The sequence below is a fragment of the Neophocaena asiaeorientalis genome, unplaced genomic scaffold, assembly GCF_003031525.2.
Source record: "Neophocaena asiaeorientalis asiaeorientalis breed wild unplaced genomic scaffold, Neophocaena_asiaeorientalis_V1.1 scaffold134, whole genome shotgun sequence".
Lineage (NCBI taxonomy): Eukaryota > Metazoa > Chordata > Mammalia > Artiodactyla > Phocoenidae > Neophocaena > Neophocaena asiaeorientalis.
Genome location: NW_020185339.1, coordinates 27,421,138 through 27,482,085, shown reverse-complemented (window position 1 = coordinate 27,482,085; position 60,948 = coordinate 27,421,138). Strand labels below are relative to the sequence as shown.

Below are 60,948 nucleotides of genomic sequence, written 5' to 3'. Positions count from 1 at the left end.
AATTTAATAAACATTTAATGAGAACTGCTTGTGTGCTAGGCACTGTGCTAGGAACTGGAAATACAGTGAGCTTAGAGAATCTCACAGGGAAGACAGTCATTACATGTATAATGCCACAGTTAATTAATTGTGATCATTTAAGTACTGTGAGGGATAAGTTTAGATAGCTACAAGATGAATAATTGGGGAACCTAGGTCTGTGGGGTTAGAAGTCTCCTACACCATGCTGTTTACGTACAGTTTAGCAGTAATTCACGTGCCCAGTCGGTCTGGGTTTAAATCTTGACTCAAACCTTAAGTAGGTTATTTAACCTCATTTTCCTCATTTATAAAGTGGAACTAACAGGGCTTCCCTGGTGGCGCAGTGGTTGAGAGTCCGCCTGCCGATGCAGGGGGACACGGGTTCGTGCCCCGCTCCGGGAGGATCCCACATGCCGCGGAGCGGCTGGGCCCGTGAGCCATGGCCGCTGAGCCTGCGCGTCCGGAGCCTGTGCTCCGCAACGGGAGAGGACACAACAGTGAGAGGCCCACGGACGGCAAAAAAAAAAAAAAAAAAAGTGAAACTAACAGCAGTATCTACCTTATGAAGTTATAGTGATGATTAAATGAGTTAATACACTTAGAACAATGATGGCACTCAGTACCTGCTCAATAAATGTTAGCTATTGTTGCCATTTCAGCTGAAACCTGAAAGACAAGCCAAGAGGAAGGGAAGAAGGAAGAAACTCTAAGCAGAGCGACATGTGCAAAAGTCCAGAGGCATAAGGTTGCCTGGCCTATTCTACAACTGAAAGGCCAATGTTTCTTAGCATAGAAAGCTAAGGGGGATTCACTTTGTTATAAAGCAGAAACTAACACACCATTGTAAAGCAATTACACTCCAATAAAAATATTTAAAAAAAAAAAAGAAAGCTAAGGGGAAAGAGATACCATGAGATGTGAGGCGAGGCTGGGAAGGTAAGCTGAAATCAATTATGTAAGGCCTTGTAGGCCAGGATAAGGAGTCTGAACTTTATCCTCCAAGTCAGAGGAAAGTTGAAAGGTTTTACAAAAGGGAGTAACAAGCTTAGATTTGCAACTTCAAAGGCGGTCTCTGGCTACAGCATAGAGAACTGGTTGGAGGGAGGCCAAAATAGATGAAAGGAAACCCAGTAAGGAGCCTACTCTGGTAATCTAGATTAGAGGCTTGTCGCTTAGACTAGGGAAGTGGCACAGAAGAGAGAAGGAAGCTGGATGATTGAAGAAACAGAAGACAGAACCAACAAGGCTTAGTGTATGTATGGTAGGGTGAGAGGGCATGGAGGGAGAGGCCCTGAACAGTATATAAATATTTGAGGAAGAAATGAATGAATTTCTGTGTTCCTGCCATATTGTTTTACCACATGAAATGTCTTCCTTCTACTCCATCCTTCCAGGCAAAATTCCTTCTCGTTTCCTCCACAAAACTGTCTGAATGATCTTAGCCCCTTCTTTCTGGGAGTGTTGTAGAATTTTGGAACTGAACTTCTTTTTGGCCTTAAGAAGCGGCATGTGGAACTTCCATGACGAGGGATTGAACCTGTGCCCCCTGCATTGGAAGTGTGGAGTCTTAACCACTGGACCACCAGGGAAGTCTTAGAACTGAACATTCTTGAGAAATACATTGAGGGCTGTTGAGAGAACTTAGAAATTGTCTGAAGATGGAGATGATGTTTTAGTCAACTTTCTATCCCACCCACTCCCATATACCTAACACTTGTAGAAATCCACCCATTTATAGAACTTTTCCTCTGAATACGTGAGTGGTTCAAGCATAAACAGCCTATGCTAACATAAAGCTCTGTGACCCATAAAGCATTATACAGATGTGGGAGCTTTCACAACCATTTTCTTCTCGGGTCTTCACAGAACTCTTATAAAATAGGTACTACTATAGAGGAAATAAGCTCACAACTAAAGTGACATGTCCAGGGCTTCCCTGGTGGTGCAGTAGTTTAAAATCCTCCTGCCAAGGACAGGAATAAAGACACAGACGTAGAGAATGGACTTGAGGACACAGGGAGGCGGAAGGGTAAGCTGGGACGAAGTGAGAGAGTGGCTCAGAACTCAGAAATATTTCCAATTCAGTGTCTATTCTCCAAATTGAGGCAGGACTATGTCCCATTTTAGCAGGAAGTGGCAAGAGCCATCGTCGACCAGTTTCCTGAATTAAAACTGAACAGGACTTTGAGGGGCTCAAGAATACAAATCGTTTCTGTGTCCCCAGTTTCTTGTTTATAGAATACAGACTTCATTCAACTTCCTTGACCTTCCTGGAATTCCAAAGGGCAGACTCAAACAGTTGCTAATCAGGAAAGGGAGGGGATGCAAAAACAGGGGAGAAACAGTCAAATGGTGGTTCAGCCTTGGGCAGGCACCTGGTTCCTCCTCAAGGAGCATGCATAACTGTATCTTTGAGTTCTTCTGCAGAACCGGGACCGCACCCAGGTGGAGGATGGTAACTTCAGGCTGAGTGCAAGATTCCTAGAGCACCGTCCTGTTACCTCACCTCCAACCAATCAGAAGAACCCTGTAGCCCTCACCCCAAATTTTGCCTTCCTTTTCTGGGCCCAGCGATGACCAACCTGTCAGGCCTCCTGTTTGGCCCATGTGTTTCAACTCTTTACAAGGTTCATCTCCAACAGGGTCCAACAGTTTCAGGCTAAATTTAGCTAAATTTGTTACTACGAGGGTGAACGCTAGTTTCGGGCACAGAATTTAGATCAGGTGGGGAGACACTTCTACTCTACCAGGCAGGACTACGCCCACCCCCAGCAGAAAGTAGTTACAGAAGAAAGAGACCTCCGCCCCAATTCCCAAGAAGTATCTTGACTATGAAGTCTCTCGGGGGGGAGTTGTTAGGGGAACCACTGACTGAAACCACCCTCCCTGGCTGGGCAAGATAGTAACCACGTGCATGAGTTATCTTACAACAGGAGGTCCTGGTAACGAACGTGGAACTAACGAGCTACAATTCAGGAAAGGTCAAAAGAAGAGAGGAGACGCCAGTCCATATGTCTTACCAACCTCCCAGAATCCTTCTCGCTGGAATCTCGCTGGATGAGCAATGCCTGCACCACCGGGAAGGACCCTGAGTCAGAGCAATTGGCCAGAGAGAACCCGGAAACTAACCCCATCACCATAAAACCTGAGGCTGTGAGCCACCACGTGGCAGAGCAGTTATCTTGGGTTCCCTGACCCTGCTGCTCTCCACCGGGGTGCTCCTTCCCAATAAAGTCTCTTGCTTTGTCAGCACGTGTGTCTCCTTGAACAATTAATTTCCGAGTGTTAGACAAGAGCCCACTCTCCCACTTCCTGCAATACCAATTCTGGGACACCGTCCCAGTTTCAGGTATTAATTAATGTAGTCAAACATATTTATTGGGCTTCCCTGGTGGCGCAGTGGTTGAAAGTCCGCCTGTCGATGCAGCGGACACGGGTTCGAGCCCCGGTCCGGGAAGATCCCACATGCCGCGGAGCGGCTGGGCCCGTGAGCCATGGCCGCTGAGCCTGCGCGTCCGGAGCCTGTGCTCCGCAACGGGAGAGGCCACAACAGTGAGAGGCCCGCGTACCGCACAAAAAAAAAACAAACCACATGTTTATTGAGCAATTACTAGGTGCCAGGCATGACACCTAGCGGTGGGGATAAGGTACAGCAGAGAACAAGGCAAGAAGGTGCTTGCCCTCAGTGTGATTCAGGGAGCCGGTCAAAGGAAACAAATGTATAAATGATGCGGTAACTGCTATAAAAAAAAAATACACAGGGTGATGGGAGAAAATATATGTCTCTCCGGTCGGAGAGAGCCTCTCAGAAAAGTGGCATTAAGGTTGAGACCCGAGCTTGGTCTTCAGGAGGCACTTACCTTAAGACATTATTCCCACAGACCTACTTTGAAAAACGCCTACAAAAGGAAAGAGCGGACTTGGTCCACAGAGGGGCTGCTTCCAGGCATCCAACCTTAGCTGCAAACTTTGACCGGCACTAGAGGGCGCCGCGGGTCCTCCCAACCCCCATGAGGCACCGTAGACACAGGCCCTGCCTAACTGACCTCCGGCAGCTGCCGCGCCAAGGCCCCGAAGTCCGCAAACGGACAGAGAGCAAGGGCGGCGGCGCTAGGAAGCCCGAAGGCCCTAGAGCATCGCGAGGGGTCACGAGGCCCTCAAAGAGAGGACATTCTCAGGATCACAACGCAACCAAGAGCAGATACTCTCTCACTTCCTCCGGGACAGCCGGTTTCCGGCGCCTCTAAACCAGGAAGTGCCGGCGGCGCCCAATCCTGGCCCTCCTTCCGAACTTAGCCTTAGCGTACGCTCCTCGCCCGGGCAGAGCGAGGCGAACGGTCTATGGTTACCAATCAGCTCTCAGGAAAGGCGCATGCGTCATCAAAAGAACGCAACGTACGGGAACTTTGACCTGAAGACGACTTACTCTCGTCTGCCCCTCCCTCACTGCGAAGATGGCGGTCTCCAGAGTGTGCTGGGCGCGGGCTGCTTTGTGGGGTTCGGCGGGGCCCCCTGGACCTTATGTCGCCCGGAGGCTGCAGTTTGTTCGCTCTGGCATGGCCTGGGGGGCCCCTCGGTGAGGGACTTGGAGAGAGAAAAACATTTTTGACGTTCAGGCTCTTCCAGTGTCTCAGTTTTGTTTGCATGCTGTGTCTTAATTCTCAGGGCTCCACGCCCTGGCCCCTGGATTTTTATTGTGCCGCGCAGAATTCGCACCGGTATCCCTGCTAGAGACCTGGCTTCGTGACCCTCTCAATTCTCAGTGCCCCATGTTGTTTGAATTCCCCACGTGTCCTGAGCCTCCCTTTTTCGGCTCAGATTTTACTGCTACTTATCCGGATCTCACCTCTCTGGCTTTAGCCTGCTGCCCAGATTGCCCCTCAGGCCTTCCGCTCTCTCCAGACTCGCCACTTACCCGACATCCATTCTTGCCTGGCGTCTCATCTGCCCTATCTGTTTTTCTCAGTCTGACTGCTTATCTCTCCATGATCTCAAGATCTTTGGATTTCAGAAGTTTCAGGTCTTAGCATACATTCTCTGAAGCAGATGTTTTACATTATGGACCCCAGGCGCGAAGGGGCTTCCAGGCTGGTTCCCAGATAGTCTCTTTCCTCTTCCTTGTAGGTCTTCAAAGCTTCACCTTTCTCCAAAGGCAGATGCGAAGAGCTTGATCTCTTATGTGGTGACCAAGACAAAAGTGATTAATGGGAAATACCATCGTTTCTTGGGTCGTCATTTCCCCCGCTTCTATATCCTGTATACAATCTTCATGAAAGGTAAAGACAAAACTAAAATAAAAATCCATTGAATCAGCTCTTGGGCAGTGTCAGAGAGTTAGAATAAGTAAGATCACTTGCAGGCTCTGCGATGGGGGTGTAAGCTGGTATGTCTTCTGTTTCATAAATGCTTGAGCATTAAACTGTTTCTTATAAGTTAGCCCTTCTTGATGTTTCTAGAAAGGTATGTTGAGAAACAACTTCTGACAACACCCTGGAGGATTATAGGTATTTTTGCACTTTTCCTAACCACACATCTGACTATAGTAGAAATGATTTGTCGTGCACAAGGGCAGAGATCTATAGCTGCACAGACCTGCCCTGTGATTTACCAGTTGACTTGGCTTGTAAGAAAATGTAGTCTAATGTTTGTCACAGATCTCTCCTGGGTAGCACGTTGTGGAAATAGCACTACACGTACTTGGTTTCTGAATGTTTCGGTTCAGATCAGAGCTCTGCTAGTTACTAGGAGATGGTAGAGTGTCACGTGTCCACTCTGGAGCCAGACTGCCTGGGTTCAAATCCCAACTAGTCACTAGCTGTGTGATTGTACTTGTTACTTAACCTCTCTGTTCTTTGGTTTTCTCATCTGTAAAATGAGGGTAGTAATAGAACCTGCCTATTGTCTGCATGGCTATGAAGGTTAAATAAATCCATACACGTAAAGTCCTTAGGACCAGATTCATAGTGACTGCTCAGTAAGTGTAGCTATAACTATTATACTCTACTTTTTTTTTTTTTGCGGTACGCGGTCCTCTCACTGATGTGGCCCCTCCCGTTGCGGAGCACAGGCTCCGGACGCGCAGGCTCAGCGGCCATGGCTCACGGGTCCAGCCGCTCCGCGGCACGTGGGATCTTCCCGGACCGGGGCACGAACCCGTGTCCCCTGCATCGGCAGGCGGACTCTCAACCACTGCGCCACCAGGGAAGCCCACTCTACTTTTTTTATAACACCAATTATAGTAAACTCCCACATTGTCAGCTCTGAATATTATAATTATTACTAGCTTCATGTACTTGCAAAAGCTGTAAAGTGGAGATAAGAATGACTGCTTTGTCTGCTCCCCAATTTATAACTAGAATCAAATGAAAAAAAGAGTCTGAAAGCATTTTGGTTGTTTGTGTTTAAGCCTTTTATTATAGAAAACTTCAAACATAACACAGAAGTAGAGTAATACAATGAACTTCCATATTCTCAACCTCACTTCAACAATTATTGACTCACGGCCACCAGTATTATATCATTTATACATTGGCTTTCTCCTGTATTATTTTGAAGCCAACCTAGACATTATACCATTTCATTCATAAATAGGAAAACATTTTTATAAACTAAAGTTCTAGGTCAGTGTAAGGATTATCTTGGAATGAAGTGAAAATGCAATCTTAGAAATGTGTTGAATTCCAGTAATTATAAAAGTGTTCTAGAAAGGAGATAAATTAATATCTGGTTGAGATATACAAAGGGTTAATTGAGCAAGACTTCCTGAGGTTAAAGAGCTTTGAATTTTTATTTTCAAAAGGGAGTGAGTAATGAACCAGAAGAGGGAGACCATTCCCTGGTAGATCACAGAACGCCAGCTTGGCAGGAAGAGAGGTGATATGCTGGGGGCAGGGGGGTGGAAGGGGGCAGAGGGGAGAAGGATAAGAAACGAAATATAGGTCAGCCTCACAAGAGTTTCAAGTGACCTAGTTTAAAGCTTTGATTTAGAGTAGCATTGGGGAGGGAGGGACAAGTGTGTGTTGTGGGTGAACATGGAACAAAAGGCTGTGGTAATCAGATTGGGATAACATCACACTCTGTCCTCTACTTTAATGAGGTAGGATTGCAGATGTTATGGGCTGATGCCAAAAAGGCTAGAAGAATAAAGACAAATATGTGGAAGCACAATATAAAGTTTCATCAACTTTCATACCGGGAGATGGAGCATTTGAGACAGGTATGCACCAAGGGCAGATATCCAGAAGTTCACGGTGATGTAATTAAAGTTAACCCAGAACTCACGTCATTTCATTCCTATTTTCTTCACCACTGACCAAGCTGTTGCCCCTTGCCATGAGATCAGATCATTTGTCAGAATCAGTTCATTCAGAGTTGTGAGCCTCCATAGCAGAGCTCCGTAGAGTTTCTGGAACACTTTCTGAATAAAAGTGAACAGTAAAGTCCAGTTCGTTTCTGAACATATAAAAATCTGCAAGGAAGGATCCAAAGGCAGCAGGAAAGTAGTATTTGGTGATAACTTGATGGTAGTTTTGAAGCTGAGAGTAAGAATCTAGGACCATTCCGCAGATCAGGAAGAATTTACTTAGGGATTTGGTATACTGTCAGGCCCTGTACTAGACATTGTTTGGGATACAAAAGTAAACAGATCAGGGCTCCTGTCCTTAAGGAACTTACCAACTAGAGGTAGATAGAAATAACCTTGATCCTTACCTGGGCTCTAATAGAAGTTTACTGCACAGTGGGGTGGAGGGATTGTCCATTGTACTAAAAACTTACTTGGGTTAAAACTGCATCTGTGTTTATTTCTGCTTAGTTCCGTCGAGACGTCACCAAGTGTCTTTTCCTAGGTATTCTTTCCATTCCACCCTTTGCCAACTACCTGGTCTTCTTGCTAATGTGAGTACAGAGTTCTGTCTCTCCGGCATACTGAAGATATGTAGATTTTTTTTTTTTTTTTGCGGTACGCGGGCCTCACTGTTGTGGCCTCTCCTGTTGCAGAGCACAGGCTCCGGAAGCGCAGGCTCAGCGGCCATGGCTCACGGGCCCAGCCGCTCTGCAGCATGTGGGATCTTCCCGGACCGGGGCACGAACCCGTGTCCCCTGCATCGGCAGGCGAACTCTCAACCACTGTGCCACCAGGGAAGCCCTATGTAGATTTTTTTAAAATTACAAATTAAGAACTTTCCATTTCAGAAGTTAGGCAGAGGTTATCAAACTTCTGCTCCAATTTTCTCATTAGCCCAAGGTTCATAAAAGCCACCTGGGTTACTGCGACGGCTGTAGGAGTAGGTGGCCTGGCTTCTCCCTGTCTCTTAGCTGCTCCTGTGTGATGTGAAATAAGATAATGATCTTTTCCATCATCCCTAGAGGCAGCAACCCACTCTCTTAGAGGCATAGCAACTTGGGACAAATTTTTTTCTTCAGGAGAAAAATGCATTTCATATTCTGATAATACCAATCTTTATTACTTTACCTTATATCTGAAGATGACAGTTTTAAACTATGACCTTGCATGTTGTTCTAGTTATCTATTGTATAACAAACAACCTCAAAGCTTAATAGCTTAAAACAACCACCATTTTCATGATTTTATGGGGCAGAAATTTGGGCAGGACTCAGGTGGCAGACAGATTTTTCTCCTGTGTCCCTCAGTGATAGTTAAAACTGGTGAATGGACTAGTCTGGACAGTCTAAGGTCACTCTTAGGTCTGGTGCCTTAGCCGGGATGGCTTTGGAAGACTGGAACTGTCAACTGGGGTGCCTGCATATGGCCTCTGTAATGTGGTGGCTTCAGGGCAGCGGGACTTCTTACATGGCAGCTTAGGGCTCCAAGAATGAGTGTTCCAGCAAATAAGAATCTGCATGGGGCTTCCCTGGTGGCACAGTGATTAAGAATCCGCCTGCCAATGCAGGGGACATGGGTTCGAGCCCTAGTCTGGGAAGATCCCACATGCCGCGGAGCAACTAAGCCTGTGCACCACAACTACTGAGCCTGCGCTCTAGAGCCCGCGAGCCACAACTACCGAGTCCATACGCTGCAACTACTGAAGCCTGTGTGCCTAGAGCCCTTGCTCCACAACAAGAGAAGCCACTGCAATGAGAAGCCCACACACCACAACGAAGAGTAGCCCCTGCTCGCTGCAACTAGAGAAAGCCCGCGTGCAGCAACGATGACCCAACACAGCCAAAAATTAAATTATTTAATTAATTAATTTTTAAAAGTTTCAAGAAACTTTAAAAAAGAATCTGCATGGCCTTTTAATTTTATTTATTTATTTATTTTTTGGTTGTGTTGGGTCTTCGTTTCTGTGCATGGGCTTTCTCTAGTTGCGGCAAGTGGGGGCCACTCTTCATCGCGGTGCACGGGCCTCTCACTGTCGCGGCCTCTCGTTGTGGAGCACAGGCTCCAGACGCGCAGGCTCAGCAGCCATGGCGCACGGGCCTAGTTGCTCCACGGCATGTGGGATCTTCCCAGACCAGGGCTCAAACCCGTATTCCCTGCATTGGCAGGCAGACTCTCAACCACTGTGCCACCAGGGAAGCCCTGCATGGCCTTTTATAACCTAGCCTTTGAAGTCACAAAGACTTCTGCTCTATTCTGTTGGTTGATGCACTCACCCAGATTTTAAAAACCAGAGGCACAGACCTCACTTCTCAATAAGAGGAGTGCCAGGGAATTTGTAACCATGTTTTAAAACCACTGCCCGTATAGAGAAATGAATTAGAGGAATTCCATTTTGTATATACATAGGGACTGTGAACAGTTTGAGGTTGTCAACATCACATACAAAGTCCAGCTCTGTCTGCAGCTTTGTCCAAAATATGTTCATCACATGCTTTGATTCAAAAGGAGTCATTTATCTGATTGCTGCGTACAAGGCTGTTCCCATACTGCTTCATTTTACATAACCTCAGTAACGTTGCTTGAAATTGGGCTTCGGTGTATCTTTAAATCTTGGTCTGACACTCATTTACAGGAAAGAACAGTAAGGTAGGGAAATAGTGTTTCCATCTCTTCCACCAAGCATTCATGTCTGCTAAATGCTTTCTTAGCTCACTTTGAAAGATGCCCGTTTCAGCAAGTGACTTTGTGATTCCTTTTCTTTTCAGGTACCTGTTTCCTAGGCAACTGCTGATCCGACATTTCTGGACCCCAAAGCAACAAATTGATTTCTTAGATATCTATCATGCTCTCCGGAAGCAGTCCCACCCAGAAATTCTTTGTTATTTAGAAAAGGTTATCCCTCTCATTTCTGATTCAGGACTCCGGTGGCATATGACAGAATTGTGTACCAAGGTATTCCTCCAATTAACCCTTCCTGCAAACCAGGAATCTTGTTAGATCCAGCGTGCACTAAAACTGGGTAAGAAGGCTAGTCTGGACCTTCCTAACATCTGCCCATCTCTTACCTCTCCCAAGATGCAACGTGGTACCCACCCAGCAATACATGATATCCTGGCTCTGAGAGAGTGTTTCTCTAACCATCCTCTGGGCATGAACCAGCTCCATGCTTTGCAGATGGTGAGCACTCAGGCTTTCTCCATTCCATGGCGTCACCTCGCTTCAGGTCTTACTTGCAGTAACATGGAGTTGACTTTCTCCCCCTATATTATGTCACAGAAAGCCTTGAGTCGAGCAATGCTTCTCACACCTTATCTGCCTCCTGTCTTGTTGAGATACCGTTTAAAGACTCATACCACTGTGATTCACCAACTGGACAAGGCTTTGGCAAAGCTGGGGATTGGTCAGCTGACTGCGCAGGAGGTGAAGTCGGTAAGTGCTTGATTGCAATATCAACCTGCAGTCCTTGGTGGGCTTTTGAGCTCACGGGGCTGGGAGCTTCCAGGGAGCTCCTTGTCTTGCTTGTTACAGCAGAGCCCAGGCTCTTGATTCTCTCACCTCATTTCTATGTCTTTTTTTCTGAGTGAACTTAACTAGTGGGAAGGAGTTGCCCACAAGAATTTTGGTTTACGTATGTTTTCTTCTGGCCCTTCAAAAAGCAAGGACACTACACTTTAGGTCTATTGTTTTAGATTGTATAGGCCTTTTTGCTTCTCATCCTGTCCATCAGGTTCATATTGCCATGGTGAAAGGTTTCTTGTGGGGATGAGGTTTTAACTTATTTAAAGGGGATTTGGGATTCTCTGTGGGTTTATACTTCCTTGGCATACTTGCTCTGTGATAATTAAGGATTGTTTCTCTTCTGAGCGATCTAGGCTTGTTACCTTCGTGGCCTGAATTCCACCCATATTGCTGAAGAGAGGTGTCGAACTTGGCTGGGAGAATGGCTGCAGCTTTCCTGCAGCCTGAAAGGTGAGACAAATGCCTGTGGTTATGCCACTAAGATCCAAGTCATTTTTGTATTTTATTCTGAGGTTTTATTTGGGAGTTAATTATTAAGTAGCGTGAGACCCTTATCTAATATATATGTCTAATTGAAAGGGCGCAGACTCACTTGCCTACAGGGGCTAGGCAGGTAATGAAGTAGACTGTGCAAGACAAGAGGGAGGACTACGGATTATGGGAACCTGAGTGTGAAGCAGGGTTGCCCAACCTTGGCACTACTGATGCTTTGCTGTGGAGGCTGTCATGTGCATTATAAGACGATACAGCAGGCATCCCTGGCCTCTATCCACTAGATGACAGTAGCACCCCCTCACCCAGAAATGTCTCCAGACCTTGCCATGTAACTCTGGGAGAAGCACCAGCCCCAAGGCATTCAAATTCAGAATGAAAACACTCAGTTGCCTAAACAAAAAGTATCTGCGGGTGGGTATTAGACCTGTGGGTCTCCTGTTTGGAACCTTTGGCTAGGCCTCGATATCTTCTAAGCCTCTGAACATCAGGGTAGGCCTACTAATCTCCTTGGGGCTGAGAAATGTCCCTGGAGGACCAGCTTCTACCGGAAAATTCCGAAGGGTGACAGTGGGGTTTAGTACCATTACCATCTCTGAATTTTCTACTGCCATCACATGAGAATCAAGTAGATATAGATATTCGGTGGAAGGAAAGAAAGTGTACATGCAGGGACTGGAATGAAGCAGGGGAACTTTGAGAACAGTGGCCTCTTAATGTCACACCTCCCTGTACTTGGCTTTCTGCCTCTGGTGTCAAGCCCCACATAACAAGGTAGCTGGAAGGCAGGCTCTTCCCTGGCCAAACCATTAACGTTGATGTTGTTTTCAGAAGCTGAGCTGTCCCTCTTGCTACACAATGTGGTCCTGCTTTCCATCAACTACATTGGGACAAGGCGCTGAGCCGACAAGGAGCGGGTGGCATTGTCCTGCATGCAGTCACATAGTCCAGCAGCGTGGGACCAAACAGCACTTGTCAGCAAAGAGTGTGTGCCCTGTTAGGCGTGTGCAAGGCAGAGGAGCAGGTGCCCGTGTGGCAGCTGGAACTGAAAGAAACCCTCCTACTGGGGCGGCCCACGAGAGGTGTCATCCCAACTTCCTCAGAATTTGCTGGAGCTGGCTGCAGGCTTTGTACTGGGATTTTACTATGGTGTTTTAAGTTCGGATCCCAGGAAGTGAGCTTTTGCCCCAGGTGGGAATCCTCATTTGGCTTAGGACTTACCCGCTGCCACATTCGTTACAGCTGGGGTTTTTTTTGTTTGGTTGGTTTTTTTTGCCGTACGTGGGCCTCTCACTGCTGTGGCCTCTCCCGTTGTGGAGCACAGGCTCCGGACGTGCAGGCTCAGCATCCATGGCTCACTGGGCCTAGCCGCTCCGCAGCATGTGGGATCCTCCCGGACCGGGGCACGAACCTGTGTCCCCTGCGTCAGCAGGTGGACTCTCAACCACTGCGCCACCAGGGAAGCTCCGTTACAGCTGGTTTTGTTCAGCCTTTATATCCATGCATGTACTTTGATGCCCCCGTCAGCACTTTGGTATGACCAAAAATAGGGATTTTTATTTTTTGTTTCCCTCACAGGGCTAACCGCTTCCCTTTTTTTCAAATCCTTTGAGCACCTTAACTTTTTTTTTTTTAAGTAAATAACTTATGGGAACATTCTAATGGAAAGATAAAAGAAAATACAAGCACTTCTTGACTCAAGTGTTTACAGCCTTCCCCTCCCTCTCTTAATTTCTGGACTGGGCTACAGCCCCTGTGGATCTTAAACGCTTTGCTACTTCCACTGTGTTGCAGCGATCCAACTGTAGCTGACAGTGGCCGCCTTTGGGCCGTGGATCAATCCTGTAAGGTACTAATTACTGCCCAGCCCCAGAGACCAGGAGAGGTCTACTTTGAGATAGTAAGTTGGGTTCAGCTTCTGTCTGTGTGCATCAGTGACCTGTAGTAACTTATTGTAAACGCATGAAGCACTGTTTTTAAGCTCAAGTAAAGACTGCCTGAAACCAGTTGCTGGAAATTACTTATGCATACCCTAATCATTTTACTAAGGCTCCTTTTACAAGACTGACTGACATAAGCTAACTAATGGCGAGATAACTGGTTGGAATAGAACCTTCTGATGGGATGGAAATGACAAAGGAGCTAATTTGAAGTTGATCCTCTTGCTGGATTTTAAGATGGTAACCAGGAATAGAGAATTTCATATATATATATATATATGTGTGTGTGTGTGTGTGTGTGTGTGTGTAAAGTAATGGAATTACAAAGTGGGCCCCAAGAGTAGGGACTGAGGAGGGAAAAGCTCCAGCAGGGCAGATCGAGGCCTGCTTCAGCTGAAAAGGTATGTTAGGGCATATGATGCAAGTCAAGCTCTTGATGCTCCAAAGAATGTTCTATTTTTCCACCATAAAACACTCCTATTGTTAACATTAATCCTTAACTGACCTAATTGGTTTTATATACAATGCTAGAGAAGCATCTTTTCTCTAACAAGTAACTGACTTGTGGTCTGCCAAGGTAAAGAATAACACACCATTCTTTTGAATATTTCTTTAATATTACATTTAAATATTCTCTTTAAATACAGCATTATCACAATGTAAAGGACCTAAAAGGCAAAAAAAAAAAAAAAATTTTTTTTTCAGAGAACCAGACAAGCTTTGGATTCACATTGAAATACTACCTGCGTACAGTATGTGAGAAAGGAAATTGGAAAATAATTAAGCGTTGTAATAATCATTTTTTTATCTAGGCCTAGACTAAGCAGGACTGAAGCTCTCTGCCTCTGTGATCAGAGGCCTAGCCTTTCTAGCAACCATGAACTATAATTCTGTCCAACTCAGGTAGCACCAGAAACGAGATGGATCAGGTTTGTAGAAGAGGCCCTTTGCCTGACAAGACAGTTAATGCTAAACGTTAATATTTAGCATTTAAAAGCTTGGGATAGGTGAGTCAGAATTGCAGAGTTAATGAAGGGATGGACTTATATTAAACTAGTTTTTCAGAAAAATCAAATTATCTTGGAGGTTGGCAATGAGTCTAGTTAGATGCAAATTCTTGGTTTGATCCCAAACGTGTGTTTTACTGAACAGGTGAAATCCACTCCCTAGCTTAGGCTGGAGCCTTCCTAAGGAGGGAATGTATAACGCTCACCTTCACCTTCCAACACAAACTTCTAGAAAGATTTTTCTCCAAATTCCCAATTAAACTTCAGTCTTACATCTGAGGGGACCAGTCTAAGGTGGCAGAGTGTAGCTCAGTTCGGGATAGCACCTAGATCTCAGGTACTTCAGACTCTCAACTCCATTTCGGGACTAGAGAATGGGGAGAGATAAGGGCCTATGACTTATTAACTCCCCTGCAAATGTAAAACCCAACAAAAACAGGAATGAACAGGAGAGGCAGAATGCGTTAAAAGATGTAACTGTGTTAAATATGAGGTCTTTCAGGCTCAGTTTAGGTTTGATAGGTGAAATGCTGCTGCGATGTACGTGAAGGTTGCTTTCAGACACCAGGGCCTTAAGATCCCACAAGAAAAGGCTTTATGAGCAAGATAAGTAGGAACAATTATTTCCTCCACCAAAAAAAAAAAGTTTTTTACTTTTTTTTTCTTCTGGTTAATAAATCATAGCAGTAATGAAGCATGGTGTAAAGGATGCTAAAGAGTGTTTTGCTCCCTACTGCCTCCCTCTTCAAACAGAGGCCATAAAAAAAAGAATGAAATAAAACAGGCAGAGATAACTTTGCTAGTAAAAAGAATTCAGTGGTGGTCAATGGAGGACATCCTGGAACGTAAGCAGGACATAAGAGAACAGGAACCGTATCCCCCCTAATTCAGGTACAAACTGAATGTGAGTCCCACTCAAGACCTCAAAGGTTACAGTCAGAACCTGACTTCTTCAGAACCTGGAAGTTGTATGTAGCATTTAAGAACTGGTTTGGCTTCCAATCTTTATATTATCGAGATGGGAGGGATCCAATAAGCGTTTGCAGTTATCGGGGGTGAACAGTATAAGAATACAGTGTAAGAACTCTAACCCTGTATATCCAAGAGGGACCATGAGGGCAGATACAAAAAGGAAACAAAAACTAGTTGGTGAACTTGCTACATTCTACATTCCTTTAAAGCTCAAATTTCTCAAATTGGGGTAGGGGGGACAACCTGGGTGAAAAAGCAAGCATGGCAAAAAGTCATTTTTCTAGACAGCAGCCTGTTCCTGCTGCCTCCTTTGGACACAGGTTAATGCTCTATATAGGCCTCCCATGGGATGTGTGAGCCCCAGACTAAAGCTGCCTGATGGAGCTGGGGTTAGACATATACAGAAGACTCAGGCTCTCGATGCCACATCCCCAGCCAATCTAGCTCTTTCCCTTCAAAGGAAAAAGGACAGAGGGGTAAGAAAAAAACAAGACCAGTTTAACTCTAGTACCTAAGAACATGTGAAAGAAACAATTCAAGTTAAGACCAGGAATCCCCAGTGTGGGGAGCAGGTCAGAGAACACCAAACATGTCAAATATTAACTTATTTACCAAATAGGGGCCCAGGGAACGCAGGTTAAATTTACGTAGATCCTGGATGTTTTGTACAGAAGCAGAGACCCTTTCACCCCCTCCTCTCCAGACTCAGCCAGCTGATTCCAACTGTATTATTATGATACACCAAAGTGGGATATCAGAGTAACCACTGAGGAAAATGAGCTTGTTCCCCGCCTGGAGCTCAGGAGAGGGAAGGGGCTCTGTCATGCTGTTCCAATTGTTGTGTTCTGGTCCCTACGTGAACAGCTGTTTGAATTACCCAGCTTCTCCTGTGAGATTGTAGTGCGGTTCCAACGGCCCAGAAAGCTCAGTATGCAGCCTCCTCTGCCCCAAGACTCTATCCCCAGACGAGCCGAGGCTGGTCTCCTTGGTTCTGTTGGCCCTTTAAAAAATACTTGTACAGACAATCCTTTCCTACCCGTTCCCCAAAGACCCCAATAAAATAACATGGGAGCAGCAGCTGCTTCTACAGTTTTGTTTTTGAAATGGTATTAGATAAAATAAGGGAATAAATAGAGAATGGGTAAGAGGCATAATCTCCATCCCTGTGTCACACTGCCAGAGGGAGCTCCAGGGAAGGCTCTTCAGGGGGCCGGTCCTCATTCTGCCGTGCGGTCTCCACCACACAGCCCTCTTCGTTGTCCGTGCGCAAGGGGAGGTTTGAGGGGCACCAAGAGGGGCGGAAGTCTTCATCCTCAGGCTCCTCGGGGTTACGACCTTCGGGCACTAGAGCTTCTAGAGTGGATGTTTTCCCCACCTCTGACTTACAGAGGGCAGCCGGGTCTGTGGGGCCACAAGCCACCAGTGAGGTAACCGGGAGAGAGAAGACACTCAGATCCTTCTCCTTGGGGAACGAGGGCGGGACTTCTTCCGTACCAGGCTCTCCTTTCGCCCCCAGGACTGGCCTCTGCTCCACCTGGTAGTAGACCAGGGGCCCACTGTTCAAGTAGGATGGGTTGTTCACGGCTGAGGCAGTTGGCTGGTCTGAGTTCTCGGCAAAACACAGCACGGAGGAGCCTGGGGGCAGCTGAGCCTGGATAAGGATGGGGGCTGTCAGGCCTGGGCACAGCTCTTCGGGAACAGCCAGGGGCTCCTCCAGGATGCACACGCCCAGGCTCTCCATGCTGGAGTCCAGGCTGGCACTGGAGCCGCTCGGGTCCTCCTCCGCCTGGAGCCGCTCCAGCTCCTCCGCACTCTGCAGGTGCAGCACCGCCGTCTCATTCTCAGCGATGAACTCCTGGAAGTCCTGTGTCTCTGAGCCCTGTGCTGCCGCCAGGCTGCAGCTGGCAGCGGGGGAGGGCTCCTCGTCTGGGGCTGGCGGGCGGCTCACCTGCCGCTTGCTCTCCAGCTCCAGCTTCATGATGGTGTGGAGGTAATGAGTCCGGACCCGGATTGGGTTGAATTCAATGCGCCCAGCCATGTTCCCACAGCCGTCCCGGGAGCAGCCACATGGAAAGGACATGCGATCCACCTGAGGAGGGGACAAGGAGGTTGAGGCCAGATGAGATACGAGACGTTAGCTGGCAAACACAGGGAGTCAGGGTTTGAGGTCCTCTTACAAGAGAAACAACCAATTCAAAACACAAGCTGCAGCGTGAGCTACCGGAGCACTAGATGGGAGTTACCAGACCACCTGCCTTTCCATTCTAGCACAGCCACTAATTAGTAGTGTGACCTCAAGAAAGTCATTTCTCTCTCTAGGGCTTTGTTTCCTCTTCTAAATAAAAAGAAGACAAAGATCACGTCAAAGGGCCCTTCCAGTCAAAAGACCAGAGATACCTCTCTGAAAGCTTGACGGTTCTCAGAGAAAAGAAATGTGTATGCCTCAGAGACTTTTCCAGAACCTACCTACTTTATTAAGAAAACAAAAGGCCAGGGCCCAAGCCTACTGTGTTCTTTGATGACAGGGATGGGAAAGGAGGTAGAAGATCTCGCTAGTCCAAAGCAATACATAATGGGGAAACTAGGCAAAGGTGCCTTTGCCAAGGTGCTATAGTGAAGGTTCGAACAAAATAATGACCAGCTTTTCACTACCTGCTTCATTTTCCCTTGATGGTTGGCCAGCTTGTTTTGGAAGCAGTTATCAAGATAATTAACTTCTGCACCAGGGATATCTGGAAAGGAGATGCTTTCTACCTCCTCATCTCCCTTTTGAATCCCCCAAATGAAAACACCCCATACGTATCAAAAATAAAATTAAAAATGTGAGAAGACAAGTCTTCTGTACAAATACAGTGTCTTCCTATGAAATCAACTTCTAGCACTCTCCCTTCCAGTTCTTAGGAACAATCCATTTCTTAGGACTGTCCTCAGGTCTGTGTGTAACAGAGTGATTCATTACAGGACTCAGTCTGAAAAGCATTATCTGGTCAGACCTGCTATAGCTATCTGATACCAACCTGAAAATAAGAAAGAAAAGGTTAAGATAAATCCAACCACAAGGACTCAGCACCACAGCCTCAGTATACAGGTTCCAGATAAATTTCATTCTTTGGGATGGTACTGCCATTTTCAGTTGAGATGTGTCTTCCAAACTGTCCCTTGTCAGAAGGCCCTCTGGGGGATGATGCTTTCTATCTCTTAGGACACTATGGATTTAAGCCCAAATCTGATCCTGAATTAGATTCTGAGGACTATTCTGATTTTTACAAAATTGGAGTAGAGGTACTGTGAATAAGTGTTTGTAGGATAAAATCTAAAGGCCTACCTCAGTTCTCTGCTTCCACTTACCTCAAGGAATCAGTCCACATTCAAGGACAGCTATTAAATATTAAACTCACTAACCCCCGTTCCTCCATGTGCCAGCAACTGCTGCCTATCACCTCTGAAGTGAGATACACAGAAAAAAAAAGATCATTGCTATCTCCACAGCCTAAGAATCCCGTCATACTTGTTTTCTTTGTTGGTGGAGGAGGGCTGTAGAACTGAAGTGTTCACCTGTGCATGGGCATCTCCCACATTCACTGGCACCCACACTAGACACCCCTGACTCTAGGGTGGATATACTATCACAGCAAAATGTGGACCGACCTGGCATTTAATCCCAGCCTGGCTACAGGCACACGCTTCCGGGTCACAATACAGTCGACAGTCACAACCACACTCTTCCCGTGACAGTCGGATGGCTCGAAGTTCTTGCTTCTCTTCAGCATCAATGCGGTGGACCCCAGAAGCCCTCAGCAGGGCCCGTCGCCGTTTGGTGGGCAGAGGCTGCAGGAAGAAGTAATCATCCACCTCCACGTTTTCCACGTCAATATCTTCGTCTGAAACATCATCCAATGTCAGGCAGTCGGCCTCCACCGACTCCACTGTCCCGTTCTTGGTCAGCTGCCGAGAGACAGAGCATTATCAGCAGGAGCCTTCCCACCGGGTGCGCCTAGAGCAGCTTGGGCCAAGTGAACTTTCTGCCATGACAGAGGTATCCGTGCAGCCCATCCCGACGCACGTGTGGCTACCGAGCACTATAAATGGGGCTAGTGCAACTGAGAAACTGAACTTTTACCTTCATTTAATTTTAATTACGTATAAATAGCCACTAGTATGGCTGGTGGCTACCGTACAGGATAGAGCCGGTGAAGAGAACAGTTCTAGAGCAGGAAGACAGGAAGCCTGTGCAGCTCTAACACCAGCCCGTCAACACAAGGGACGTCACCTTTCTGGATCAACGCTTCTTAAAACCTCTGTCTCACCTTCCCTCCCAGAAGATGATCTTTTCCCCCAAATATACCCTCCATTCCCAGGCTTGTGTCCCTTAGCTTCGGCTAACCTGCCTTCTCATACACGGAAGAAGAGAAGGTATTTCAATGGCTGGATGTTCCTTGGATGTAAACAACCATGCAAAACACCCTTCAGTTTGCACCCTAAAGGACCCCAAACCACACTGTGGGAAGAAGAGTACATTAAAGTATAGCACAAGACTACCTACCAGTCTTTGTCAATGAACCTGAATCCCCACAGTGTGAATAATTATCTGTGCATACACAGAAGAGCTTCATTTTATGTGGAGGAGAAAAAAAATGAAGTTATTAATAATGGCTGTCAAGAAAGCCCTCACTTCCAAGCCACGGCCTAGAAGAAATATATTCTTTCTCCTTTCTTTTGTTTTGGCCGTGCCGCATGGCTTGTGGGATCTTAGTTCCCCAACCAGGGACTGAACCTGGGCCCTCGGCAGTCAAAGCACCAAGTCCTAACCACTGAACCACCAGGGAATTCCCTCTTTCTCCTTCCTAATCCTCTTTTATTTGGTTTCAAAAAAAGTCTGTGTGTGAGGCAGGGTGGCATACATGATACTGAGTGTACTGTCTGCAGGCAGAAATCTGGGTTCTCTGGATAAGAAGGACAGAGAGCCAGGAAAGCGGATCTTAGTGGAAGGACAGGCTGAAGACAATCTGTGGCTGAATGAGTTTTGAAAACTCACTAGAGGATTCAGGTAAAGAAAACGAGGCCTCACAATCCCCAGGGCTCTGGAAGGTACGAGCAGGATAAAAGCCAAGCTTTTGGCAGGTTTGGCTTATTTCATCAGCCAGCCAGAAAAGTGCTGGTAAAGGAACAACTCCTGGGAGAGACGTGATGCAAGAGACCTGGCTAGTAAGGCATATACACCTGTTTTGTTTGTTTGTTTGTTTTGGGGGGAGATGATAAGAGAAATGAGAGAAATAAAGTGGTGCTTCTGGGGATCCCCTAGACTATTATTTCTGTCCCAGGCAGGCCAACTACGAGGGGCCTTTCCACAGACCTTAGCATTGCTCCTGCCTGTTTCACCAGGGTTGGCCTCCTCCGAAGCACCCTCCCTCCTTGCTATCCTCGCAAAGGAAAGAGATGAGACATGCAATAGAAAGAAACCCATGTAGATATGAGAATTTAATATATCCTAACAGAGGTGGCATTTCAAATCAGTAAGGAAAAGACTCTTCTAGTCATTAAACGGTATTGGGACAACTGTATGTTCTTTTGAAAAAAAAGTAAGTTAGATTCCCAATTCATGCTATTCATAATAATGAATTCCATATGGATAAAAGACCAAAAAAAAGTAATAAAAATATTAGAAAAATTATAGGTACTAATACTGATGCAAAGCAGCAGCAGCTTTTTTTTGGAGGGGGTGGAAGTCCAAAGGGAAAACAAATATTAGATGGCATAGGGGAGACGCAAAATGTATATTTTTTGAGACCAACTGCCTCCCCTATAGAGTGCTGAAGAAGGAAAAATTTCTAAGAAAAGAGTAAAGTGGACCAAAGTAAGGGTGTTCTCTCGACATAGAAGATGCCACCACTGTGCTGCTCACTAAATCTGCTTAATAAGTAGCAGTCCTGTTTCTCAGTCTCAAGTTTGCCTGGCTTTGTCCCTAGACCTCCTACAAGGGAGGACACAGAACAGGGTGTCTGCTTTGACATGTCATCCCTCTACCAGATTTAGGGGAGATGTTTCTTCTTAGGGAATAGGAAGAAAACCTTCATTACAAATGATGAGAAGAGTGTTGATCTGCCCACCTGTTGCTATAGCAGCAGGAAGGTGATAGGGTCAGTGACGGAATTCCTCAGACAGAAGAAAGGGAAGCCTGAATGTCATTCTAGTTAGAAAAACAGGTGTTCTTTAGGCGTAGACTTCGGGCAGCAGACATAGAGCTCTCAAAGGGAGAGAGCAGCGAGATCTGGTTCACATACATCCTCTGCCACCAGTTCTCCAACCCTACCACATTCTGGTGTGTCTCATTAGGATTTCACCCACAACCCTGGAAATAATGCAGCCACCTGTTTTAATGTGGGTCCGCATACTTTGAGCCCAGAAGAACTTGGCCAGGCCTGAAGCAGTGTTCTCCAAATCTGGAACTAGGAACTCTGGGGGCAATTTTTGCAGACCGGTGGAAACTATGGCTGTGGAGTGCCAAGCAGCGCTGAGAGCAAATGTGTAGCTATAAAGAGCCATCTGAGATGGGTCTTCCAGCCCTGTTCTCCTCCTAAACTTGAAGAGCTGGTGTGGCATCAGACTGCAGGCCCAGTACTAAACAGATCGAAATAACTATTTGGTAATGCTATTGTTTATACCCGAAAAACTATCATCTAGCAATGGGAGTTACAGAATCAGCAGGATCCTTTCAGAGGATGTAAAAGATCGCAAACCTGTTCTGTGCATCAGGCCAATGGACAATCATTTGACGAGAAACTGAAACACTGCTTCCTCAGGGTCCAGGGGTGGCAGACTTGAATACCTTCAGGTATTCACACTTTAAACTTTAAAAACACTTGCAGAGCGGGCGAGAATAGAGAATTCTAGGGAAGCCATTTTGCTATCTCTGCTAGACTCCCTACCAGAGACAAAAAGAATGGCATCTCAGACTGAGATTTGAATCCAAATCTGAGATTTCTCACTAGAAAGATACGGAATCTCTACGTACCAAAGGCAACAGTTCAAAAACAAAACAAAACAAAAACACCACATGATAGACCTAGATGGTTTCCTGCTTTATCTTGGCACATGGGAAGTACCAGACCCTAGACCCCTTAGGCACCTTCATCTTCTTGGCGTGGAGCTTCTCCTCCTTCAGGTGTTCACGGAGAATCTCCCGATGGTTCACCTCCTGCTCCTGAGCAAACTCACAGAGCGTGTAGCTGCGTACAGAGTTATGGCGCTGGGCCATGCCCAGAGAGCTGCCGCCCTGGCTGGGCACGCTGGTGAAACCCTGGCGCCGGGCAAAGTAGTACACAGTCACCTGGTCAAAGCGCACATTCTTCCTCCGCAGCTGCTTCTGCCGCTTCAGGATGGATGTGGCTGAGAAGGGAGCACAGAAAGAAAGCTTTTAACCCAGAGATGGCCTGTTTGGGGACCTCATTCTTTCTCACTCATCTAGGCTCTCAACTCTTCTCCAAAAGTGCTCCCTGTATCTAGAGACCTTCCTAATTTTCAAATCTTAAAAGCACAGTGGGAAGGGACCTTGACCATCTGCTGGTCCACACCACTGCCTCCAGACTGACTTCACCCAAACAGATGATCACAAAATCTATTTTTAGACATCAGCTGGGAAGAGAATCTCTAGGTAATCTTTTCAGGATGTAACAATCTACATAGCTTCACTGTCCAATACAGCAGCTACTAGTCACATGTGGGCAGTTTAAATTAATTAAAGTGAATAAACCTTAACATTTAGCTCCTCCGTTACACCAATACAACTCAAGTGCCCAACAGCCACACGTGGCTAATGGCTATCATACTGGACAGTGCAGATACAGAACATTTCTATGATAACAGAACATTCTTTTGGACGGTGTTTTGTTGTTTTGGCCGCACCACATGGCTTGCGGGATCTCAGTTCCCCGACCAGGGACTGAACCCGGGCCACAGCAGTGAAAATGCCGAATCCTAACCACTAGACGACCAGGCAACACCCCCTGGATAGTGTTGCTCTATAGCAGGAGATGGCAAACTTCTGTAAAGGTCCAGGTAGTAAATATTTTAGGCTTTGCAAGCCATGAGGTCTCTGTTGCCAACTACCACTCAATTCTGCCACTGTAGCATGAAAAGCCGTCATAGACACTGGGTGTGGCTGTGTTCCAATAAAACTTTATTTACAAAAACAGGCAGTGAGCCAGATTTAGCCCACAGACAACCCCCGATCTACAGAATCCGAAGTTCTTTCCAAGAAACTAATTGAACCATAAGAATTAAGAAGTGTGGAGATGCCCCAGTTGTCCAGGCAGTAAGCATTTATGTCCTGCTAGAGCTACAATTTTGTGGAACTCTATAGGACTCTAGTGGGGAAGTGTAGACTCCTAGACAACTCCTTCTTCAGTTTAATTCAACCCATTCTGGGGACTCACAAAGCACAGCACAAGTAAAATCAGCTAGAATAATTCACATTTAATATAAGTCTATGATATTAGAGCAATGAGGTCCTCCAAAGAGCAAGGCTGAGCTATGTGTGGGAGAGATTACGAATAAGGGCAAATCCCCAAGCTGGACAAAGGGTGTCTCAAAGAGCTGCAATGGGCTCCGATGCTTGGGGTACATGGGGGTAGGCAGGCAGGGAGCAGCTCACTCACGTGTGAAGCTGGCAGTTGTGGGAGGATTGAGGCTGTCGCAGCTGTCAGCGCTGTCACTGCTGGAGATCTCATCATCGGAGTTGGAAACTGATGAACCCACATCCACATCATCAAACTTCCTCTTGAGACCCGAGCCCGTGAATGCATCCATTGGTTTCAAAGGGGTTTCCTTGGGGAACCCACCACGTTGGCCCCAAAGCCCCTGCTCACCACCAGTCAGCCAGGTGCATTAGGATTCTGCCCAGGGGAAAAGAGGGATCAGCATAGCTTCACTTCACCTTCCCTCTTAGGACTCCTGTCCTAAGACAGACCCCGCCCAAGTCTATACACACGGCTCTCCAACTGAAGAAAGCACCCGAGCTAGCACTGATGTCTGCTCTCTAGAAACAAGGTCATCTCTCTCCAGCCAGCACTCTCCTACTTTTGTCTCTCCCAAGCCCTCCAGTCTCAGTCACTCTTAGGATAATGAGATGACTAGCGGCAGCACCTTCCCAGTGGAGTGAAGGCCTTTGCTTCCAAGCAGGCTGGCCTCTAGGCTTCATTAGCCCTGGGGTAACAGTAGCTGCTCTTCTGCTCACCCAGGAGAGCTCTCCACGGGGTCAGCAGGAGGGACTGGGGATCAAAGGCAGAATTAGGCTGTGCCTAAACCTAGACTAGATCCAATTATTATTCCTAGTGGAAATATAGCCTGGCATTTCCTAAAGGGTATCCATTAAATAAACTAGTTCCATAGATATTAATAGCTTTTACATGGAAATGGAACTGCTGTGTCAAAACACTTTAGAAAACTGCTTATGGAAGACCTTTTAGAGGCTTTTAATATGCTAATGAACCTGGTGAAGGGTGGGAGGAAATAGAATGCAGCGTTTTGCACCCATGATTAAGGAACCCTTTGTTTCTAGAGTATCTTGGTGGGGGGCAAATGATCCTGGGAACACACTTCGGGAAATACTGCTCTAGGCTTTCAATTTCAAAGTACATTGGCAGTCAGGGAAATGCTTTACCCAGATCTTCACAAATGTAAAGTGTCTCATCAGCCTCCTAAAAAGGTCAAATTGGGTTCTAAAGAATGGACTGAAGATTAGAATCTGCACTGGCTTCAAAACCCAGACTCTTTCCCAATCGCCTATTGCTCCATAAAATAGGGCTCAGCTGACCTGCCATCATCCTCTGTGCAAGGAAGACGTAGCTTTACAATCTTTGCCCTCTATAAAGAAACCAGCAAGGGCACAACAAACAGCAGAAGGAGTGACAATTTATTCTGGTTACATTGATATGGCAGGCAGTGTTTTCAACATGCTGCCACACAACCAAGGAATCTGGGATATTCCATTTCCCAGGTACAAATCTTTCTCCTCCATCTTTGGACTTAAGTTCCCAAGGATATGAATCTGCTCAGCAGAAACGCTGTCAAAGCTGGAGCCACAAGTGATGATCTGAAACCTCCCTGCTTTTGCCTCAGTAATGCCAGAATCTCCCCAGACTATGATCTCACTAGTTGCTAATTATGCAGCAGGAATAACAACACTGCCCAGAAAGCCAGGGCTGCATTACTGCAGAGCAGCTACCGAGAATATACTGTGGTGTCAAGAGATACCTGCTACAGAGCTGTTTTTCTGGACTGTCTCTTGGAAGCGATTTGCCTGCTCTTGGGTCAGCTCTACACAGTCAACCAGACCTAGTAAGTACTTTAGGAACTTCCTAATTTATCTAGCCAGATCTCATCAAAATTCTGCATTCAAGTCACAAGATGCACCTAAGAAACCTGTCATCATAGGTCTCAGAAAAGCACATTCCTGAAATAAACTGGCCAGAAAGAAAATAATCAAGCACCAGATAAGAATTGTAATTAAATTTAAAAATGAAACCAAAGTATCAATTTTGTTCTTCAGGTTACTGATCTTACCATCAGAGGTCACATTCCTAGGACATGGGTAAGAATGGAGACAGCCAAGGACTTTTATGGGTTAAGACTTCGGCTGGGCTTAAAGATACCTATTAACTAACAAATTTCTCATTCCATTCTATTACCAGGGGAGGGGAGACCTTTGCTATTGAGTACATATGTGGGTGGAATAAAAAAAATAAAAGAATGTTGACCACTGAATTTAATATTTCCTCCCCACTTAAAAATCTTATCGACCACACGAAAAAGCAGACTGAGCTCAAAATCCCTCTCAGAAAGGACGTAAGTCTGGCTTCAGTTTTAACTAAGATCCAGTTAGTGCTGCTACTAGGAAGTGCCTTTTTCCTTAGCCTGGAAGCACTCGGGGATTGACAACTGGAAGCAAATGTGCACCCCGTCCTTTGTTCAGGTGTCCCTTTGCTTCCGGTAGTGTGGTTGCCTTTGAATATTTCCTTTTAAGCCCTGTGGGAGGCTGGGTCTGGTCCAAGATCATCTTTTACTATGAGGATTCTCCACTGTCTTAACCCAGGTACCCTCAGGGTATCCCTTCTCTTCAGGTCACTTTTTGTGCACTCTCTTGCAGCCAGGATTGCAGGCTGCTTGTTCTATTCTCTTTTTTCTACGTCTTCCTCACTTCCACTTCTGGAGTAGAGGTTTCTAGGCAATGACAGGAGGCAGGTAAGAAAGTAGAAAAAAGATGTGAAACCTAGAAAAAAAGTATTTTCCTTAAAATGTCTGAACGGCTATATATGTAAATAATGTCCAAATTGACTGAGCTCTCTTTACCCTATCCAGGATGTTAGCATCACTTTTTCTGCCATTAACCCATTCTTTAAAAAAAAAAAAAAAAATCCGACGATTCTGTCCTGACAACCAATATAAGTTTATATTTCAACCCAGCTCTCCTCATCCAACTCTCTGGTGTGAACTTGACTTGTTAGATAAAGATGTCCACTGGGCACCAAGAAACCTCCCATCCACTTGCACTGTGGCCTGAAGAAATCTTTCTCTGAAATAGCAACAAGAAGAATGGGTTCCACGTTCCAGTTCATCAATCCGACTTCCTTTCAAACCACAATGAGAAGTCAGTCATTCCCACTTCTCTCAACTATTTATTCATTGGCAGAGGATCAGTGCTTATGTTCGAGAAAAACACTTCTAAGTTATACTCCAAGCACTTAAACCCATACAGAAATAAACACGATGAGACTGGAAATGCAGGTCATAACTGACAGTTAACTGTCAAAATGACGAACTCAAACAGCAAATGCTTTTGGAGAAAATAATGCAAACCTCTATAAAAGCTTTTATGCCAGTAAAACGAAAGGTCAACTGACCCTTTCTAGCTACATGTCTTTCTGTCTTTTCTCAAGTGTTTCTACTAGTTGAACATTTCCCAAAGGTACATGAAATAATTTAGATCCATGGTATATAGAGGTTTTTAGGCTAGCACCAAATAAAATAGATCTATATCATATCTGTACTTTAGTATTAGACTTAAGCCTTTTCAGGCCTATGTGGATTCCTATAACCACCCCCAAAAACAAAAGCCCAAATACGTGAAACTAGCAAAAAAGGAACTGCCCCTCCCCCCAATTTTGTGGATGCAGAATGTATTGACAAAGTTTAGGTAATGAAAGCCTCTCTCATAAATGAGTCCAAAATAAGACATGGTACATCTCACAGGGGAAGGCCTCTCTACTCAAGTGAAACCCAACCTGCTAAAGGTCAAGGGCCAAAAATCTCTAGTAAGATCGTCAGTGCTACCAGCTGTAGGGTTAGAGGAACGAAGGCTTGCTGCTAAGTGTCAGGATCAACCTAAATAAGATGACAGGTCCTGTTTCTCCTTTTACAAAACACTGTGAGTTGCTTCTCAAATACTATGAATTTCGTGGATCCATGTGTCCGTGTGATTACCAGGACCGTGCACTTACAAAGTGCTCAAGTGAAAACATCTTGTTTAAACTAGGTATTTCAGGGAAGCCCCCCTCCAACCGTCACTCCCTGGTTTTTACCCCTTCACTGACACAAGATTAGAATTTGGCTTTCCATGTTTAACCTCCCATCGTATGAAGGACATGAGATCTTTGTGGTAGAAATGGAACATGATGCTGCAGGAGCCATTAACTCTCAAGGATATCCAGTCATTTATAACTCTGGCACACACCAACATCCTCCTGGCTTTGGACATTTGCAAAACGGAAAGTCAATAAAGAAAAGGAAAATCTGAATCAACTATGGATTTACCTTGAACTGAAAACTGCAGGGCAAGGGGACACTGTGTCTCTTAGGGATAACTTCTAACGTTTCATACTGAAGAACGGTTTGTGTGTCACACTGCCACTCTAAACCCCTTTAAAAGGATGAATCAAGACCATAGCACTAAAAGGAATGGATGGCAGTCAGCTGCGTGTTTGGGCCTGTGAAAAAAGATCAAGCTAGCAACCAGGGAAAGTGATGCTTTCGTTTTCCCACACAACGCCAGAAAAAATGGGAGACATCAGGAACCTGGGTTGAAAGGACATGTCAAGTCACCAGTTCCCCTTAACGGACACCCCCGCTGAACCCTTCAGCTCCGGGGCACCTTTCCTGATTCCTGCTAACCTTCCCGCTCATTCCAATCGTCTGCAGCCCCTACCCGGTTTCCCATCCCTTCCTGCCTGCTACTCACAAATTCCCAACCACTCCTCCCACATTTTCCTCTATTTCCCCCCTCCCCTTCCTTCACTTCCCTCCATCGTACATCATCTCCACTCCATTCCGAACTCAACCCGCATCCGAATTCCTGCCGGCTTCTAAGCCCGCCCGTCGGTCTCACTCAAGCTGCCCCCGCAGTCCGGGCCCGCGTCCTCCGTGCCCCTCGCTCCCACGCCTCTCCCGACTCCTTCCCTTCCCAGCGGCGCCCTAGCTCCCCGCCCCCCGCGCCGACCGCTCCCGTTCGTGGCTCCCTCATTTCTGACCCCTCCATCCCCGCGGCTCTGGGCTGACCACTTCTCCACAGCTGCCGGGAGGCCGATCCCGAGAAAGGACAAGGCGGCACCCTCCGCCCCGCACCCCCAGGCCCATTACCGGCTCCGCCGCAGCTGCCTCCTCCCGTGATGGTCTCTGCCACCCCCGCTGCCGCCGCCGTCGCCGCCCTAGCCCGAGTGGGAAGAAGGGAGGAGAGAGCGAGTCCCGGGGCCGCGGAGACGGTCTGGGAGTTCCCAAGGCGGCAGGGCGGGGAGAGACGGTGGGTGGGCAGGTCGGCCGGCAGGCGGCGGAGGGCGGGCGGCGCCGGCAACTCGGGCGCCCCCGGCAGCAGCCGCCCAGAACCGCCCCGGCTCCGGCTAACAATAGGCTTTGGCCGCAGCGTTCAGGGTCTTATAGGCGCCGGCACGTCCGGACCGAGCCCCGGGGCAGGCTGGGAAATGGAGTCTACGTGCCGGCCCCAAGCCCAGCGGCATGCCGGGAGTTGGAGGCGGCTACCAGCGCAAAGCCGAAACTCGCCCCCAAACAGGCTCAGGAGGCTGTGAGTCCGCAGCAGCGGACCCTGGGAAAGCAAACGAGTTGACGCCACAGCAGCCTTTTGAAGAGGAAAAGCGGAGACCCTCAGCTACAGATCTTCGGTGATTAAACAAATTCTCCTCTGTAACTCCCCTTTTCCTTTCGCCAGGCCCACACTCCCATGCCTAAGGAACTTAATCCCCCTTATCCTTGCTCAGGGGATCTAAGTCTTAAGCAGCATGACGTGCTGCAGCCTGCCCAAGGTATAAAGAAAATACAAGCAATGCAGAGTAATCTCAATATGTATTGATGGGTTGTTTTCCTTCCAGAAATTTCTTACATGACTTCTGATCTTCACAACTGTGCAATCCATTTTCAAAACGGGAAAAAGACTCAGAAATCAGAAGTTGTTACGTCTAGAGTCGCTTATTCACCATATTTCATTGTCTCGATAGGGATTACAATGGTGCCAGTTCGCCCCTTACTTCCCCGTGCCTTGGCTTCCTCATCTGCAAAATGGGGATAAAAGTATGTATCTCATAGGGTTTTGTGGAGATTAAATAGTAGTATAAAATGTTTGCAACACAGTGCAATGCGTTTTTCCTGGCCACACAGAAATCAAAAAGGAAGAGAAGACCCCAGACTCTGTAGAATCAGTGGGCTGAGTCACAAAAAAAGCAGCCTAAAGGCCATGCTGGGCAGGCTAAATTGTTTCATATGCCTACACATCTAGAATTTGAGCAGTCATAGAAATTTGTCAGAGTACCATCAGCCTCAATGCCCAAGCTTTGTTGGTTAATGACACCAAACTAGAAGACAGCCAAAGCAAAGTTAGGCACATCCTTTGAGGAGACAGCAGAATCCAATTTGGCAGTAATCTCTAGATCAGTCAAAAAGATCATCTGGACTTACAAACATCCCAACTACTTATCACAGAGTCGCTTACTCACCATATTTCATTGTCTTGATAGAATCACTAGGTAACTTAAGCTTAAGTGCAGTAGAACAGAAGATACAAGGAAAAGTGAAAAGAAATGCTAATATTATTAATATGTAAATTATAACAATGGACATCTAATTCTAAATGTGACTGCTTTGTTCCAGACCACGCATAATTCATGCATGGGTGTGTTTTAGGGACAAAAAAGTCAAGTAGGAAGAAAAGACAGATGATCAAGAACAGATGAAGATGAAAACCAAAGATCAGATTTTATGTCCTGGGCAGTGTTTATGCGTCTGTCTTGCAGTCTTGTCTACATGTAAAGGTGATCTTGTAGTCAATAGTATCCTAAATTTATTAAGCAACTGAATAAGTATATTATGTACAAAATAAAACTGCTTTATACTCATTATCCTTTGTAATCTCCCTAACAACCCTATGAATTAAGCATTATCCCCTTTTTAAGATGAGAAAGTTAAGGTTTAAGAGATTATATTGTCCAAGGTCACATCCAGGAAGAGCAAGATCTGGGATTTGAACAGCGGCTTATCTGACACCAAAGTATGTACTGCATCAACTACTCTTTACCAAACAAAAGATAAAGAGTACACTCTCTAGGGAGGTTGAAAATGAATAGATCAGAGGATACTATGTGCTGAGCTTCTTAAGAGAAAAAGAGTTAAGTAAAAATCTAAGCCATTGCATGTACTTCCCTGGTGGTCCAGTGGTTAAGAATCCCTCTGCCAATGCAGGGGACACGGGTTCGACCCCTGGTCAGGAAACTAAGATCCCTCGTGCCATGGGGCAGCTAAGCCTGCATGCCACAACTAGAGAGAAGCCCGTGCACTGCAAGGAAGAGTCCACACGCCGCAATGAAAGATCCCACCTGCCACAACTAAGACCCGATGCAGCCAAAAAATAAATATTAAAAAAAATTTTTTTTTAAATCTAAGCCATTGTATTTGTTTTTCTGATAGGGAATTCGTAGATTTAGCCCTGAAGTTGTATGTTACTTTACTAATTTACATTTAATTAGAATCCAGATCTAGAGAGACAGGCACCTCTTTGTGACTAATTCCACACTAACCAAGAGAGATCAATAGAGCAAATCTAGAGCAAAAAAGACGGGGCCACAGCAATTTAAGAGCACAAAAAATCGAAGAAGCTGTGTGTTTTATCAAGGAAGGTTTCACAAATTGATCTATATATGTGCATAACACAAAAACCCTATTAAAAAAGCAAAATAACAAACAGGTTTGAGGGGGTAGAGTGCAAGGGTGAGTTTAGAGAGGTCAAGCTTAATAAGCTTAAAAAAGGTGAATGAAAGTCTGAAGTAAAGTTATAAAGATGTCTAGGGAAAGATATTAACTAAACCCTTAAATGAAAAATTAGACATTAGAACTCAGAAAGAGGGGATTCCCTGGCGGTCCAGTGGTTAGGACTCTGTGCTCTCACTGTCAAGAGGCTGGGTTCAGTTCCTGGTCAGGGAACTAAGATCCCACAAGCCACATAGCACAGCCAAAAAAAAAAAAAAAAAAAAAAACTCAGGAAGAAACCAGGAATCTGTAGTGATTAAAATGAGGAATGTGTATCTCATCTTATGCAAATATATGAAAACACAGATTTACAAGATAAACTGGTTATTACTCATGTCCCAAAAGATCCCATATAATACAAAATAGTACAATAATACAGTAAGTAATACAATAGTATTTTTTAAATAGCAAGTTCCTTTATAAAATTGACTTTAATCCAATTGAAAATTTTAATTCACATACAACTTTTAAATCTCTGAATTTGAGAATGCAAATGCTAGACATCGTTGCAATTTCCAAATTAATTTGTTGAACAGGCCAGAATTCATAAGGAACAATGCAGAGGAGATCTGGAAGTGAAGAGGAAAGACGTGGAAAAAAGAAGGAAGTAGAAATAGATGGAAATTCAAGGTCAAAGGCAAAATACAAAGTCATTAAAGAAGCATAGAGGAGAAATAAAGTATTAACAAAACAGAAAACAAGTGCTGATGGCATTAACCTCACATCACATAGGTCATCTTTCTTCCTTATTTAAGTCTTGGAGTTCGTAAAATGAAACAATAATTTAATCACAAACTAAAAATAAATATTCTAGCAGGAAAAGCCTTAGGTCACGACTAAGAAAATAGAGCATTTTTAGGAGAAGCAGAAGAATGAAGCAGGATTACTTTATACGAACTAGTATATAAAAAGATGCAGCTAGGTGGGGCATTTGTGCCATTCCTGCTGAGACTTGGAGTTCTCATAACAGAGCAGCAGAGGCCATAACAGATCAAATTCCCATACAGGAACCATCCATGGCCAAGTAAGACAACTAAAGATTCAGAAAAATGATAAAAAGGCTCAACTGCAGCTCTCTGGTCCCAAGTTATCTGGAATTGTTAGGTATTGGCCAGAGAAAAAAGCTTCAGTGGAGGAGGAGAAACTCGGTCTCGTTTTCAAATATTGGCACCTGAAATTTGTGTTACTTTCAAAACTGAATGCTGAAGCTTCAGTCAATCCTTCATGGTAGTTTGAAGATAGCCCAAATCTCTGCAGCAACCCTATATGAAAGACTTTCTCAGGAGACTTGGAGATACAAAGGGTTTTCAGAACACTCTTTCATTAGGCCTAAATGAGAAATGGCGAGGCTCATTATGTCAAGCCTTCTTCACTTGCCATGCTCCTCCAACTCACAGTGGTGAGATCATGCCCTGCCCCTCACAGCGTACCCAGTGCCTGACAGTGCCTGACTTCCAGGAATCACGTCTGCCCCCTCAAGAGAACCTCACCTTCTCAGGTCTTTCAGACTCTACTTACTTGTCTTATACCTGTCGTACTGCAATCTCTTTCCAGACAAGATGACCACCCCCATTTCCCCTCCCTTTAAGTGGCCTCTTAAATAAATCATATATGTGGGCAAACATTCTTATTATTGGGGCATAATATTGAACAATCTTATTACTTAATACCCACATTTTACGTAGTGACTGGTATTCAGTCCTTAAGAGTTCTGCAGTGACCCTTTTACTTCCCAATGACTCCCTTTTAACTATCAAGTCTTTATACAATAGATTCTTCTAGATGGAACCTATTATACTTCAAGGAAACAGTACAGACAATACTAAGTTAAACAGGATGCTACCCCACTTCTCAGGAGGGCCTAAAATCTAACCATTCTCCTTCTCATATACCCTCACCCTAATGGAAACATTAAACCATCTCCTTTATTTTAAATATCAACCATCACATGGTTAAAGAGGTAAAATCCAGCAAATTTTACTTTTAGGAATATATCTTAGAGATACACGCAAAAAACCTATGAGAATACATGTTTAAATGGGCTTAACCTAAAAGGCATCCATAAGGAATGGCCATTTCTTTTTTCCAAAAGAATGATGTCAGAAAAAAAAAAACAAAAAGAATGATGTCAGGGCTTCCCTGGTGGCACAGTGGTTGAGAGTCTGCCTGCCGATGCAGGGTACACGGGATCGTGCCCGGGTCCGGGAGGATCCCACATGCTGTGGAGCGGCTGGGCCCGTGAGCCACGGCCAATGAGCCTGTGCATCCGGAGCCTGTGCTCCGCCACCAGAGAGGCCACAACAGTGAGAGGCCCGCATACCGCAAAAAAAAAAAAAAAAAAAAAAAAGAATGATGTCAAACTATAAATCCTAACATAGAAAGATGTTCAAGACATATTAAACATAAAAAGAAAACTGCAGATCATTAGTACTACATGAGCCCATCTGGGTGTGTGTGTGTGAGAGAGAGAGAGAGGGAGGGAAAGAGAGAAACTTTTTTGCAATGGCTACCTCTACAGAGTGGGACAAGGAGATAAGTAAGTTATACCTTTCTTTATTGTTTGAATTTATCACTTTGTGTATTACTTTCATCATGAAAAAGCTAGTTTAAAATTTTCATTTAACTGCAAGGATCAATAGTGAACAAATGCAATTTTTTAAAGCAAGTTGAATAATTACAATGTTCTGTCACTACACCAATTCTTACCAATTATATGGCATTAGCACTATAAATATTTGTTTGAAGCTAAAGAAAGCCTAAGAGATTTTCTAGTTAATCTGAGGATCTATGATTACAAACTTACATAAATTCATTTCTATATAAATTTGAAAACTACTCTTAAAAAGCCCTCTATCTCCAAGTAAAAATTAGTAAGTGTAAATTTATAGTAAATATATTAATAGAATTCTGTGTATCATTTACAGTAAACAAGAGTCACAGATTCAGATTTAGAAGGGACCGTAAAAGTCCAACCCTCCCAGCCTAACATTCAGAAAGAATTGGAATAAATAAATAAAAATAAAAAACAGCAGCCTACTGGGGAGAGAGCTGACTTCCCTGAGCTGAGAACCAGTCCTACGAACATAATACAATTAGAAATGTCCCCCCAGAATGGGGACATCTGGTAATCAGTCACTAAAGAAGTATTTTGGCCCCATATGTCAAGTTGTCCAGGTCCATTTTAAACAAGTCATTTGACTTAATTTTCTGGTTTCAAAATTTTCAATTTCTTTCAAACCAAAAGAAAACAGACCATGTTGAAGGTGGATTTTAATGAACGAAAATCTCTGTATAAAAACATTTAAACTTTATCAAATGCTTTAAAAATACACACACACACAGATTCAAATCCAATACAGAATCTTTTGAACATTATCATTTTCACCTCAGCATAACATGTAGAGGGATTTCCGGATAAAACTTTACATGTGAAAAAAGACCCGTAGTCTTACACACGCACACACACAAGAGCACACAATCACAATCAGGAAGAACTAAAGTATATGGTAAGAATGCAAACAGGATGGGAATGAATTTCTTGTAAAGCTTATATAAAAGAACGCTACATGAGTAAAAGAACTTTCTATACCAAGAGAAGATGCAGCGAGGGGAGAGAGAAAGCAGAGGTTAGTCTAACTCATTAATAGTTTGAGAAGGTCATTCAAGAACAGTGAATTTGGGGAGCTACAGATAATCCCTAGTTTTCACCACCTCAAATTCTGTGAATCTGATAACTGATGATGCTTTGAAAGTGTCTATGTTTTCATTTTTTTGTAGGTCTTGATTTGTTCATCATTATTTAGGTGTGGTTCGTCCCTTTTGGTGTTAATTCCTCAGTTCTCGCTCAGTGTTAGATCCAATTCACCAGAAGAGCCACAGTAGGAAACGGTGGCAAGCACAGAGGACTGCAAGGGTGGCAGTCACGGATGGCAGTTAATAAGAGCCAGACGGCCTGGGTTTGCATTTCAGTGTCGCTAGCTGCTAGCTGCCTGTTACTCAGCAAGCTCCTCGGCCACTCTGTCTCCATTTCCTCATCTTCAATTAGGGATCATTATTACCTACTTCATATAGGGCTATTAAGAGGATTTAAACAAGGTAATCTATTTAAAGAATTTATCACACTGCCTCACACAACTAAATGTGCAATAAATGTTACCTAAAATTACTATTAGTCATAGAATTACAGGGGAATCAAAAGAAGAATTTTCTTCTTTCTCCATATTTCTCTTTAATGAGGTTTTTCAGGGGCAAAAAAGGTTGAGGATCTAGTCTTATGAATATAGATGTTTGCTTTTATGTTAGAAAAAAAAATTACATGGCTCCATATCACAAAATTTAACATCTTTCCATTAAACATCACACAATTCTCATCATCATTATGTCCTACACACACCCTAAATGATGTGGAGTTTCTATTGATATTCAACAACAATAGGGTCCAGAAATTTTAAATAAGAAATCGTTGCAGAAGTGCATGTTGGGCAATAATCTGTGGGTGCCCTAAGAGCCTGGGCCAACACAGATGCCTGGGATTCTGCCTCCAAGGCCTGGACACAGTCAGATGGGTCAGGTTCTTGCAGCCCTTCAAAGCTCCATTTGCGACCCCCTTCAAGAGGGGAGTTCCCAATAGGTGAAAGCAGCAGCAGCCACTGAGGATGGAATGCCCCACACCTACTTCAGTATGATATGATAGCTATCATTGGTTTCTGCTGTAAAAAAAAAAAAAAAAGAACAAAGAACAAAGAATAATCTTTAGTTACCTCTAAAACACAGCAGGAGAAAAATATATGTGGTAAGGTTCTTTAGAGAAAGAAAAAAACAGAAGGACAGAGGGCAGTATACTTAATTATCATAGAATACTTGTAATAAACATGCATTATAAGAACAGCATGCCTCCGTTTCATCCTTTGTCCATGGAAGGTGGAAGAAAATGGCAGGAAGTCATCAGTTACACTGTCTACTCTAATAATGGCAAGAAGCCAATTCATAAAAAGGAACAATCTCTAATAATGTCACTTTCTTTACCTCAAATATGGCAGTTAATACTTTCCCTCTCTCCTCAAAGTACTATAAAAAAACCCTCAAACCTCTTCGAGAAAGGCATTTGTCTTACTACTTCATTACCTTTCATTGTGTCCAGAATAAAACAGGCTTCTTCCTGAAAGTTCTGTATCATCTGAAAAAAGCAAGAAGTTTTGCTGATTATTAAAACCTTGGTTTGCTGTATTTATTTTGCCTGTGTGTTTATTATACTAGATATAAGTGAAGAATAATCCTTTGTTTTGTTTTCTCTCCTATTTCGTTTTCAAAAGCTTTAAAAGCTAAGCATTCTAAAACAGCTTTCTTAAAATTCGAGTGTGCATTTTCCTGGGCTAACCCCCAAGACTTTCCAAGGGGCACACAGATATAGATAGGCCCATATGGGAGGAATTAAACTTCCATATCTGTTCTTTCCTAAAACCATCTGAGAACCTCTTCAGTCTTCCTTTCCCACTTCCCTTCTCAAACTCCCTTTTCCCATTTTATAAAATAAAGGCAAGAGCTTCACCTTCCTGAAATCCTGTGAAGATGCCCTGCCCTGGACTATAAAAGCCTCCAGGATGCAGAAGTGTAATTGCAAACGGGAACTCAAATGACTGGGTAATAAAGTCTTATTTTCAATTCTTTCCTTTCACCAGAATTGCAGTGATCTAATCACACATTGTCAAATGACAGATGATGCAAAATAACTTTTGATAATATCACTATGCAATTTTTGGCACATAACTCAGAAGTTAAAAAAAAAAATCCAGCAATGCTGTTACAGCAAACTCCATCCATTCCTGTCTATCAATTTATATGGAACAGATTCCACAGCACTTATATCTAGGGGAAAAAAAAACGGGATGGAATTGATGCTGAACTCTATTTCATTCTAGCAATCAACAGGCAGTATTTACCTATCGATGAATTAACTGTCTGTGGGAGGGAGGGTAAGGAATCGAGTAATCTCATCCGTCTCATTAATAGATGCACTTTTACTGTATTTTATTTTATTTATTTATTTTTGGCCACACCGTACGGCTTGCGGGATCTCAGTTCCCCGACCGGGGATTGAACCCCAGGCCCTGTCACTGAAAGCTGAGAATCCTAACCACTAGGCTACCAGGGAACTCCCTAGATGCACTAATGCATTAATAAATTTTTTCTTAATGTTTAATAATTACTTATCAAAACATATAATACATTTATGTTATTTTAATCCATTGTATAATTATGGTGATAATTCTATTCAGAAGAGATATTTTTTACTTTTATTGAAGCAAATTTTTGTTTTAAAGAAATATGGTAGGATAATTAATAAAAGATATTCAAAATAAATAAATAAAATGGTAAAAAAGAAGATATTCAAGCATAAAAGTAGGTATGGTAAGATGAAATTCTATGGGGGAAGTGAATGAAAATATGAGTTTAAGGAAGCAGAGAAATGATATAAAAATTCTGTTAAAAAAGTATATTCATGTATTTTTTTAAACAGATGACAGTATTAAATTACTCTTGTATTTAGGTTACATGGAATATAGCTAGAGTAGTGAAGTAATCATTTCATTTTTAAATGTCATATAATATGCCCAGAAATGACATCTTTTGCAACTATTTAAACTTAAAACAAAAAATTTTAAGTCAACCTAAAAACGTGCAAGGGGATACACAGTTTTAAAACATCATTGTAGGAGGTAAGCAAACAAAAACATTTGAAAACCTCTTGTCTTAGAAAACAGAGCACTCTGCCCCAGTAGAACAGTTCCTGCTCCTGTCATCTGCCCAGACAAATCACTGTCGTCTGGTGAGTCAGCTGTGCTGAAAATCTACCTCGTCACTAATGAGCACATGGATTCCTGTGGGCCCCTGCTTGTAGATCTGGCTGATCTGGCAAGGGGAAATGCTGAAAAGCTGAGCGATTTTTTCTGTCAGTTCAACAGCTGTCAGTTCTTCTAGGTAGATGGCATGGTAAACTGCAAAAAGGAGAAAGCAAAGGCAGTCAGTACAGAGTGTCTCTGGTCTTAAATGTAATCTGATCACTAGGAATGCCCACTTTCCTGAAGGACTCAGAGGCAGACTGCCTGAATTGAAATGCCAGCTCAACCACTCGCTAGCTGTGTGTGACCTGGGGCAAGTTACTTAACATCCCTAAGCCTCATCTTCCTCATCGAAATGTTGGCAAGAACAATAAAATCTACTGCAAAGAGGAAACACCGGTTGTAAAAATTAAAACATGTAAACGTGCTGAGAATAGTACCTGGCATATATTAGGAACTCAATAAACATTAGCAATTACCATTCCTTCTAGCAAATGCTGAATCTGCTGTTTGATAAATTCCCATCACACATGCTCATAAGTCATCTCTTCATTTTTCTTCATATCTGTCCTGGCCTGTGCCGAACGACCTACCGAAGAAAGTACCATTTGAGTCTCCATCCTCATGCTTCTGCTGCTGCTGCTGCTGCTGTTGCTGCTGCTCCCTCAGCTGCAAGGATTCCTGACAAACGTAAATGGTTAGCCTTGGGCGCACCATCCTAAGGAGGAAAAAAGAAAGCTGTTACTCAACTCTTTCATGGTGAGCACATTTTAAGGAAGAACTTGTGTGTCTACATTTTAGCTCCCCACTGGTGTGTGTGTGTGTTTAACTGAATTCATTCCAACAGAAGCCCTCATATAAACCTCTGGTTTTCCTTGAAAAATCAGATCTGGTGATCCAAGGCCCCCATTCTTACAAAACACCCAATCAGCTGTTCTACTTGTGTGGTGCATGCATTCTTCAGTACCCCCCAGACTTGACTGTCACTCATTTACATGTGGTCTCTGTAGTCATTTGAGTTTGTAACCTTTGATGTAAAGGTTAGAAAGATTCAAAATGTGTGAGCCACTGTTTTGTGGGTCAGTTCAAGACATACCTTCTATTGATACTTAAAAGTACCAACAGGATAAACTAGAAAATCTTATTTCCCTCATTATCTTCTCCTAAGCGTCTTTAGCCTTCTTTCTGTTCTTTCTTCTTAGACAACAATATTGAATTACCTCTTGCTCTGATCATCTTATTCCTTCCTATTTCTAAATGCTCTGTAGGTAATACTTTTTTTTTTTTAATTATGGCTCCAGGTATTTATTTATTTATTTATTTGCAGTACGCGGGCCTCTCACTGTTGTGGTATCTCCCGTTACGGAGCACAGGCTCCAGACACACAGGCTCCAGACGCACAGGCTCAGCGGCCATGGCTCACGGGCCCAGCCGCTCCGCGGCATGTGGGATCCTCCCGGAGCGGGGCACGAACCCGTGTCCCCTGCATCGGCAGGCGGACTCCCAACCACTGCGCCACCAGGGAAGCCCACTTTTTTTTTTTTAATAAATTTATTTATTTTTGGCTGTGTTGGGTTTTCACTGCTGCGTGCGGGCTTTCTCCAGTTGCGGCGAGCATGGGCTACTCTTCGTTGCAGTGTGCAGGTTTCTCATTGTGGTGGCTTCTCATTGCGGAGCATGGGCTCTAGGCACGCGGGCTTTAGTAGTTGCGGCACGCGGGCTCAGTAGTTGTGGCTCACGGGCTCTAGTGCACAGGCTCAGTAATTGTGGCACACGAGCTTAGCTGCTCCGCGGCATGTGGCATCTTCCCAGACCAGGGCTCGAACCCGTGTCCCCTGCATTGGCAGGCTGATTCTCAACCACTGCGCCACCAGGGAAGCTCCTCTGTAGGTAATACTTTTAAAAAAGAAAGATCCATTCTTTTCCTTCCAGTCATCAACCCTTGAATTTCACCTCTTTCCTTAAAAGTTTCCAACTTGGGCTTCCCTGGTGGCGCAGTGGTTGAGAATCTGCCTGCCAATGCAGGGAACACGGGTTCGAGCTCTGGTCTGGGAAGATCCCACATGCCACGGAGCAACTAGGGCCGTGAGCCACAACTGCTGAGCCTGCTCGTCTGGAGCCTGTGCTCCGCAACAAGAGAAGGCCGCGACAGTGAGAGGCCCACGCACCGCGATGAAGAGTGGCCCCTGCTTGCCGCAACTAGAGAAGGCCCTCGCACAGAAACGAAGATCCAACACAGCCAAAATTAATAAATAACTTTATTTTTTAAAAAAGTTTCCAACTTGATTCAATTATCTCTTGTAATATACACAAACACAAATACTTCACAATCTGTTTCATTATTTAGTCACTGATTTGGTTCTATGGCACTGACCTGTATTTTTTTCCATCAATATTACTACTTCCTATTTTAAACTGTAAAGCCCAAACAGAGACTAGAAATTCCTCTGTATTACATGTAATATTTGTAAGCAGACACTTAAGCAATTCCTACCCAAACTTAAGAATAATCTCTTCTTTAGTAAAACTGAGTTCAGGACCTTTGCACCCACTGTTTCTTCTGCATAGAATGTTCTTCCCTCATGACTCCAAAGCTTCCATCCTTCTCATAACTCAGTTTAAATGCCCCCTCCTCAGAGAGGTCTTTCCTGACTATATTCTGTACTCTGTAGGCCACAACCTTATTTTTGTTTGTTTTGTTTACCTTCAAAATACTTATCACTATTCAAAATACTTATAGTTTATAATCTTCATCTCTCTCCCCATCAGAAAGCTCATCAATGTATCACCAAAGCCTAATGGCTCATAACAGGGACAATGGATATTTAACTGAATGAAAAAAACTAATGAAAAATGGAGTATCATGAGGAACTCCTTGGATCAAGTACAGGAAAAGATATTTTTCATCTTTATTTGGCACAAAGCTGGCATTCGAAAAGAATGTTTCGACAAGATGTATTTAGCTGTCCAAAAAGTATTGCGAAGAGTCCCTGAATCCAAATCCATTTGAAATCCAGCCCCACTGATATTTTAACACTAATTACATACCGGCCTTTCAATGCATTAAAAAGTCTGATTCCATCTGCAGGGCCACAGATTTGAATCACATCATCTCTAGTTAGCTTCAATAAATCTGCCCCTGGAATAAATATAAGAAAATGGGTGATAAAGGCAAAGATTCTCCTTGTTAATGACTTAAAATGGACTCTGTTACAGGACACCTCATTACTAGTATGCTACAGTCATAATCTCTTGCATGGCATGTAAGGCCCTCCATGACCCGGCCCCTGCATCCTCTCCCACCTCAATTTCCACCCAATTAACTTATTCATTTAACCCTATGCTTTCATCATGCTGATCACGCCTAATGAGCAAGTTGTTCCTCCTGCCTGAAATATCCTTCCACTGTCTGACCAACAGACTCTTCCTCAGCCCTCAAGATTTACCTCACGCATCACACATATTCCCAAACTCCAGAGCCTTACACTTATCTATTGCATTACAACTATTTGTTTACCTTTTTCAGGGTTTTATTTCGATTTGGGTTTTCTTTGATACTAGATGGTGACTGATCAGGAAATATGCCTTATCCATTTGTGTGTTCCTACCATACCTGGTACACAGAAGGTGCTAAATAAGAGTGGAATGTGCAAAGAAAACATAATATAGTGATATCAAGGGGAAAATTTCCGACTACCTGCAATGCTCCTTGATAAAATATTTTATGGATAATATATTTTAAAGTATTGCATAGAATAAATATTTTAAAATTAAAATGAGTTTAAACTAAGAGGTCTTTCTTTTTTGAGCATTTCACAGCACAGCTGCAGCTGGTGAGAAAGTCTGAAGGGTTCAATGAAATTCATTTAATCAGAAAAATGCATTAAGATCTCCCCCCTCTACACACAAAACAACACAGGGATACCAGGAGGCCCTGGAATGTAAAGGAAATCCCATGCTGGGGAAAACAAAAGGACAAGCAAATTTAACCTGAGAAGTTTGTAAAAAGCCTTGTGAATGTGGAAAAACGGTTTCGATGCAACCACTGCTGAGCCTCCTGAGGTGTGGTTGTTGGCAAGAGGTTCTGAAAGAGGGAAAGCATTTTTTTTTGTAACTAAATAGACTCAACTTTAAAAAGGTAAACGTTACATCATTAGGTGACAACAGCCAAATACACCCACATTCAGACAGGCTGAGTTTGCTTGGAAGTTGTTTATACATCAGTCTTCTTTCTCTAACCATGCAAGATATCCATAGAATTCCATCCTTATCTTCCCCACTAGACTGAAAGTTCCTTAAATACAGCACAGTATCTGGTTCAGGCCAAAATTCAATAAATGTTTGCTTAGTGAATGAATAATACTCCCTAAAAGTTGGGCATTTCTACTGAATCACACAGTCACCAAAGTATTATTAGACATCAGACTATTAGACTATAATAACTGACATTTATATAACTTTAGACTTACATCTGTGACTGGAGGGGGTGGCTCTGGCTGGTGGTTTGGTGAACCATTTCTAAAGAAACATTTAAAATGGAAGGATGAGTTCATGACACATACTAGGGTTCATCGCCTCATTCTTCATCATCGTAAGTCTTAAGCTAGAGATTTACGGGAATCTGTGCTATCTCATAAAACATTCTTACTCTTGGATCCAATACTTCTATTACCTATTATTTTAGCATAAAGACTTTTGTGTGTTGGGGGGGGTGGTAGCAGCAGAAACTATGTCATTTTTTATTATTGAAGAAATTGAAAAAAATACCAAAATTCCAGTAGGTTGGGACTGATTAGATAAATTATGGCATAAACAATACTTAACATAAGCTTATTAGAATGTAAACTAAAAATATCAGAATATAAAAGTAATCAATATATTACTACTGTATGAAGTGTATAAATATACACACAGATACAGGAAAAAATTAGAATAAATAGTATACAATGCAATGTGATCACATACTTTTATAATAAAAAACACAATAATTATTTTTAAAATAGCTTCAAAAATTAGTGCTAATTTGTGATCCAAGGGTTATCTCCACAGCCTTGATCTTCCCCTATACTTCCTTTTGCTCTACAGATTGTCTCTCTTCCCTAATGATTACTTCTTTTATGGGAGAAAAATTTGAGCCTAATAATGAACTACATGACAGAAGAAAATTTTAAAACTTTCATTCTATATAATATTTTAAATTGCCTATAAGTAGACTGCATAATCCATAGTTTGGTAACAGATTTTTCTTTCAAAAAAGATCTTTTTCTTCTTCTTCTTTTTTATTTTGGCCTTAGCTGCAAAATTCAAATTCAGTTATCAAATTTAGTAATTAACTTATCTCAGGGCTCTAGTTACCTATTTTTCCTACAATTTCTACCTAGTTTTATTCTTAACTGTTACATTTTGAATATTTAAGCTACCTTTTTTTTTTTTTTTTTTGGCCGCACTGCATGGGCTGTGGGATTCTAGTTCCCGATCAGGGATTGAACCCGTGCCCCCGCGGTGGAAGCACAGAGTCCCAGCCACTGGACCGCCAGAGACTTCCCTAAACAACCTTAATTAAATACTTTCAGAAGTAGGATGAACATAGAGCCTAAATAAATTCAAAAACGAACATCACAACCAAACAATATACTCACACATTTCACAACCTAACTATTTCAAATTTCAATATGACCTATGTAGAATATGTGTTAAATGCTGGAACTATAAGACAACTTTCTTTAACTGGAGTAGGCGTCTATACCAACTTTCAATTATCTCTGATGGTAAAACACAGTAAGACTAAATGCGTCCCATAGATAATTCCCAAACTTCATTTTAGCTCTCATCTTCACCTTCTTCCCCCAATTATCAAATAATAATTAGGTGTTGGGATCATTCTTAATAAGTAACCAAACAGATTTTACTGTTTGCACAACTGTGTTTCAACTCCCAACGACCACTCTGATCAGGAAGTGAAATAACTTTAAGAGAAGCAGTAAGAGGGAGAAGGGAAAAACCCAGAAAATCCATTCCCTGAATCACTAAAAACTGACCATAAATGCTGTTTCCTAATAGTGGGGAAAAGGGAATTCCCTGGAGGTCCAGAGGTTAGGACTCTGCGCTCTCACTGCCGAGGGCTGTAAGGACAATGAAAAACTAAATCCCATAAGCCTTGTGGCGTGGCCAAAAAAAATGAAATAAAATAAAATAAATAAATAATAGGGGGGAAAAAAGGCTACATAAAACTCTTTCAGTCTCTTTTGAAGATAACCCAAACCTCAGTTAATATATAAGTCCATCAAAGACTGACCAAATAGAAGGTCTTATTGATTTGGAAAGATTTTGTTTATGGAGACATAACAAAAGAATACATATTTAGGACAAACACAAGCCAATTTCCCAGACTTACCCTTCCCCAAGAGAAAAATTGTTATGGGAACTGTTGAAGCCAGGTGATGGGGAATTATTGACATATGTGATCTCGGGCCATGGAGAACACTAAAAACAAAGGACAACTTAGACACAGAAAGTACATTTGACTCTTTCTGTGTCAGAATTCCACAAAGATGTACTACTGTTACTCAAATGGCACATCCTTTTTTTTTTTTTAATTTTATTGGAGTATAGTTGATTTACAATGTTGTATTAGTTTCAGGTATACAGCAAAGTGAATCAGTTATACATATATATATATCCACTCTTTTTAAGATTCTTTTCCCATATAGGCCATTACAGAATACTGAGTAGAGTTCCCTGTGCTATACAGTAGGTCCTTATTAGTTATCTACTTCTTATACAGTAGTGTGTATATGTCAATCCCAGTCTCCCAATTTATCCTTCCCCCAGCTTACCCCCTGGTAACCATAAGTTTGTTTTCTACGTTTGTAACTCTATTTCTGTTTTGTAGATAAGTTCATCTGTCGAATAGCACATCTTGATTAGTAAATCTTAATTCCTCAGAGGCCCTCACAACTAAGAGGACAAGTAAGTTTTGACCAGACTGGAAGTGATGTTTCTTTTTTTTTAAAATTGAAATATAACTGACATGAACATTGTATTAGTTTTAGGTATACAACATAATGATATATGTATACAGTTGACCCTTGAACAACGCAGGTATTAGGAGCACCGTCTCCCCCTCCACAGACAAAAATCCGGGTATAACTTGACAGTCAGCCCTTTGTATCTGCATCCTTGGATTCAACGAACTGCAAACCATGTAGTACTGTAGTACATATTTAGTGGGGAAAAAAATCTATGTATAAATGAACCCATGCAGTACAAACCTGTGTTGTTCAAGGGTCAACTGTATATTGCAAAATAATTGTATTTTTCTTTTAAGAGTAAAAAGTACTGATTGAAATTGTCACCAAAAGAAATCCTTTTACCTCTGTGAGTATAGTTGTCTCATAGGAAGGTTGATATTTCTCCTTCTCATGAGGCGTTCGTTTCTCCATTTTCTCCCTATCTGTTTTTTGTTTTCTGTCTGCACCTTTGGGCTAAAATGAGAAATATTTTGTTTCAAACTCACATACTCACCCTTCGACTCAACAATATTACTTCTACGAACTTAAAATAGTCACATGTGAAACAAAAAGGTATGTACAATGAGGTAAAGACAAGATCCATCATTACATCTAAGTCTGAAAATAGGATATTTAAATGTGTGATGGAGTTGAAAAAGAATGAGAGATCTATAGCTACAGACGTGGAAACATCTCTAAAGCACATAGTTAACTGAAAAAAACAAGCTTCAAAACAATTCATATAATCCCATTTATGTTTCAAAGAAAAGAAAATATGTGTATATCTAGGTACCTGTGTATATAAGAGCACAGAAGGGAACTAGAAAGATACATATGAAATTATTGACAGTGGTCACCTCTGGGGAGAGGTTGGGGAGTCAGGGTAAGAGTGGTAAAGGGGGACTTCAGTGTCATGCTCTGAATACTGCTGTATTAATCAATCTTTCGCAATGAGAAGGTATTTATCCATATGATATCCATATGATCCCTTTTCCAAGTTCCCCTTCTCCCATGACCATCCCTATTTAAATTTCTTTACCAGGCATATCAGTAATTATTTCAATAACTCTAATTTAGGCTGAGCTTTCATAGTTTTTGAAGATGGGACAAGCTGACTTTCTCACTTGGTGACTAATGTCGCAAATGAAAGATGAGAGAGAAAGTTCCAAGGGCCAGCACAGTGCCCAGGAGTACCTTGAAGACTTTGATCTGGCAGCTGGCTGAGTGTAAGTGCTCAGTATATTCCCCGTTCTCATTCTCCTTGAAGGTATCGATTTGTACTCGAAATGGCACTCCCTTCTCTCCACCATGCTTCCTCATAGTGAACTCTGTGCTAATACAATGCACCTGAAAAGAATACAACATCCAGCCAGGTTTCAGTACTGTTAGCTAGCCAAACCAGTCAGCAACATTTTGGGGGCAGCTACTAACAGCAAAACCTTTAAAAACCTACAAAAAAACTTCTCCTCTCTTTTTGATCATGAAGAATTCACACTCTCATGAGGAAACGAAAACTTAAACGATTTACAAGTGCAAACAAAGTAAATGTACATATCTAACGTTAACAAAAAGCTACCGTGAGGAATTCATTAATCGTTTCAGAAAAGACAGAGTTAACATAAAAGAGAACTGGTTTCTGTTAGTAAAACTTTCCTGAACTTTAAGGTAGATTTTAGAAAGCACAGGCACCATCCATGCTGGGAACACAGTAAATACGAAAGCTCACAAGCAATAGGAAGAAAAAGGTTTGCTAGGCTACTGCATAAAGTCCAAGATCTTGGTAATCTTAATAGTGGAATCTTGGTTGACCAAATACTAGCTTGGGTAAGTTATTTTCTCTAAGCCTCAAGGACTATTCTTACAACACAGGACTATTTTTGAAAGTCTTAAGTAAAATCGTGTATAAAAAGTATTTACTTAACACAGTGACTACCTGATGAGAAGTGCTCAAACTACTGGTTATCATACAAATAAACTCTAACAAATAAGACTTTTCAAGTAATCTACCCAAAGGACATAATCAGATATGCAAATCAAATTCTAAGTATAAAGATGTTCAAAATAACTTCTTGGATAATAGTGAAAAATTAGAACATTCTCAAAGCTAAATAATTGTTAGGTAAGTACATCCAAAGAATAAAATATTATGCAACCACTAGCAAGTATTTTTGAGAGAAACAAATAAATGAATTGGGGAAATTAGAAGAGCAATTCAGAAACTCCTCATTGCTTTCAGGCACATGTCGAGTAAGTCTGCACTTGTTGAGAGATTCAACCCTGTAAAGATTTCAAATTCAACATGTTTTATCCTTTAAGAACCAAACTGGTAGTAAGAGATCCTCTTCAAAACTGGAGCCCTATCTGCAGTGTCTTACCTGAATGAACACAGATGTCCTCTTTGCAGGGTCCCACAGGAACTCCACTGTATTTAGTTGGTTTGGATTAGCCCTAGGATCGATTATACCCACAGACATTGGGATATCTGAGAAACAAATGGTTATCATTGAACAATTCTGAGTGCTACTGGGTTTAAATAAGAAAGCACCGATTCTTACATTATTGGTCCTTAGTTACCAAGATTTTTGTGTATCATACCTTAAACCTTTTTTTGCCAATAAAAAGAGTTTGATTAGACCTAAAATTGACCTAAATACTTTCCTTTTGAGTACCTTTTTTCCATTTAAAAAAGTTTTTACAATAAGACAATTTAAAAGTAGTTTCCTTTTAATGTGCCAAAATTCTATTTAAAGATAGATTTAGTCTACACACTGGCTCTAGTGTCATGAAAAATTTAATTCACAATCTGCTTCACTTACAGTTTTAAGGTTAGTATTACTGCTAGAAGTAAACTAAGAGGATTGTCATAGAAGGATAAAGCAGAGTGTCTGAATAAAGGCAGAAAGTGTTGTATCACAAATATAAGTGGGGAAAATTTAACGTAACAATTGATGCTGACTTATGAAGTCATCAAAGAATCCTATGACAGAGTGACACATCTTATTCTCAGGAGGGAAGAAAAATGAATGGGCTTTAGAACTTTGCTTTCCATTCCATATGGCATATATTTAAATATCATTCCCTGACTTCTATTAATATTCAAACTGGGGGATAAGGCCAGGCTGATATTTATTATCATAACTATGCTATAAGTTTTCTACTGTTTTAGTTATCAATGATTCAAACAAGAAAGCATTAAGTGGGTTCCACTCCACAGCATTAGCTATGTTGGATTTATCCTAAAGCCAGTTTATCAAATATATATCAAGATATCTGTAGGAGAACCAGTGTTTTCTCAGATAAAAATAGTAGTACTTAGATTTGTTTAACAACTATGCTTACCAATAGGAGATGACAACCAATAAGAGATCAAAGACACAGATCCCAGAATTAAAAGTACATTCATGAAGAGAGGCTGCATGTGTGTTTGTAAAGATCCTTCCCTTTAGGATTTAAGAAAAAAAAATTCTTTTTTGTTTCATTCACTAGTTTGTTGCATTTTTTAGATTCCACATATAAGTGGTATCATACAGCATTTGTCTTTCCCTATCTGACTTATTTCACTCAGCATAATGACCTCCAAGTCCATCCATGTCGCTGCAAATGGTAAAATGTTGTTCTTTTTTATGGCTAATATTCCATTGTGTGTATATGTGTGCATAAATATGTACGTGTATGTAAGTGTGTGTGTGTGTGTATATATATCTCACATCTTTTTTATACATTTATCTGTTGATGGACACTTAGGTTGCTTCCATATCTTGGCAACTGTAAATAATGCTGCTATGAACACTGGGGTGCGTGTATCTTTTTTTTTGCGGTACGCGGGCCTCTCACTGTTGTGGCCTCTCACTGTTGTGGCCTCTCCTGTTGCGGAGCACAGGCTCCGGACACACAGGTTCAGCGGCCATGGCTCACGGGCCCAGCCACTCCGCGGCATGTGGGATCTTCCTGGACTGGGGCACGAACCCGTATCCCCTGCATCAGCAGGCGGACTCTCAACCACTGCGCCACCAGGGAAGCCCCTGCATATATCTTTTTGAATTGTTTTTGTTTCTTTTGGATATATACCCAGGAGTGGAACTGCTGGGTCATATGGTAGTTCTATTTTTAGTTTTTTGAGAAACCTCCATACCGTTTTCCATAGTGGCCGTACCAACTTACATTCCCACAACAGTGCACAAGGGTTCCCAAAAAGAAGGAAATTGTGGCACATGCTACTATATGTATGAATCTTGAGGATTATGGTAACTGAAATAACCCAATCACAAAAAAGACAAACACTGAATGATTTCACTTATCTGAGGCACCTACAGTAGTCACATTGATACAGACAAAAAGTAGAATGGTGGTTACCAGGGACTGGGGAGCGGAGGGAATGGGAAGTTATTGTTTCATGGGTACAGAGTTTCAGTTTTGCAAGATGAAAAAAGTTCTAGAGATGGATGGTAGTGACGGTTGCACAACAATGTGAGTGTACTTAATGCAACTGAAATGTACACTTAAAAATGGCTAAAACGGTAAATTTTATGTTATGTATATTTTACCACAACTAAATTTAAAAAACAAAAACTCACCCTCAAGTTATGGATGCAACTGTTACAGAACTGAAGTGTCTACACTTTCAACTTCAGTTTTGGAATCATTATATCAGTAATTTCTTATGCTTAATCAATAACCACTTCTAGGTTCATGTTAACTGAGCCCCTGAAGCATTTTGAATCAAAGTAAACATCAAGGAAAGAAAACCAATTCTCAGACCATAGTTATAGGCATTTCCTGGGCAATAGATTCTCTTAACTTACCTATGTCAAGAATTCTATCTCCAGGTCGGTTCCACCTCCAGCCCTCCAGCTGCTGATGTTCAGTGTATTGTAGCCGTCTGTCATGGAACACGACACGGAATATACTCTAAAAGGAAGCAACAAAATCAAATGTTAACAGGATCCCTTAAAAATCAGTGCTGACAAAGGAAAACTAGCAGGAGTCACCCCCAGTTGGTTTCCAGACACAACTTAAAATTGTTTTTCTTGAGACCTGTTTTACTCTAAAAACCCATACCATACTGTATTTCAAGGCAAACTTTATAATTGCTCAAATATAATCTATATTATAGTTAACTAGTACCATATTTAAAACTTGGCTTAAACATCAGCCCTGATTGGTAACTAGGCATAAAGGACTCCACTGGAAGCATTTCTCCATGCCTCTACTGTTACCGTGTAACATCTGGCTCAGCTCTTCAGATACATATGAAAATCTCACCAAGTCCCCTGCTTGCTAACCCACCATACGACCTGTAAACATTGAGGGTAGGTAGGGGCTGTTTCCATCAACTTTCCTTTTGTGGAAGTGCCTATTACTATCCCTCTCATCATCTCCTACAGCAGCTGACCAAACTCCTCTGTCTCAGTTATACTGTGAATTCATCACTGTCAGTCCAGATTAAGAAAACTGCTATTCATCAACAGGAGCTTCTGGGTTCTTTGCTACTAGACCACGTATCCAAAGAGACACTGGAACTTCTCTAAAGATCTCAAAGAGGTGACTTTATTCCACCCAAAAAGAACTTCAATGAGCCATGAGACTCTCCTGACATGGAGTGCTAAGCTTTCGTTTCTGCAGCTCTGAAAAATCCATGTGAACAGGTGGGCTCACTCTGACCCCAAAGAAGTAACACAGCAGTTTAACACTCTGCTAGCAAACTGTAGCAGGTAAGAGATACCACCAAGCCCTTTATGAAAGAAAAAATATTAATCCAAAAAGGGTCAGTAAAAGGATATTATGGAGAGGAATGATTTACTTGTTTTCTTTTACCTTCACCAACTTGCCATTAATTTCTGGAAGTTCTCCAAGTTTCCTATTGTCTAGCATTCGGATTTCATAAGACTGGCCTAGAACAAAAAGTAACTACATATTATATTCATCATAAATTAACTTCCCAAGATTCAGAAAGAATGAAATTCAGTTGGTTGAATATACAAGAGTATATAACATTATTAATATTAGTAACAACCGTAATCCTTTACTTTATGCTAGGCACAGTGCTAAGTGTTTTCATAAATTATATCATTTAATTGATACAATTCTCTAAGGTATTATCGATTCCAGTTTCACATATAAGGAAGCTGAAACACAGAATTTAATCAACTTGTCCAAGGCCACACAACTGGTAAATAACAGAGCTGGATACAGTAATACTTCTCAGACAGTGACCACTGGGGATGTCCAGGGAACATGGATTAGAAAGAGGGAGACTGGAACTACAAATGGACAGGTAGACAAAAGAAACCAGTAATATATATCAAATACGACACTGAGGCTTTGACTTTAACAGGTCACACTAGAAAGATGTACTTTTTACATATAAGTGTACCTAATTAAATATCATGAATCCAGCAGGTCTGCAGTAATACTAATGAATAACACCATATCTAACCTTGATTGAGATATGTCAGGGTTTCATCATGGAGTTTCACTGCTGGAGAGGTGGCAGCACAAAGCACATATTGAAAAGGGAGGATTTTATTCTCATTGTCTGGAGGCAAACTTGACTCTTCTTGCTTAAAAATGGGCAATGCTAGGACATCACTGAAATAAAACAAACAAATGACTTACTTTAACATCTGACAATGGTGTAAGAGCCGATTTATTAATGAAATCATTTAACTGCAATTCGCTTTGGAAAACCATAAACATGACACACCTTGGAGAAGTTTCTTCCTAACCATTCAGTTCAGATTACCTGCTGTAATATCCCTCTGACCACAACAATGTGGGCAATGACAGACATTCACTACTAAAACCACTTAAGTGTCCAAAGAGAGTGTTTCTAGGAATCATAGACAGGGACTCCTAAAAGGGCTCTGAAAATTGTATGCAGAGTTCCCAAACGTCAATTTAGGACACTCAGTAATGTATTTGTTCCCAGAAAGGTACCAACTGCAGAATCTTTATAACCACATCAGCTCATCTACTCTAAGGATTAAAACAATAACCCAAATTCCAAGAAACCACATGAAAAGCACAAATCAATGACCAGTATATATTTCAAGGTCAGTTTACATTCTGTGGAATACAACTAATATTGATATATCCCTACCAGCTATCTCCTCCAAGAAAGAGCTTCTTATACTTCTCAGTTTATCTAAACTTGCAAACCAAAGAGACACATCCAATGAATTCTAATATGTTGCTCATTCTTATGTCCTGGACCAAGTTTGAATCCTAGCTTTCAGTCTCTAGAACGTTTGGGCAAATCCTGGGCAGGCTCTCTTGAGTCTTCATTCCTTCATCTATAAAATGGGAACCACATTTGCTGCAAAGAGTAAATATATGAGAAAATATTTCAGAAACAATAAGGGGCTAAAATGGATGGAAAAGATTAGAAATAATTTCCCCTCAGGGAGAGATATACCATGTTCTTGGATTGGAAGAATCAGCATTGTGAAAATGACTATACTACCCAAAGCAATCTACAGATTCAATGCAATCCCTATCAAACTACCAATGGCATTTTTCACAGAACTAGAACAAAAAATTTCACAATTTGTACGGAAACACAAAAGACCCCGAATAGCCAAAGCAATCTGGAGAAAGAAAAATGGAGCTGGAGAAATCAGGCTCCCTGACTTCAGACTATACTACAAAGCTACAGTAATCAAGACAGTATGGTACTGGCACAAAAACAGAAATATAGATCAATGGAACAGGATAGAAAGCCCAGAGATAAACCCACACACATATGGTCACCTTATTTATTTATTTATTTTTTTTTGTGGTACGTGTGCCTCTCACTGCCGTGGCCTCTCCCATTGCGGAGCACAGGCTCCGGATGCGCAGTCTCAGTGGCCATGGCTCACGGACCCAGCCACTCCGCAGCATGTGGGATCTTCCCGGACTGGGGCACGAACCCGTGTCACCTGCATCGGCAGACGGACTATCAACCACTGCACCACCAGAGAAGCCCTGGTCACCTTATTTTTGATAAAGGAGGCAAGAATATACAATGGAGAAAAGACAGCCTCTTCAATAAGTGGTTCTGGGAAAACTGGACACATACATGTAAAACAATGAAATTAGAACACTCCCTAACACCATACACAAAAATAAACTCAAAATGGATTAAAGGCCTAAATGTAAGGCCAGACACTATCAAACTCTTAGAGGAAAACATAGGCAGAACACTCTATGACATAAATCACAGCAAGATCCTTTTTGACCCACCTTCTAGAGAAATGGAAATAAAAACAAAAACAACAAATGGGACCTAATGAAACTTAAAAGCTTTTGCACAGCAAAGGAAACCATAAACAAGACGAAAAGACAACCCTCAGAATGGGAGAAGATATTTGCAAATGAAGCAACTGACAAAGGATTAATCTTCAAAATTTACAAGCAGCTCATGCAGCTCAATATCAAAAAACCAAACAACCCAATCCAAAAATGAGCAGAAGACCTGAACAGACACTTCTCCAAAGAAGATATACAGATGGCCACTAAACACATGAAAGAATGCTCAACATCATTAATCATTAGAGAAATGCAAATCAAAACTACAATGAGATATCATCTCACACCAGTCAGAATGGCCATCATCAAAAAATCTACAAACAGTAAATGCTGGAGAGGGTATGGAGAAAAGGGAACCCTCTTGCACTGTTGGTGGGAATGTAAACTGATACAGCCACTATGGAGAACAGTATGGAGGTTCCTTAAAAAACTAAAAATAGAACTACCATATGACCCAGCAATCCCACTACTGGGCATATACCCTGAGAAAACCATAATTCAAAAAGAGTCATGTACCACAATGTTCATTGCACCTCTATTTACAATAGCCAGGACATGGAAGCAACCTAAGTGTCCATCAACAGATGAATGGATAAAGAAGATGTGGCACATATATACAATGGAATATTACTCAGCCATAAAAAGAAACGAAATTGAGCTATTTGTAATGAGGTGGATAGACCTAGAGTCTGTCATACAGAGTGAAGTAAGTCAGAAAGAGAAAGACAAATACCGTATGCTAACACATATATATGGAATTTAAGAAAAAAAAATGTCATGAAGAACCTAGGGGTAAGACAGGAATAAAGACACAGACCTACTAGAGAATGGACTTGAGGATATGGGGAGGGGGAAGGGTAAGCTGTGACAAAGTGAGAGAGTGGCATGGACATATATACACTACCAAACGTAAAATAGATAGCTAGTGGGAAGCAGCCGCATAGCACAGGGAGATCAGCTCGGTGCTTTGTGACCACCTAGAGGGGTGGGATAGGGAGGGTGGGAGGGAGGGAGACGCAAGAGGGAAGAGATATGGGAACATATGTATATGTATAACTGATTCACTTTGTTATAAAGCAGAAACTAACACACCATTGTAAAGCAATTATACTGCAATAAAGATGTTTAAAAAAATTTTGTTTTCCCCCTCAGAAGTCCTAGCCATGGTTAGTGAGAAAGAATATTCTGGGCCTTGGAGACCAACTGTTGTGATCAGCATTCAGTCCAGATCAAACTTTAAAAGGATCTTAAGAGCTGTACCAAATTAAAGAGTATTTCAAATTATCTCAAGACATGCCATGAAATTCTCAAAATGAAATGTATTTTAATTTAAAAAATATGTACATATACTCACTAGAACAGTTAAAATGAAAAAGAATGACAACCCAAATATTGGCAAGGCTGTAGACTAACTAGGACTCTCATACTTTGCCAGTAGGAATGTAAAATGATACAACCACTTTAGAAAAAGGTTAGGCAGTCTCTTACAAGAGTAAACATGCATATGCCCCTTGATCCAGCAATTCTACTCATATGTATTTATCCAAGAGAAATGAAAATATAAGACCAACCACAGACTTATACATGAATGTCCATAGCATAAAAGCAAAAACTGGAAAGAATCCAAATGTTCATAATTAAGAAAATGGATTACAAACTATGGTATACTCATACAACGGAATACTACTCAGCAAAACAAGGAATGCAACAAAATGGATGAATCTCACAGACATGATACTGAACAAAAGAAGCCAGAAAAAAAGAATATATCATGCATGATCCCATTTACATGATGTTCTAAAACAGGCAAAATTAAAGAGAACAGTGGCTTGCTAGCAGGGCGGGGACTGACTTGGAAGGTATATAGGGAACTTCCTGGGGAGAGAAAAGTGTTCTATATTATGTTTAGATGTGTGTGGGTTACATGGTCGTAACTGTACAGCTGAAATTTGTGCATTTCAATCCATATAAATTTTACCTAAAAGAAAAAAATAAATTATTGACTGGAGGATGGGAAATGGTATAAATGATAAAAGAGTAGTAACGTTGTAATTTTTAAAGCTGGGGGATAGGTACAAGAGGGTTCATTACACTGTTTTGTTTATATATGTTTGAAATTTTCTACAATGAAGTTTTTTTTTTTTAAATAGAAAAAATATGTATAGGCCACAGTGTACTTCCAGGTATAAAAGAAAGGCAACAGATACATAACATAAAAAAACCAATTGAGATTCTAAAGGGTTAGAGGTCAGGGATCCAGTGATTCCTGTCAACATTCCCCACATTCAAAATGAAATACACTCAAACCTTTACCTGTAATTTAAATATTATGCTTATACTGTAAAACGAAGAGATCAAAATCAATTTTACTATCTACAGATGGAAAGGCATTCCTTATATGCACGTATATCCCTCAGCGGTCTACATTATCCCCAAACATTAGATTATAAGGTTATTACATTCAGGCAAAAACAACAATTAATAGAAAAGTGACTGCAATCATATGAATCATATATATAAGATTATAAATTCTTACTGGAATATAAAACAAGCAGCAAATGTTCTCATTATTGACCTAAGAATACACATAGGTACAATAAAAATGTAATGGCATGAATGTTAAAAAAAAAAAAAGAAATTTCTCTTTCTGCTGATGTCTAAATAGCAAAGACATGTTATGAGTTGAATCCAGTCAGAAGAGATACAAACCAGTGTTTATGAAACACAGGTTTCTTGTTGCTAAAAAGTATTTCAAAGGCAAGAAAAACAAAGGGTGCTCTTCCTCTTCCTTAGGCCTGAAGGTGTGTGTGTTTTGCTTACAGGGGTGGGGTTAAGAGTGGAGAAGGTGGGGGATCCTTCTTTCTGTCCATATTAATTTGTCAGGTGAAACATATTATTGTTCCCTTGAGATTATACAAAACTGTAGAAGCACTGGGGTTTCTAAAAAAGTACTGTCCCAGTTCTTCCTCTTCTCAAAATCAGGAAGCTACCACTGCTCCCACAGCAAACAGTATAGAAAATAAAGCAAAACACTACAAAATTAAACGTGAATTAGTCTTTAGGAGACTTTGTTGCCTTATCATCCTCAAATGCATCATATCTGATAATTCCTTGAAAGATTAGTGGCTATTACCAGGAATCAAGGCAAACTGGATTTTGCAACATAGCAACAGCTGAAACATTACGAATGTAGGGGTTTTTCTTCTTCTCAAGTATCAGTGCCTAGTAAGGTTAATATATAACAACAGTTCCTAGTCTTCTCAATATAATATGGCATTACACCTAACCCCTCACGACTAAGCAAAGGACTGTCACTTGAGGCCGGAATTCTAAAATTGATTCTAAAAGTTACCCATAAAATTACCTCAAAACAGCACAGCCAACCGAAATACACAAAACTGTGTTATCTCATGAGAGATTTTAAAATCTAAAATGCTCAAATATATTTGAATTACTCATGTTCCCACCACACTGTGTTGCTTTCACTCTGCTGCAGGAGCAAGAATACCACTCAGTTCCACATTCCCAGAGGTGGAGGCTAAAGGTCACTGGCAAACCCAGCTCTAGGCCCCTGTTTACACCAAAACTATAACAAACAAATTCAGCGAGAAACAATTTTAGAAATACAGAAGGCTGCTCCTTCTCAGACATAAATTGAGTACAGATTTGGAAAACCAACTCTAGTGGACTCTAAGTAGTTGTTACCAGTGTATAATTCAGCATTTTATTATATTCTTTGATTGCCTCATATACTTAATTCATTCCAATGAAACATGAGCTATTTAAAGGGAGTAACTTCTCTTTTGTGTGTTTAGTAAATACGTGTTGACATGATTTATATTTTTGTTTCTCCAGAATATTCAGCCCTAATACATTTTTTAAAAATAACTTTATTTATTTTTGGCTGCATTGGGTCTTCATTGCTGCACACAGGCTTTCTCTAGTTGCAGTAAGCGGGGGCTGCTCTTTGTTGCATGCGTGGACTCCTCATTGCAGTGGCTTCTCGTTGCGGAGCATGGGCTCTAGGCACACGGGCTCAGTAGTTGTGGCTCGCAGGCTCTAGAGCGCAGGTTCAGTAGTTGTGGTGCAGGGGCTTAGCTGCTCCACGGCATGTGGGATCTTCCCGGACCAGGGCTCAAAACCGTGCCCCCTGCATTGGCAGGTGGATTCCCAACCACTGCACCACCAGGGAAGTCCAGCCCTAATACATTTTGATCATTTTCGAATTTTCAGCATCTCACAGTATCTCTGATCAAATATAAGGATATAGAAATCTTACCTGTTAAAGATAAGTATATGTTAAAAATGTGCACTGCTAAGCAGAAATCCACACCTGAGAGTAGAGGCCTAGCAGAAAGCATTTGAGTGGAAGTAACTGAGGAACAGAAACAATATCAGGTATGATCTTTCCTGTACATAACTGGGATTCCATGAAGAGCTGCTTCAGGGTCCTCTGACGTATAAGTTACCCTGTGACATAAGACAGCCTCTTAATGGTCTCTACTAATGCACAGCTATGGTTTAACCTTCTCCCCCAGGCTTACCATCTCTTGAAACCCTCTTCGAGAGAGCCTGGAGTAAAGACAGGGTGAGGTTTGATGAACTTTACCTTGAGTAAGAGGCAAACAGACAGATGTCCACAGCACCTAAGGAAATTAGAAACTAACTTGGGACAATAAGATGCCATGAACTTCTGGGCTTCCCTGATGGCGCAGTGGTTAAGAATCCGTCTGCCAATGCCGGGGACACCGGTTCAAGACCTGGTCTGGGAAGATCCCACGTGCCGCGGAGTAACTAAACCCGTGTGCCATGAGCCTGTGCTCTAGAGCCTGCAAGCCACAGCTACTGAAGCCTGCACACCTAGAGCCCGTGCTCTACAGCAAAGCCACAGCAATGAGAAGCCCTCGCACCACAATGAAGAGTAGCCCCTGCTCTCTGCAACCAGAGAAAGCCCACGCGCAGCAACAAAGACCCAATTCAGCCAAAAATAAATAAATAAATTTATTTTTTTTAAAAATGCCATGAGGGCTTCCCTGGTGGCGCAGTGGTTGAGAGTCCGCCTGCCGATGCAGGGGACGCGGGTTCGTGCCCCGGTCCGGGAAGATCCCACATGCCACGGAGCGGCTGGGCCCGTGAGCCATGGCCGCTGAGCCTGCGAGTCCGGAGCCTGTGCTCCGCAACGGGAGAGGCCACGACAGTGAGAGGCCCGCGTACCGCAAAAAAAAAAAAATGCCATGAACTTCTAACTTCCCTATTTATAACACTTATTTAGACTCCATCATTATGAAAATAAAACATGAAATAAAACATGTCAATATCCCTATGTTAGTTACAGAATGAAAAGGCAAGAACTGAAAAGACTACACCCTACACTGGGGTCAGCTTCAAAAGAAAAAAATATCCAGTAAATAATTGGTCATAACACTTTTAAAGAGGAGAGGACAGCAGACTGATTTCCTTGGATTGTGGGAAGGATGGAAGGGCAGATCAGGGAGGACACCTGGCCAGGAGAGATAGCCCTGCAAGTTTTAACATGAAGCCAGTGAGATGCCCTAACTACCGAGGAATGGTGAAATTAACTGACTTTCTTGGTAGGAGCCCTCTGTCACAAAGTGGTAAAAGATTTTTGCTACCTGAACATCTGGTGAAAAATCTCATTCAACTAGAAAGCAGCATATATAGTAAAAAATTTGCCTTGCTAATTGTTCTATCACCCAGATGGCAGAATAAGTAGAATTATAATTCTGAACCTAAGTTTGACCAATCAACTTAGGTTCAGAAAGAGAAACTGATCAGAAAAGAGGAATTGGTGAGAGCCTCAAAAGAAAGCAACCAAACCAGGTAGGCTGGAAGAAGAAGGAACACAGTGAGAGCAGGCTTCAAACAGTGAAGAAGACAGGACTCAAGCTCAAGGTCTGAGATGGGAAAAAGTTCTCAAAAATGAAATCTGCCAATCCCACATTATCTGAGATAGAGGGAGAAAAGAAGGGAGGTATCTAAAGAGACTGGATGGAAAGGTCACCAATCAACTCAAGACTTAGAAGGACATGCACAAGAAAACTAAATATATGAAAGGAAAGAAACCATTTTTTAGAAAGTGGCAACAATATATATAAGAAGCAAGCTTGAGCTGAAGCCCAGAATGTGCTGAGGCTTGCAAAACAGAGAAGGTACAGGTACACTCTTTGATGCAAATGGCATATTACTAATTAATATAAAGCAGAGACAGAAGAACATCTCAATTCCTGTTTTTTCTTCTATCTTTTCTGTAAAGAAAAACCATCTTGAGAATAGAAAAAGACCACCAAATATGGGATTAATAGATCATGATACATAAGACTATCAAAAAGTACCTGGAATGAAATTATATACCTGGATGAAATTATATACCAGGAGAATCAAAGAATGTGCAGATGAGATCCATTGGTGACACTCTGTGTGTAAACTCAGACAAATCTCATGATTCTGATAATGCCAAATACCATATTAGCTTTTTATGTCTGTAGTAGCAATTTTCAAAATGAAAAAAGAGTATATTCTTCCTACCTTATACCAGAGCGATCTGATATGAAGTCCAAGGCAAGACTGCAGAAAAGGTTATTCAAAGAATAGTTTATGAGTTATTTAGGCAGGGCACCAAGAATCACTGGAAGCCATAACCAAACTGTCTCATTTTCCTTTTTGAATATGGTTTGACCAGGGAATGCTATAAGCATAAATATATCTGGATTTCAGCAATGCATAAACCAGTCTCTCTTGATATCCTTGTTGAAGGTGAAAAATATGAATTCTGTAAGTTAAGTGGCTTTAAGATAACTACACAACTGCACCTAGAGTGCAGGTAAGTCTAGAAGAAGGTTTAGTGATACGCCACAGGACCCCAGAGAAACCTGTCCTCTGCAACATGTTTTAGAAATAAATGACTTCGACGAGGACACTAAAGAGGACGATGATCAAATATGCAAATGACAGGAATCTGGGATGGGAAAGCAATTTCATATATGATAGGGTCAACTTTTAAAGTAATTCTAATTGGCTGGAATAGGAGGCTAAATCTAACAGGATAAAATGTAATAAGGATAAATATAAAGTCATGCACTTGGTACTAACAACAGCAACAACAAAATGGCCCAATATATGTGAGAAAGACCAGGACTTAAAAAAAAAAAATTATTTGTGAGACAAGCAAATGTAACATGGCTGCCAAAAATGCTG

General features: G+C 42.3%; 3 protein-coding genes across 9 annotated transcripts in view; 1 reads left to right on the top strand and 2 right to left on the bottom strand.

The window, feature by feature from the left end:
- The first annotated feature begins 4,397 nt into the window (after nt 1-4,397).
- LETMD1 (LETM1 domain containing 1) lies at nt 4,398-13,397 on the top strand. 4 transcript variants are annotated; one of them, XM_024737042.1, is made up of 9 exons: nt 4,398-4,597; nt 5,146-5,297; nt 7,122-7,237; nt 7,835-7,917; nt 10,132-10,318; nt 10,442-10,543; nt 10,643-10,795; nt 11,239-11,335; nt 12,209-13,397. In XM_024737042.1, exons 1-9 carry the CDS (start codon nt 4,476-4,478, stop codon nt 12,277-12,279), a joined length of 1,083 nt encoding a protein of 360 aa, XP_024592810.1. In that variant the 5' UTR covers nt 4,398-4,475; the 3' UTR covers nt 12,280-13,397. The 4 variants fall into 4 exon arrangements, with proteins under 4 accessions (XP_024592810.1, XP_024592812.1, XP_024592813.1 ...); XM_024737044.1 differs by having other exon boundaries at nt 4,472-4,597; nt 7,122-7,276; nt 12,209-12,413; XM_024737043.1 differs by lacking the exons at nt 4,398-4,597; nt 5,146-5,297 and adding an exon at nt 6,154-6,894 and having other exon boundaries at nt 12,209-12,413.
- Nucleotides 13,398-13,918: 521 nt separating this feature from the next.
- CSRNP2 (cysteine and serine rich nuclear protein 2) lies at nt 13,919-29,189 on the bottom strand. Of its 2 annotated transcripts, none has more exons than XM_024736850.1 (5): nt 28,104-28,517; nt 23,951-24,187; nt 22,423-22,682; nt 18,945-19,241; nt 13,919-17,385 (listed from the first exon to the last, which is right to left on the bottom strand). In XM_024736850.1, the coding sequence occupies exons 2-5, from the start codon at nt 24,099-24,101 to the stop codon at nt 16,465-16,467; spliced, it is 1,629 nt and encodes a 542-aa protein (XP_024592618.1). In that variant the 5' UTR covers nt 24,102-24,187; nt 28,104-28,517; the 3' UTR covers nt 13,919-16,464. The 2 variants fall into 2 exon arrangements, with proteins under 2 accessions (XP_024592618.1, XP_024592617.1); XM_024736849.1 differs by lacking the exon at nt 28,104-28,517 and adding an exon at nt 28,926-29,189 and having other exon boundaries at nt 16,376-17,385.
- Nucleotides 29,190-34,132: 4,943 nt separating this feature from the next.
- TFCP2 (transcription factor CP2) overlaps nt 34,133-60,948 on the bottom strand; it is a 53,037-nt gene continuing 26,221 nt past the window's right edge. The window contains exons 2-15 of one of the 3 annotated variants that reach the window (XM_024736917.1): nt 51,881-52,032; nt 51,259-51,335; nt 50,247-50,352; nt 47,820-47,926; nt 46,639-46,791; nt 45,808-45,918; nt 44,829-44,917; nt 42,904-42,952; nt 42,425-42,518; nt 41,483-41,573; nt 39,028-39,152; nt 38,448-38,590; nt 36,720-36,771; nt 34,133-36,304 (exon numbers count right to left, since the gene is read on the bottom strand). In XM_024736917.1, the coding sequence (XP_024592685.1) occupies nt 36,267-36,304; nt 36,720-36,771; nt 38,448-38,590; nt 39,028-39,152; nt 41,483-41,573; nt 42,425-42,518; nt 42,904-42,952; nt 44,829-44,917; nt 45,808-45,918; nt 46,639-46,791; nt 47,820-47,926; nt 50,247-50,352; nt 51,259-51,335; nt 51,881-52,032 (1,387 nt within the window). In that variant the 3' untranslated portion in view covers nt 34,133-36,266. The remainder of the gene's footprint in view (nt 36,305-36,719; nt 36,772-38,447; nt 38,591-39,027; nt 39,153-41,482; nt 41,574-42,424; nt 42,519-42,903; nt 42,953-44,828; nt 44,918-45,807; nt 45,919-46,638; nt 46,792-47,819; nt 47,927-50,246; nt 50,353-51,258; nt 51,336-51,880; nt 52,033-60,948) is intronic. The other 2 variants (XM_024736918.1, XM_024736919.1) reach the window with 2 other exon arrangements.

Coding starts and splice junctions, on each gene's coding strand:
- LETMD1 (XM_024737044.1), top strand. CDS start 4,476: ATGGCGGTCTCCAGAGTGTGCTGGGCGCGGGCTGCTTTGTGGGGTTCG. Junction 10,544..10,642: donor AGCTCCATGCTTTGCAGATG/GTGAGCACTCAG, acceptor ATTATGTCACAG/AAAGCCTTGAGTCGAGCAAT. Junction 10,796..11,238: donor CTGCGCAGGAGGTGAAGTCG/GTAAGTGCTTGA, acceptor TGAGCGATCTAG/GCTTGTTACCTTCGTGGCCT.
- CSRNP2 (XM_024736849.1), bottom strand. CDS start 24,101: ATGGATGCATTCACGGGCTCGGGTCTCAAGAGGAAGTTTGATGATGTG. Junction 19,242..22,422: donor TCCACGCCAAGAAGATGAAG/GTGCCTAAGGGG, acceptor GTCTCTCGGCAG/CTGACCAAGAACGGGACAGT. Junction 17,386..18,944: donor AGGCTGGGATTAAATGCCAG/GTCGGTCCACAT, acceptor TCCCCTCCTCAG/GTGGATCGCATGTCCTTTCC.